Genomic DNA, 72,089 nt, shown 5'->3' with positions numbered 1-72,089 from the left:
ATGGAAATTCCCGACTCGCACAATGTGGAGTCTAGCCAAAGCTTGCCTCGAATTGATACACATCTTTGAAGCAAAGTCCCACCATGAATTGTTGCTCCGGATTCTCGTCTACTATCATCATACCACACCCTCTCCTTGGCCATCTTTCCTCTCGCTCTTTCTCCCTCCTCGCTAACACAAAAGGCAATGGCTCATACCCATCATCCTCTTCTTCTTTCGTAAATCCTTTGTCACCCTCATCATCGAAGGAGCCCAATCTGGAATAACATCTCGCCTCTACTTGAGAATGTGATCTCAATGTTGGACCAGGCCTCTTCACTTGCCTCTTCACCGCCGGAATTGTTGCATTGTCATAAATATCCTCCACATCACTCTCCCCATCACAATGAAGCATTGGATCAAGATTCCTCTTCCTCTTAGCAAGCAATTCTCCGGTGCATTTCCTCTTCCCCGAGCTCTTCTTGCCTTCTCTCGCAGCCTATCGGGTCAAATCCGCATGGATATAGCCAACTATCATCCTCATCTTCGTATTCCTCTTCTTCTTCTCGCCATACATGTCTCTATATCCAAGACATTTTTACCCTTCTCACGCTAACACTCTCCCGTGTGTGCATCCGAGGAAAGTTGTGATCATCAATTTGTGACTCGCCAAACATCACAGAAGGAACCTGTCTTGGCTCGTAAAAGGGTGTGTAGTTGGCTCTTCTTCCTCTCGGATCAAGATCAATTGTGCTTGCATGCTTTCTCTTCAATGGTGATAAAACAATTGCTCTTTTCCTATTGTCCTTCATCACAAGTAAGCACCAGCTTCTTTGTACTTGCATACTTCACTAGCATTTCATCAACCTTATAATTGCCGTCCACTAGCTCTAATCCACTCAATCCTACTCCTTCATTTTTAACATAATATAAGGAATCACACGTGACCATATCCCTCTTCCTCCATGATGGACAACAATTTCGTAAACCTTATATCTGTCCTATGTAAAGTTTTGTGAACAAATTTTGCTCCATCAAATTGAAAATAGAGCTCCCACATCTCTCGCCTCGCTCCCTATAATCCAAATTAACATTCTAGTCAATCTACATCGTCATTCTACCAACATTATTGCCGTAAAAAACACTAGGGCAAAATGGAACAGGGATTACTCTACGTAGGGCAAAATCCAACAAAGAGGTAGTCTACAGAGGGCAAAGAACTCTTACCCGCTACCATTGTAGAGGTAATGGCTCATGGGGTCATTCTCGAGACGTCATGCCCTCGCATGTCCACCACTTCTGACTCGGACGCGGTGGGCTTGGTGGCGTGCCACCGCAAGACGGCGACGCGTGCCGCAAAGACCGGCGAGGGCAGGACGAAGCCCTCCATGCCATCATACGCCGGAGATTCGCCGTGCACGCTCGGGTCGCCGAACCGCCGCCGCCGCCTCCTCCGTCTTCCATTTCTCGTTCGATTTGGGGGAAAGTCAACCAGGAGTTGCCCTAACGCGAGCCCTAACGGCCGTCCGTCGACCGGTAGCCACGCCGCCTCGACGGTGGGCCAGTGGCTGCCGTAAAGATGGTTAACACGCTTGATCCGTTCAATCAGTGCTCCGCGTCGCGACCGTGCCCCAAACATGGTAGTCATGTGACAATCGCGTCCCATTTGTAGCTCACGTCATCTACAAGACACCATTGCAGTAGCTATTGTCATTTACTCCCTAGGTTCTGTCTGCGAGCCAACCGCCTAATCCCCATCTCCAACTCTTCGACAGTCCCGCCGTCCGCTGCCACGGCCAATGCATCGCGAAGACGCGAACTGTACCTGGAGGAGCAGCGCCGGAGGCATCACCTCGCGTACGTGGGAGCCAGACCGAGGGTGCCGACGTCATTGGGAGGAGGCCGTCAAGCGCCTGGCTGTGCCGCTGGGAGGTGACTGTGGGAGGGCGGAGCCAACCTGCTGGTGGTCTCCGGCGGACCAGTCGACGAGATCTGGCATCTTGTTGCACGGCGCTACGGCGCCCTCCCCGAGCCCCTTTGCCTCTCCCGGGGACAACATCGGAGCCTTGCATCCGTGAACGGATGGGAAATCGCCCTGGCGACCCAGCTCCCGCGATGCGCCCGACGCGCAGGGGCCTGCGCGGCGATGTGTGCGCAGCGGGTGCGCAAGCACCATGGCCCTTCTGCGCCCTTCTCCCCACATCCCATCCGCTCTTCCGAGCAATCTGCAAGAATATGCAGCTTAGGGATCCTGTGGTGTCCATGGGCAGCACGTCTGCTAGGAGATTCAGCCCCGCCTCTCTGATCTCAATTAATTCCCTCATAGTTTTTGCAGATTCCAGCTCACCCCATATTAGCAGAGATGGCCTTCTCCATTGAATTGATTACATACTAGCTAGCCTGCTACATTGTGTATTGATGCATCAAAGAAGAGGGATTGTTACTGGCTTGATATCGAGTCAGCTTATACGGTTATACTCCATAATTAGTGACATAAATATCTTCTACATAACACATCAATTCTTGGTTAGTGCCTCAATTTCCTGCAATTTAAGCGCCCTGAATTTATGAAGTTTCATATGCTCCTTAATTTTCTAAATTTACTATATGTATGCATTATCAGCCTATTACAAATTATATTCTGCTTATGGCTTCTGTTCCCTGTAATTTTCCTTGTGTGCCCTTAATTTATGAAGTAATATTTGTGGTACGGTTTCTCAATCTTATTGAAAAATACAGCTAAACAGTATCCCACTATCTGTCTATGTTTTTCTATAGCATTGTGTTCATGTTCCATCTTTTCTTAATAATCCGAAAAGAAATATTATTCTAGGCAGGAAGAGTAGACTCATTCCCACCCTTGGGTATAATTAGACATGAAGGAATAATGTGTTTCCATGTGTGCTTGCAAGTGCACCTTCCATTTTGTCGTTCTTGTTCAGGCCTAAATAAATAAACCAGGTCAGTCAAATACTATAGATGAGCAGCTGAACCAAACTGTTCAAGCTAATTGAAGGAATTGATGTACATATTGTCATATTCATACAACATTTTCAGTGTCCATAGAGATATGCTCATCTTCGGACAAGATAATGTGCTAGCTTTTGTTGGGTTAAACATTCATGAGTACTAATCTAAGGTTATGTTGGTTTTTGCTGGAATCTTCACCAATTGTTAGAAACAACTTGTTATTGAACAGAAGTGGTTGACTGGTTTTTCTCGACAGCTTATGTACAAAAACGAGTGATGTTCTTTACATTACTCTATTTTCAAATTTCGGTGAAGCTGAACCCTTTTGAACTGTTTCGTGATAACATAAACTCTTGGTAGACACATTGATAGTTCACACCATACTTCCATTGTTTTCAGTTATTCAACTAAAAAATCCTTAGTTAAAGAATAGCTGAAGCGGCTCGATGGGTCTTAAATATCTGTAAAAGTTTTACCAGGACCTCTAGCATTCTCGTGATAATTACTATTTTTATTTTGATAGGGAACCTCGCTTTCTGCTTCAAATTTGGTAAACTGAAGTGATTTACCACTTTCCATGGTTCTGAATTAAGATATATGTCAGCAGTATACTTAGAAGATCATGATAGTGACCTGAATGCAAGTTTTTAAAACGTATGCAGCTTCTTGATGGAATAAGATGGTGTGGAAGCTTTGGCAGGAGTTACTTTGCTGCCACCAAGTAGGCCATTACCAAGGCTAACAGATACATTATTTGTTCTGACCAAGCTGGGTTCAAAAATAACCATTTGTAAGACTGAAACTAACAGAACCAATGGGCAGTATGCCACGGGTTCTATATGTTCATTGTATAATAAAATAGCTGCATTATTGTTCACTGTCGTTCTTGGTGAGTTGCTTAGGGATACATCCTCATAGATCCCCTTCAAATTTTATTGACATATTTTCTCCTTCCAGTATTATTCCCGCGTGCTCGTGGGTACTAAAATGGTGTATTAGGTAGCTCACTTATGTGAACACGTAACAATACTCATTTAAATTAGATGTATGGATTTTTTAATTAACAACAAATTCTTGAGGGGAATTTTAAAAAAACTTGCTATCACTTCTGTGAACACGTCTCAGAAGCCTAACTCCTACTGCACTGATGTCTTTATGCAAATCAAATATTGTTTCTGCAAGGAATTTCTAGAAGGGCTTTGTGTTTCCCTACGAATGTCAGAAACCAAAATCTATTTGTAAGCATTACAGGTTGACAGCAGTTCTGAAAATGTACCTGGTACTGACTTGCATTGTTGTGTCAGTACTTGCTTTGTTGTGTGATTGTATCCGGCCGATGTCATCTTAGATGAAGAAAGCAGTTTCAGTAAGGAATGTCAAACACAATTGATTATGTAGTCAGATTAAGTTCCATCATCGTACCCTCTTTCCATATATTTTTTTGTGTCTTCATGGTTTTGACAATTCATCTTTGTGTCTTCATGGTTTTGACAATTCATCTTCACCAGCATTGATGGCATTGCAGGTAATTGATTGCTTCCATCAGTTGAATACACCAAATTCTCATGGGTTTTCTCTCAAAATATATCTTTTACTAATAGTTCTCTAGATATCATATAGTTGAGTACACCAAATACTCGTGAGTTTTCTCAAATTAATCTAGCTGTTACTAATATTTTCCTAGATTCCATTTTCTATTGTGTATTGCCGAATCTATTCAAAATATGCCGTATTCAGTATAAATCATGCAACCCTGTAACTCCATATTCAATCCATGCTCCTTTTTTTCCCTAAAACTGTTTTGGTTTCCTATGTGCCACTTCCAGCGGGAAGATTCTTTGTGGAAAAAGGGAGTTAAGATGGTAAACCAACCTACATTATTTGAAGGGCAGTGTTTTTTAGTCTATATGGTCATGCGATTGTCTCTCAAATCTTTCATCAAGCCGCTTACTTTCATGTTGCTCCCGGGTTGTCTAATTTTGGCAACCTTTCGAAATTTGAAAGGAAGTTTCCATGCGTTCATCAAATTCAGTGAATAATACACCACTTTGTATATGAGTTTCTTTTTCCTAGAACTAGCTTTTATATGTGTTCATCCCACCTTTGTGCTGATGTTTAGAGATATATTCTTTTAAAACATAAGCTTACATGTGTTCTTCAAATTCAGCGAATGAAGCATCACTTTGTTTACAATATTCTTTTCCTAGCATCTTTATATGTGTTAATTTTGCTCCATCCCCCCTCCCAATTTTTATGCTTATGTTAGGATATATCTAACCTTTACTTATAATGCACGGGCTTGAGACTGCACTTTTTCCGGTTGGCCTGGAAGTGCATAATATTTTCTCTTTCTATTTTAAATCTCTGAAAAATAATTGTTCGAGAAAAAACTACGTAACCTATTTTTTACCGCTTAGTGTGTTACGTTCTTTTGCATAAATATTCATGTGTTTATACACGAAGATTGACTTTCTTTCTGGACGTCTTATATTTAATCTGTTAACATCATTTGTAATATTTTCTTTAGTCGCAATTTCTTTAGTATCCAGTTGCAGAATTTGGTGAAAAAACATGATCGTGTGATCTCTGCACATAAAAAGAGAAATGTGCACTTGTGAACAGCATACTGTTCACTATTCAGGTTTGTACCAACTTGTTATTGTTGTGTGTTTCGACCATACGACTACAGTGGTGTATCATTTTTTGCGAGTTGATGTATAGTAACAAGATAAATATTCATGATATTGTTTGCTAATATTTACAATTTTTTGACTGTGTACATGGGAAATGGAATATACAGTCTGTGTGAAACCATGCCTTATAAAATCAAGTTCATGTTTGGACAAATTAGTTGGCATTTATTGGTCTTGTTGAATTTATTCTAGGATGTAGATGATATGTTTTTGACATCCTTTTTAATGTACCATGATACAACAAGATTTAGTATACTTGCTGGTGGTTCCACCTGCGCTGACCTCTGTGGTAGTTTGCTCTGGTGGGCATTTTGATTGGGACAGGGTTGTAACGCCAAAATAAGGCAGCGGAGGAAGGAGCCAGGGAGCAGGGGACAGCTGCTCGATCGTTTTCGTCCAGCCAACATTGACATGCGTTGTGCTTGCCTCTGGTGCTCTGCTTGCCGGACCAATGTTACCTCTTATGTTGTCCTCATCGATTGATGGATGGGGTTTTCTGATCTTTTTCAACTAATGCGGCGTTCAGGTGGATGGATTTTGCAGTGCGGCGGTTTAATAGAAATCAGTTACTTCCTCTCATGGATGGATAGCTTTGGGTGAGCTATGTTGCATTATTTGTTTGTTAGTATATTCATGTTGGTGATCTGCTTGATTGCGCAAGGAAAATCAACTGCTTGACTAACTTTAAGATACATGATGGTTCAAATCAGAGGAGTGGTATCATGTTCTTTATATGCATATTTCAGCTAAGAAGAGCTTCAAATGGTTTCTGCACATTGTGAACGGATCATAGCCATTTTCAGTTCGGTCATGTGCACATTCAGCGACGTGTTCAAATTCTTTACTTTCATGTCCTGTTATAATTTGACTAAAAGTGAAGGCTGCATACAAATTCTTTACTTTCATGTCCTGTTATAATTTGATTAAAAGTGAAGGCTGCATACAAACCACACAAAAAATGAAACGATAACAACAGAGGACGGCGCAGCAAAGCGCGCTAGGTCCATCTAGTACATGTTTAACCACCACAGTGAAATCTCTGTGTTTAATTTTCAAGGATATAGTCAGAACCCTCTCCCTGTTAAATAAGGGAATCCTTGAGATCGTCTGTGTTCTTTAGCAACACCCTGCACCAGACCTCCATTAAAAAAGGCCACTGCAGCAGAAGATGGGAGATGAGATGGACTCATTATCTTAATCGCAAAGGGGTCACGCATCAATATATGCACCACCAGTACCAGTTGATAGATGCCAACCAAGAGAACTTTTTAATCTTCAACCATCACTAGTAGAAAAAGGGCCTTCCGTCCAACCCTTTAGTACCGGTTTTCTTACGAACCGGTACTAAAGGGTGCATTAGTACCGGTTGCACTTCCCAGACCTTTAGTACCGGTTCGTAAGGACCTTTAGTACCGGTTCATGTCACGAACCGGTACTAAAGGGTTAGCGTCAGCCGGAAAAACCTTTAGTACCGGTTCGTGACACGAACCGGTACTAAAGGTCACGAACTGGTACTAAAGGTTTTTCCTGCTCCCCACGCACCTCCACCCCCCCCCCCCCCCCCCGTGGATCGCCTTTTTTTGCTTTGTAAAATACAAATGAAAATGATAGAAAATTCAAAAAATAAAATGTTTTCAGATTCTTGTATGTTATGCAATCTACTATTCGGCAAAAATAAGAAATTCGAATTTTGACTTTTTCGTAAAAAAAGTTTGAAAAATGGTAAAACCGCATTAACTTTTGCATACGACGTCGGAAAAAAACGTATAATATATCAAATCATCCTTGGAAAAAGTTACATCCGAATTCACCCGGGTTTACCCGGTTAGCCAATTTTTAGATTCTCAAAATTCCAAGTGAAAATATGAAAGCAGGAAGATTTTAGGTTTTTTCCAAAAATTTAGAATTTACTTTTTTTTTTATTTTTTTTAAAATTAAAATTCATAATTATAAGATTTTTTGAATCCCAGAATATTACTATTACTTTTAGCAAATTATAAGATTTTCAAATTTTCAGGTTTAAGGTTTGGCAAAAAAAATATTAAAAATTTAAAAAATAAATAAAAATAATACAAATTAAAAAGTTAATTTTATTTATTTATTCAACATTATTATTACATCATTACTTTTGTTTATTAAAAAAATTATTTGCAATACAAATAATAAAGAAGTGTGACATTGACCAACATGTTAATAGGATTGATATGATAGTACTATCAACAACATGCGCGCGAAGCACTTGGAAGTGGGACGGAAAGGAACCTGGAAGTTAAGCATGCTAGTGTTGGAGTAGTGTGTGGATGGATGACCGACCGGGAAGTTTGACCAATGGTAAGTAATTGACTAGAGATTAAGTGTAGTTAGAGACTAACGGAAATATTAGAAATTGTGAAAAAAAAAGGGAGTGAAAAATAATTAGAAAAAAATGGATAAAAAAATTTAAACGAAATAGCCTTTTTGTGAAAAAAAAATAAAAATAAAAATCGTAAGGAACCGGTACTAAAGGTGGAAGGCCTTTAGTGCCGGATCTTTAGTACCGGTTCCAAAACCGGTACTAAAGGCCCTTTCGAACCGGTACGAAAGGGGGGTTTCTCTACTAGTGCATGGCCTGCTATATGAAATTTGAGATGCTCGAGCTGAACGATGGAGATAAGAACTTCATAACCTGAACCAAATCGTAGGTAGCAGCCACTTGTGTCCAGCGAGCGGTCAAGCCCGACGCACATGCCGGCTCCCCTCCAGCGCACGGCCGACGGAAACTGACCCAAATCACTGGTCTGCACTTGATAAAGATCTGGAACCAAATCCTAGCAGCAGCCTCTCGTGTCCAGTGCGTGGTCGAGCGGTGGCTGATAGACCGGCTCCCATCCAAATCGCACTTGATAAAGATCCTGAACCAAATCCTAGGCAGTAGCCGCTCGTGTGAAGCGCGCGGTCGACATCAGCTTCTCTCCCCCAGGCTCGATTGATCTTCCCTATTCTTCTCCGCGGCCGACAGCAGCTCGAGCCCTGAGCGAGGATCCATGGCTAGAGGGAGCCCCGGCATCGGAGTAGGAGCAGGAGACCTCGTCGGCAGCACAGAGCCCCACGGAAAAAATCCCCGTTCTCTCGGTACAGAACGGCCTCAATCCGGAAGAAAATCCTATGCGACCTGGGTCGTTCAGCCCCGATGGCTGGACCCAGTCGAACAATCGACACCTGGAAAAACGAATCTCAGCGCAGCTGGTCACGCATTCCCCGCCTCCCGTTTACCAAATCCCTAATCCCCCGTTTCATTCTCCAGCATCACCTCTGGACGCCGCCGCGACCGCTGTGTCGCGAATCCAGCACTCGCTGCTCTCTCGTCCTTCACAGGCGGTGTAAGTCCTTCACGCCGTCGTTGCTCGCGGCACCGGTGCTCCAGCTATCCACGATCAAGTGACCAAACCTGATTTGAGTACCGGTGCTGAATCCTGACTACCATTGTACTGTTAGTAGAACTCCAAGTCATCAAACCTGAGTTCTCTAAACATGCATGTGTGCAGACATCAGCGTCCGGCCATTAAAACAAAATCAGTTCTGACTTCTCAAACATTTGCTAAATCTTGGTGAAGTGGTTCACCTGTGCGCCGTGATGCGAGCATCAATGGTGCCGCGAGCTATGACGACCTGAATGAGTTAGGCTGCCGCTCGCGGACGAGCGATGCTGTGGACGCCGGAGGGAGAGCAGCGAGCGCCGGCGAATTCGCGGCACATCGAGCAGTAGAATCGCCGCTGCGTCTAGAGCTTGTGATGGATCGCGGGGATTTGGCGACAAGGAGGAAGGGAATACGTGACCTGCTGCTTTGAGATTCGTTTTTCCAGGTGTCGATCGCTCGACTGGGTCCAACCATCGGGGCTGTACGACCCAGGTCGTATAGGATTTTCTTCCCCTCAATCCTCTTCCCGATTCGCCGTCTAGCGATGAGGATTTTTCTAGATTTTTCATGGGAATCGCACCAGAGAAAAGGGGCTATATATGGGAGGATTTTCGTGGAGAGATAAAGAGAGATAGAAAGAACGAGAGATTAAACGGAAATCGAGCGGAATCGGTACGAATCGTGTTAGGTATGAACTCAAGACCGACGGAAAGGAGGAAGTTTGGACGATGGAGGCGGAATTGTTCTCGATTAGGGATTATTTCTGGCCGAACCCTGTTGAACCGGTACAATGGCATTGTGCAGTATTATGCGGTTTGGTGGGAGGGCAAAACGGTCCCAAAAAAAACGTTGACGGAATTTTTTGGCAGAAACCTTAGCTCCTTTATTATTAGGTATAGACTAGTACAAATGTCCGTGCGTTGCCACGGGTCCTCAAATTTTATTTCTCAATGCACATATATAATTTACAACTCACTGTGAAAATTTAAATCGAATGAAGATATCAGAATGTACTACAACATGATAATACCGAACGCAATAACAAGATAGCATTGTTGTGCATCTGCGTGGTTTTAAGTTATAGGTATTCTTGTTACTCTTCTGCGGTCGTCCCATACCTGTGTTCTGGGCCGTTATAACTGTAAACTCAACAACCTCTCTTTTTGGATATATTATTGTCTCACAAAACGTTGGTGCTGCAAATGTAAATATAACTGAAGGAATACTTCTTTTCTAATTAGTACAAACAATACTTATGGTCTTTAAAATATTAATCACTATGAGTGATTACATGGTAATGAATCAGCTTATGGTTGAAGGATAGTACCTATAGGATCTGAAGCAAACTATACATATCTAAGATCTTCAATCTTGCAGGCACGCATAAAAGGTTGCACATGTAGCTTTGTGAAAGATCGAGATGTCGCCTACAGGGGGGGGGGGTGAATAGGCAATTACAAACTCTTGCGGATTAGTCTTGTAAGAATGCGGAATTAAACTATCGTTTAGTTTACAAGCACAAACCCTAAATATGCTAAGCTCAACTAAGTGTAACAATGGCAACTAGAGCTAAGAAAGATAGGCACAAGATATATGTAGCACAAGTGATAGCAAGATATATGTACTTCAAGCACGGTGACTATCACAAGGTAAGAGAGCTCGGGTATAGAAATAACCGAGGCACGCGGAGACGAGGATGTATTCCCGTGTTCCCTTCCTTTGCAAGAAGGTACGTCACGTTTGGAGGAGTGGAGGTCCCACGAAGGATTCCCCGCGCCACGAAGGCTCACCCTATTCTCCGAACCACACCCACGAAGGATAATGACCCTTTCCTTATGGTTAGCTTTTCCTCCGCTCCGGAGATGGCAAGCTCCACAACCACTTCACAAGCTCCACGAAGGAGAAGCCCTGGCCTCTTCACGATCTTCTTGAAGAGATCACCGGAGCACCAACCGCCAAGCCAACTAGGAGATTTCCCTCCAAGAGTAACAAGCTCACGGTCTCTCACTCGAACTAATCGTGGTGGAGAGCTCAACACTATGCAATGATGCAAAGCAAGAACACTAGAGGTGTTCAAGTCCTTCCCTCTCAAATGCCACCCAAGCAACAAATGCTAAGATGAGATTGGAGAGGAAGAACAATGGGGAAAGTCAACAAAAGACTCCAAGATCTAGATCCCAAGAGTTCCCCTCACTTAGAGGAGAAATGGATTGGTGGAAGTGTAGATCTAGATCTCCTCGCTTAGATCCCTCAAAAATGAGCAAGAATCATGGGGGGAGACAAGAGAGAGAGCAAGTTCTTCAAAGGCAACAATGGAGGTGAGAGAATAGAAGAACTAACTCAACCCAAGGTGGAAGAAGGGCTATTTATAGCCCAAGAGCAAATATAACCGTTGGGGAAAGGTTGGGCTGAGTCAACCGTCGAGGAGGCCTGTCAACCGGGCCTGGGGCCGGGCCGTCCGGTCCGGGGCCCGGTCGGACCGGGCCACGAGCCGGACCAGCCGGTCCAAACCGGTCGGTAGACCGGACCCCGACCGGGGTCACTTTGTGTCGTCCAGGAGGTCATCCGGTTGTCCTCCGGTTGGCGCCCGGTTGGCGACCGGTCGACCGGACGGCACGCCGAGCCAGCCGGTCTGTAGGCTGGCTGAAAGGATCGTATGCCGCACCTAGAGGGGGGGTGAATAGGTGCTAACCAATTTTTAGTTCCTTTTCAATTTAGGCTTGACACAAAGGTAAATTCTCTAGATATGCAACTAAGTGAATTTACCTATATGACAAGATAAGCAACTAGGCAAGATATAGCTACGCAATATAAGAGATAGAATAGGATAGAGGTAACCGAGAGTGGAGCACGCGATGACACGGAGATGATTCCCGTAGTTTCCCTTCCTTTGCAAGAAGGTACGCCTACGTTTGGAGGAGTGTGGTTGCTACGAAAGTCAAACCAACAGCCACAAAGGCTTCACTCAGATGTCCGGTGAGCAACGCCACGAAGGCCTAGCCCACTTCCACTAAGGGATTTCCTCGAGGCGGAAACCGGGCCTTTACAAGGTTCTTGGGGCACACATCCACAACTGAATTGGAGGCTCCCAAATCTATAACAATACAACAATCAACAACAACACATCAACACAAATCAACTAGGGAACCAAATAGGAACACTAGCATGAGATCCCTCAAACAAATGAGGGAGAAATGAAGAACGCTTCGGTGAGGATGTAGATCGGTGGCTTCTCCTTCGAATCCCCAAAGATCAAGATATTTGGTTGGGGGAGGAAGGAGATCTTGCAAATCTTGTGTTTCTTGAGGTGGCTCTAATGGAGGTGAAGCTTGGCAGATTTCTTGTGCAATGATTGAGCAACTTGTCCCTTTGGAGAAGAGAGCTATTTATATGATTGGAGCTCTCAGATCTGACCATTTGGACGAAATCTAGTAACACCGGAAGTTCCGGCCAGGAAGGCCGGAAGTTCCGCCTATCACCGGAAGTACCGGCTAGGAGGGCCGGAACTTCCGCCTGGAGGAAACTGCAACAGACAAACACGTCAGAAGAAAAAGGGGCGGAACTTCCGGCGACCGGAAGTTCCGGCCAAGTTCCGGAAATACGCGAAAACCATACTGGACATATCTGAGCCACTTTCGCCGACTTTTGGAACTTGTCCGGAAGTTGGGCGGAAGTTCCGCTGGCCGGAACTTCCGGCCACCAGGAGCGGAACTTCCGGCCAGGGAACAGAAACAACAAACACAAACTGCGCTGAAGGGCTTCTGCTGATCAGACCAGGGCGGAAGTTCCGCCTGCAGGGGCCAGAACTTCCGCTAGAGATAAAAAACCTTCAGAACCTCAGAACAGGCAAACTATCTCGCCGATCAAATATATATTTCGAAAACTTGTACCTGTCTACATCAACACACATAAATATATACCTAGTGTTGACATCAAACACACAAAACCCAAAAGGGCGGGAAATGTTCTTTCAATCTCCCCCTTTTTGGTGTTTGATGACAACACAAGTATTTGCAAGGAATGAATAATGTAACCCAACAATGTGCAAGATGTAGTGAAGCTCCCCCTAGATATGAGCAAAGGTACATAAGGAGCTCCCCCTATATCTTGCACCCGTCTTCCATGGATTAGCAATAAGATCATGCACACATAGATAACCATGGAAGACTCACAAACGGAGTTACCATACACATAGATAAGGTTCCAAACACATAGATAGAGTTTACAAGCCAAATAAACTAAGACATAGTTCAACACCACAAGGATAAATAGAATCACAAGCGATAAAAATCAACACCAACACGAGCTTGTGACTCCCCCATGCAAATACCCACGGAGAGAAACCTAATAAGGTTCTCACTCTCCCCCTTTGGCACCAAGGCACCAAAAAGGGAAAGGAGAAACTACACGTCCCAAGGGTCGGCGTTAGCCCAGCCGGGAGGGAGGTTCGGTGCAGCGCCGGGGTAGGGAGGAGTGTGAGGAGGAGACTCGATCTCAAGACCATCTGGAGGAAGAGGCATGCCATGCTGAGAGACCCACTCAGCCTCCGGAGTGATGTCCTCCTCGGATCCGGGAGGAGACACTTCCACCTCAAGAGCTCTCATGATGCTCTTCTGACGAACCCGAGACTTCTTGGCTTCTGCATGCTGCTGATACTAACGGTGGTTGACTGCAGAGGTGAGGCAAAAAATCTGTCTCATGCGGCGAGCAAGCTTGGAAGCCCAGCTAGGTGGCTTCTCATCCATGGGTGGAACATCTTCTATAGGGGAGTTGTGGCGCTTGGTCCTCAAAACCTTCACTTCATGTAATGTGATATTGAGAGGAATAGAGTGAATGAGGGTAGTCTCATAAGTTTCAACCCAAGTGTCCTCAATGAGTTTCATAATGTAAGGAGCAAACGAGGGAAGCTTCTTCTCCAGCATACATGACCACATCTCATGGTAGATGTAGTCCATCACATCAAGCCTCTCACCGGTGCCCCTCTTAGCATAGGAGTTTGCCATGAGATCCACTTCATAAAGATGTAACTCATCAAGGTTGCCACCCTTTGGTCCAATGGTTTCCCGGTAGACTCTAAGCATAATGTCCCAAGTAGGGAGAAGATTCGCACTCTTGCCCGGAATACCCCAACCTCTGACGTAGAGGGGCTCCAAGACTTCCCTTGATTGAGCGAAGGAGCTATCATGGCACCTCCAACCATTTGCATCTATGCCCGGGTAGCGAGGGTATCCAAGGGCATTTCCAAACTTTGCCAAGTTAGACTCAAGAAGCCTTTCATGAGACATCCACCGGAAAGTTCTAGTTCATCCGATTCAAAGTGTACGGTGGCATAGAATTGTTGGATCAAACCAACATCATAATCCTTGTTGAGCTCCATAATGGGATAGAGCCCAAACTCACCACACATAGCATAGGCTTCTTGAAAGTATCTAGAAGCGGCCATCTTCCCGGTGTCAATTGCATGTTGAGGGGCTACCCCCTTCTTGAATGGCACATACACCTCATAAAAAATTTCCTCTTGAGCCTTGTTGTGGAACCGCTTATCCCCAACCCTATTGTTCCGAGGGGTGAGGTAAGGGTTTAAGTCACGGAGCTCCTTGTACTCAGTATACTGCATGTTCTTCACGGATACATGGATATTCTTGCCTCTCACTGCGGGTGTCTTTTGCCTTTGAGAGGATTGCTGACGAGCGGTGAGCTTGGATGGTCTAGTTTGTTCAAGTTCTTCCTCAATCTCATCAACATGACCCTTGCCTCTCTTCTTGGAACTACCTGAGATGGAATCAAATAGAATAGGAATGATGAATGAGTGCACACTAGCAAAGAAGCCAAAACCAGAGCCTGTGCAGAATATCGAGTAACAGCAGTGAAACTTGCCAGGCCGGAAGTTCCGGTGAGAACCGGCGGAAGTTCCGCCAGGGGCAGAAGTTCCGGCGTGTGGAGCCGGAACTTCCGGCTGTTCAAACACAGCGGCAGTTTCTCACCAGATCTGAGGGAATGGCTTGTTGGACCGCATTACAACAACATCCTATGCAAGATCTAGTAAAGGAAGGGCATCTAGAGATGTTCTACCATAGCATTGCCTAGAGTATGCCCTATAGTTCATCTAGTGAGGTCTACCCACACATAGAGAGGAAGAGGGCACAAACCGGGGGGAGCCATGGAGGAGGAGAGGGAGGGGATGCCGATCCACGGAGCCGATCCGGCGGAGGTCGCCAAAGGAGGGAGATCCGGCCGGAGGGAGGAGCAGCCGGCACAGGGAGAGAGATAGAGACAATAGATCTTGGAAGGGGGAAAGTGAGGAGGCAGGAACTGCCTCCCCGTTCCCGACCAGGTAAGTAGTGGATTCGTAGGGGCGGAAGTTCCGCTCGTTGGAGCCGGAACTTCCGGTCCCCCAGAAAACATACTACCTGATCAGCAACAGCGGGCAGGAGCTGGCAGAAAAAAAACCAGCCGGAAGTACCGGTCGGAACGACCGGAACTTCCGGTGATACCGAAAAAACAGTGCCAGGAACAAAGCTTTGACAGGAAAGAGGTGCACTCGGAGGGAAGAGGATATGGCTTAGATGAGATAGGCTTAGGACAGATGCGCCAAACTGTGAGATGGTACATGATCACTCATTTTTGCAAATAGTGCAAATGAAGGCCAAAAATGAGTGATTTCCCATAAACAAAGAGATGACAATAAAATCCAAAGAAGGTTCAAATAACTCCAACTCTTCACAAAGAAGAGTGTGGTGGCCTAGGCCACCATATATGAGTGATATGGTATGACACCGCGAAGATATATCTTGGGTCCAAACCAATACTCATCATTGAAGCTCATATATCAACATATGATATAACGAGAATGAAATCTTTAATGTTGGCATTATGGGGGGAGGGATAGCTCAATAATTTAAACCGCACTCCCCCTATTTCCATGCCCACATCTAAACCAAATAAAGTGTTGAGACAAAGGTGTGTTTGCAAGATGGTCAAGCTATACTCCTTGAATCAATGATGTTTAGCTCATTCCTCAAAAAAGAGAACCTTGCTTCATCAAGAGGCTTCGTGAATATATCGGCAAGTTGATCTTTGGTAGGAACATAGATAAGCTCAATATCACCACGGGCAACATGATCCGTTATGAAATGATTCCGGATCTCAATATGCTTCGTTCTTGAATGTTGCACCGGATTATAGGCAATCTTGATGGCACTTTCATTGTCACATAATAGAGGCACTTTGTCACAAATGACACCGTATTCCTTTAAAGTTTGCCTCATCCATAACAATTGAGTGCATCCACTTGCGGCGGCAACATATTCGGCTTCGGCGGTGGAGAGAGATATACAATTTTGCTTCTTAGAAGACCAACACACCAAGGACCTACCAAGGAATTGGCAAGCCCCGGAAGTTAATTTCCTATCATCCTTGTCACCCGCCCAATCCGCATCGGTGTAGCCATTGAGAATAAAACTTGATCCTTTGGGGTACCAAATACCATATCTTGAGGTATCAACCAAATACCGAAAGATTCTTTTGAGAGCCAACATGTGGCTCTCCTTAGGAGAAGCTTGATACCTTGCACACACACCAACACTCAACACTATGTCCGGTCTAGATGCACAAAGGTAAAGCAAGGATCCAATCATGGAGCGATATACCTTTTGATCCACCTCTTTACCATTGGGATCTAGAGCAAGATGACATTTGGTAACCATAGGAGTGGCCACACCCTTCATCTCGGTCATCTTGAACCTCTTGAGCATGTCTTGGAGATATTTTGCTTGATTGATGAAGGTTCCTTCCCTTAATTGCTTGATCTCAAAACCAAGGAACAACTTCATCTCTCCCATCATAGACATCTCAAACCTATCGGTCATAAGCTTTGAGAATTCATCATTGAAAGCTTTGTTAGTAGAGCCAAAGATAATATCATCAACATATAATTGGCAAACGAAAAGCTCCCCATTGACCCTCTTAGTAAAAAGAGTGGGGTCGATTAGCCCAACATCAAACCCACGGTCTACCAACAATTCCTTAAGGTGCTCGTACCAAGCTCTAGGAGCTTGTTTGAGACCATAAAGTGCTTTATCAAGCTTGTAGACATGGTTAGGAAAGTTGAGCTCGAACCCCGGGGGTTGCTTAACATAAACCTCTTCATGCAAAGGACCATTAAGAAATGCACTTTTCACATCCATTTGTTGTAACTTAAAGTTATGATGCGATGCATAAGCAAGAATGATACGTATGGACTCAAGGCGGGCCACGGGAGCATAGGTTTCTCCAAAGTCAATTCCCTCAACTTGAGAGAACCCTTGAGCCACCAATCTTGCCTTGTTCCTCACAACATTTCCAAACTCATCTTTCTTGTTCTTGAATATCCATTTAGTGCCTATAACATTGTGATGTCTACGGGTGCTTCTATTCTTGTAGACAGTGTTGGGCCTCCAAGAGCAGAGGTTTGTAGAACAGCAGCAAGTTTCCCTTAAGTGGATCACCCAAGGTTTATCGAACTCAGGGAGGAAGAGGTCAAAGATATCCCTCTCAAGCAACCCTGCAACCACAAAGCAAGAAGTCTCTTGTGTCCCCAACACACCTAATAGGTGCACTAGTTCGGCGAAGAGATAGTGAAATACAGGTGGTATGAATAAGTATGAGCAGTAGCAACGGCACCGGAAAAGTGCTTTGCTGTCCGGGAGCTGGCGTGTGGTTGATGGTGGTAATATTGCGGACGAGTACAAATGCGGTAAAACGAGTAAACAAGCAGCGATAGCGATATTTAGGAACAAGGCCTAGGGATCATACTTTCACTAGTGGACACTCTCAACATTGATCACATAACAGAATAAATAAATAGATGTTAGACTCTACACTCTCTTGTTGGATGATGAACACCACTAACCGTGTAGGATTACACGAACCCTCAATGCCGGAGTTAACAAGCTCCACAATATTCAATGTTCATATTTAAATAACCTTAGAGTGCATGACAGATCAACATAACTAAACCAAGTACTAACATAGCATGCACACTGTCACCTTCACGCTAGGAAAGGAGGCATAGATCACATCAATACTATCATAGCAATAGTTAACTTCATAATCTACAAGAGATCACAATCATAGCCTACGCCAAGTACTACACGATGCACACACTTGTCACCATTACACCGTGCGGGAGGAATAAACTACTTTAATAACATCACTAGAGTAGCACACAGATAAATTGTGATACAAAACACATTGCAATCATAAAGATATATAAATAAGCACTTCACTATGCCATTCATAACAGTGAATAAGTATTCTGTGAAATATAGCCTAAGAGACCCACACGGTGCACATTGAAATAATGATGCTTAATCTCAAAAAAAATGATGGTAACGATAATGATAATAAAAAATAAGTGTCACATTATTTTACAATTTATACATTCCAGGTATTAGATACTCACTGACGTGAGCCCATTAACTAATACTCTACCCTGCACATATGTCGTATGTAGGTATTAGATACTTGTCAACGTATACCCACCGACGTGCACACATGTAAGTCAATACTCGCCAACGTGAACACACTAACTAATACCTGCAAATATGTCATTTGCAGATATTAATTAGATACCCGTCGACGTGTATTCTGTGAAATATAGCCTAAGAGACCCACACGGTGCACACACTGTCACCTTTACACACGTGGGACAAGGAGTCTCCGGAGATCACATAAGTAAAATCCACTTGACTAGCATAATGACATCTAGATTACAAGCATCATCATATGAATCTCAATCATGTAAGGCAGCTCATGAGATTATTGTATTGAAGTACATAGGAGAGAGATGAACCACATAGCTACCGGTACAGCCCTTAGCCTCGATGGAGAACTACTCCCTCCTCATGGGAGACGAGCAGCGGTGATGAAGATGGCGGTGGTGTCGATGGAGGAGCCTTCCGGGGGCACTTCCCCGTCCCGGCGGCGTGCCGGAACAGAGACTCCTGTCCCCCAGATCTTGGCTCCGCGATGGCGGCGGCTCTGGAAGGTTTCTCTTATCGTGGCTTTTCCGTCTCGAAGATTTAGGCCAGGGACCTTTATATAGGCGAAGAGGCGGAGTCGGAAGGGCGATGAGGCGGTGACACAATAGGGCGGCGCGGCCAGGGCCTTGGCCGCGCCGGCCTACTGTCTAGTGGGCCTGTGTGACAAGGGAGTAGGAACTTGTTGGTCGAGGATATTGGCCTGGGCCGCTCCTGGTCGAGGAACTTGCTGTGGATGATCAGCTATGGTGAAGCCAATATCTTGCCCCGATGCTAGCGCAAAGTTGACGTGGGAGTTAGAGATCTCTGTGGTGTAACTTTTCTTTAGGTCCCCGGCAACGGCGCCAGCAATTTGCTTGATGCGTGTAGTTGACACGTCCGTTGGGAACCCCAAGAGGAAGGTGTGATGCGCACAACGGCAAGTTTCCCTCAGTAAGAAACCAAGGTTTAATCGAACCAGTAGGAGTCAAGAAGCACGTTGAAGGTTGATGGCGGCGGGATGTAGTGCGGCGCAACACCGGAGATTCCGGCGCCAACGTGGAACCTGCACAACACAACCAAAGTACTTTGCCCCAACGAAACGAGTGAGGTTGTCAATCTCACCGGCTTGCTGTAACAAAGGATTAACCGTATTGTGTGGAAGATGATTGTTTGCGAGAGAAAACGATAAAACAAGTATTGCAGCAGATTTGTATTTCGGTATTAAAAGAATGGACCGGGGTCCACGGTTCACTAGAGGTGTCTCTCCCATAAGATAAAAGCATGTTGGGTGAACAAATTACGGTCGGGCAATTGACAAATAGAGAGGGCATAACAATGCACATACATGACATGATAAGTATAGTGAGATTTAATTGGGCATTACAACAAAGTACATAGACCGCCATCCAATCGCATCTATGCCTAAAAAGTCCACCTTCAGAGTTATCATCCGAACCCCCTCCGGTATTAAGTTGCTAACAACGGACAATTGCATTAAGTATGGTGCGTAATGTAATCAACAACTACATCCTCGGACATAGCGCCAATGTTTTATCCCTAGTGGCAACAACACAACACAACCTTAGAACTTTACGTCACTTGTCCCGAGTGTCAATGCGGGCATGAACCCACTATCGAGCATAAATACTCCCTCTTGGAGTTAAAAGCAAAAACTTGGCCGAGCCTCTACTAATAACGGAGAGCATGCAAGATCATAAACAACACATATGTAATAACTTGATAATTAACATGACATGGTATTCTCTATCCATCGGATCCCGACAAACACAACATAGAGTATTACGGATAGATGATCTTGATCATGTTAGGCAGCTCACAAGATCCAACAATGAAGCACAATGAGGAGAAGACAACCATCTAGCTACTTCTATGGACCCATAGTCCGGGGGTGAACTACTCACTCATCACTCCGGGAGCGACCATGGCGGTGTAGAGTCCTCCGGGAGATGAATCCCCTCTCCGGCAGGGTGCCGGAGGAGATCTCCAGAATCCCCCGAGATGGGATCGGCGGCGGCGGCGTCTCAGTAAGGTTTTCCGTATCGTGGTTTTTCGCCTCAGGGGTTTCGCGACGGAGGCTTTAAGTAGGCGGAAGGGCAGAGTCGGGGGCCCGACGAGGGGCCCACACCATAGGGCGGCGCGGGCCCCCCTTGGCCGCGCCGCCATGTGGTGTCGCCACCTCGTGGCCCCACTTCGTATGTTCTTCGGTCTTCTGGAAGCTCCGTGGAAAAATAGGCCCCTGGGTCTTCGTTTCATCCAATTCGAGAATATTTCGTTACTAGGATTTACGAAACCAAAAACAGCGAGAAAACGGGAACTGGCACTTCGGCATCTTGTTAATAGGTTAGTTCCAGAAAATGCACGAATATGACATAAAGTGTGCATAAAACATGTAGGTATCATCAATAATATGGCATAGAACATAAGAAATTATAGATACGTCGGAGACGTATCAAGCATCCCCAAGCTTAGTTCTGCTCGTCCCGAGCAGGTAAAACGATAACAAAGATAATTTACGAAGTGATATGCCATCATAACCTTGATCATACTATTTGTAAACATATGTAGTGGATGCAGCGATCAAAACAATGGTAATGACATGAGTAAACAAGTGAATCATAAAGCAAAGACTTTTCATGAATAGTACTTCAAGACAAGTATTAATAAGTCTTGCATAAGAGTTAACACATAAAGCAATAAATCAAAGTAAAGGCATTGAAGCAACACAAAGGAAGATTAAGTTTCAGCGGTTGCTTTCAACTTGTAACATGTATATCTCATGGATAATTGTCAACATAGAGTAATATAACAAGTACAATATGCAAGTATGTAGGAATCAATGCACGAGTTCACACAAGTGTTTGCTTCTTGAGGTGGAGAGAAATAGGTGAACCGACTCAACATAAAAGTAAAGAGAATGGTCCTTCAAAGAGGAAAGCATCGATTGCTATATTTGTGCTAGAGCTTTTATTTTGAAAACATGAAACAATTTTGTCAACGGTAGTAATAAAGCATATGAGTTATGTACATTATATCTTACAAGTTGCAAGTCTCATGCATAGTATACTAATAGTACCCGCACCTTGTCCTAATTAACTTGGACTACCGGATCTTTGCAATGCACATGTTTTGACCAAGTGTCACAATGGGGTACCTCCATGCCGCTCTGTACAAAGGTCTAAGGAGAAAGCTCGCATTTTGGATTTCTCGCTTTTGATTATTCTCAACTTAGACATCCATACCGGGACAACATGGACAACAGATAATGGACTCCTCTTTAATGCATAAGCATGTGGCAACAATTATTATTCTCATATGAGATTGAGGATATATGTCCAAACTGAAACTTCCACCATGAATCATGGCTTTAGTTAGCGGCCCAAAGTTCTTCTCTAACAATATGCATGCTCCAACCATGAAGGTGGTAGATCTCTCTTGCTTCAGACAAGACGGACATGCATAGCAACTCACATGATATCCAACAAAGAATAGTTGATGGCGTCCCCGAAACATGGTTATCGCACAACAAGCAACTTAATAAGAGATAAAGTGCATAATTACATATTCAATACCACAATAGTTTTTAAGCTATTTGTCCCATGAGCTATATATTGCAAAGGTGAATGATGGAATTTTTAAAGGTAGCACTCAAGCAATTTACTTTGGAATGGCGGATAGATACCATGTAGTAGGTAGGTATGGTGGACACAAATGGCATAGTGGTTGGCTCAAGTATTTTGGATGCATGAGAAGTATTCCCTCTCGATACAAGGTTTAGGTTAGCAAGGTTATTTGAAACAAACACAAGGATGAACGGTACAACAAAACTCACATAAAAGACATATTACAAACATTATAAGACTCCATACCGTCTTCCTTGTCGTTCAAAACTCAATACTAGATGTTATCTAGACTCTAGAGAAACCAAATATGCAAACCAAATTAGCAAGCTCTAAGTATTTCTTCATTAATGGGTTTAAAGTATATGATGCAAGAGCTTAAACATGAGCACAACAATTGCCAAGTATCAAATTATCCAAGACATTTTAGAATTACTACATGTAGCATTTTCCAATTCCAACCATATAACAATTTAACGAAGAAGAAACTTCGCCATGAATACTATGAGTAGAGCCTAAGGACATATTTGTCCATATGCTACAGCGGAGCGTGTCTCTCTCCCATAAAGTGAATGCTAGGATCCATTTTATTCAAACAAAACAAAAACAAAAACAAACGGACGCTCCAAGCAAAGTACATAAGATGTGACGGAATAAAAATATAGTTTCGGGGGAGGAACCTCGATAATGTTGTCGATGAAGAAGGGGATGCCTTGGGCATCCCCAAGCTTAGACGCTTGAGTCTTCTTAAAATATGCAGGGGTGAACCACCGGGGCATCCCCAAGCTTAGAGCTTTCACTCTCCTTGATCATATTGTATCATACTCCTCTCTTGATCCTTGAAAACTTCCTCCACACCAAACTCGAAACAACTCATTAGAGGGTTAGTGCACAATAAAAATTCACATGTTCAGAGGTGACACAATCATTCTTAACACTTCTGGACATTGCATAAAGCTACTGGACATTAATGGATCAAAGAAATTCATCCAACATAGCAAAAGAGGCAATGCGAAATAAAAGACAGAATCTGTCAAAACAGAACAGTCCGTAAAGATGGATTTTATTAGGCCACCAGACTTGCTCAAACGAAAATGCTCAAATTGAATGAAAGTTGCGTACATATCTGAGGATCATGCTCGTAAATTGGCTTAATTTTCTGAGCTACCTACAGGGAGATAGACCCAGATTCGTGACAGCAAAGAAATCTGTAACTGCGCAGTAATCCAAATCTAGTACTTACTTTTCTATCAAAGACTTTACTTGGCACAACAAAACATAAAACCAAGATAAGGAGAGGTTGCTACAGTAGTAAACAACTTCCAAGGCACAAATATAAAATAAAAATACTGGAGTAAAAACATGGGTTGTCTCCCATAAGCGCTTTTCTTTAACGCCTTTCAGCTAGGCGCAGAAAGTGTGTATCAAGTATTATCAAGAGATGGTGTGTCAACCTTACCTTGGGCTTTACCCTTACCTTTCTTATTGTTTTTCTTTCCCTTTGGTTTAGGAAATATATGATTTCCCCCTGGTATAGAGGTGAATTTCAGAGTGCCTTCTCCCACATCAATGACTTGCTCCCAATAGTTTCAACGGGGATCTCCCGAGTATGATTTTTCCTGTTTCAATAACAAGATAATCAATGGATATTGTTCTTCCAAGAATGGTTGTATGCACACCTGCGGCTATTCCCTTAGGAATTATAATAAAGTTATCAATGAGAGTTATTTCTTCTCCTCCTTCATCGACTCCCCAAAGTTTCAAAGATTTATAAATGCTTTCGGGCATAAGGCAAAATTCATACATAATATCACGAGTAGGCATGAAGAGTTCGATCACCGATAACAATTTTAACGATGAGGATCCCACAATGAAAGTTTAGAGTTCACTAAAACTTGTTCAAGACGATTACGAACGTGGCAATAGTTATCATCCGGGCGAGATGTACTTATCTCGAGATTGTTTAATCTACTATATATGCTAGTGAGGGCTGAATCAAAGTTATTAGCTGAATCATGTGATGCAACCAACTTCTTTATGGCTTTAAAAGCTTGATCCCCATTGCAATGGAGGAAATCTCCTCCCACTAAAGTATCCAAAGCATATCTATAGCGAACCATAAGACCAAAATAAAAATTACTAAGGAGCAAACTTAGAGTCATTTGAGGTTCAGTTTTACGATAAGAAGTAAAAACTCTAGACCAAGCATCCTTAAAACTCTCCTCATCCCCTTGTTTAAAAGTGAAGACTAATTCTTCAGGCGAAGAAGTAACAGGTTCAGAACTAGACATGGTAACAAAAGTAACTAAATATTTTTTTGTATTTTTAATATAGAGTGCAAGACAATAAATAAAGCAAACTAAATAAAGTAAATGCAAGTAACTAATTTTTTTTTGTGTTTTCGATATAGCAAACAAGACAGTAAATAAAGTAAAACTAGCAACTAATTTTTTTGTGTTTTGATATAAGTGCAGCAAACAAAGTAGTAGATAAAATAAAGCAAGACAAAAACAAAGTAAAGAGATTGGGAAGTGGAGACTCCCCTTGCAGCGTGTCTTGATCTCCCCGGCAACGGCGCCGAGAATTTATCGCTGGCGCAAAGTTGACGTGGGAGTTAGAGATCTCTGTGGTGTAACTTTTCTTTAGGTCCCCGGCAACGGCGCCAGAAATTTGCTTGATGCGTGTAGTTGACACGTCCGTTGGGAACCCCAAGAGGAAGGTGTGATGCGCACAGCGGCAAGTTTCCCTCAGTAAGAAACCAAGGTTTAATCGAACCGGTAGGAGTCAAGAAGCACGTTGAAGGTTGATGGCGGCGGGATGTAGTGCGGCGCAACACCGGAGATTCCGGCGCCAACGTGGAACCCGCACAACACAACCAAAGTACTTTGCCCCAACGAAACAGTGAGGTTGTCAATCTCACCGGCTTGCTGTAACAAAGGATTAACCGTATTGTGTGGAAGATGATTGTTTGCGAGAGAAAACGAGTAAAACAAGTATTGCAGACAGATTTGTATTTCGAGTATTAAAAGAATGGACCGGGGTCCACAGTTCACTAGAGGTGTCTCTCCCATAAGATAAAAGCATGTTGGGTGAACAAATTACGGTCGAGGCAATTGACAAATAGAGAGGGCATAACAATGCACATACATGACATGATAAGTATAGTGAGATTTAATTGGGAATTACGACAAAGTACATAGACCGCCATCCAAGCTGCATCTATGCCTAAAAAGTCCACCTTCAGGTTATCATCCGAACCCCCTCCGGTATTAAGTTGCTAACAACGAGACAATTGCATTAAGTATGGTGCGTAATGTAATCAACAACTACATCCTCGGACATAGCGCCAATGTTTTATCCCTAGTGGCAACGACACAACACAACCTTAGAACTTTCACATCCTTCGTCCCGAGTGTCAATGCGGGCATGAACCCACTATCGAGCATAAATACTCCCTCTTGGAGTTAAAAGCAAAAACTTGGCCGAGCCTCTACTAATAACGGAGAGCATGCAAGATCATAAACAACACATATGTAATAACTTGATAATTAACATGACATGGTATTCTCTATCCATCGGATCCCGACAAACACAACATAGAGTATTACGGATAGATGATCTTGATCATGTTAGGCAGCTCACAAGATCCAACAATGAAGCACAATGAGGAGAAGACAACCATCTAGCTACTGCTATGGACCCATAGTCCGGGGGTGAACTACTCACTCATCACTCCGGGAGGCGACCATGGCGGTGTAGAGTCCTCCGGGAGATGAATCCCCTCTCCGGCAGGGTGCCGGAGGAGATCTCCGGAATCCCCCGAGATGGGATCGGCGGCGGCGGCGTCTCGATGGGTTTTCCGTATCGTGGTTTTTCGCCTCGGGGGTTTCGCGACGGAGGCTTTAAGTAGGCGGAAGGGCGAGTCGGGGGCCCGACGAGGGGCCCACACCATAGGGCGGCGCGGGCCCCCTTGGCCGCGCCTCCATGTGGTGTCGCCACCTCGTGGCCCCACTTCGTATGTTCTTCGGTCTTCCGGAAGCTCCGTGGAAAAATAGGCCCACGGGTCTTCGTTTCATCCAATTCCGAGAATATTTCGTTACTAGGATTTACTGAAACCAAAAACAGCGAGAAAACGGAAGCGGCACTTCGGCATCTTGTTAATAGGTTAGTTCCAGAAAATGCACGAATATGACATAAAGTGTGCATAAAACATGTAGGTATCATCAATAATATGGCATAGAACATAAGAAATTATCGATACGTCGGAGACGTATCACCCGACCAATTAAGATACTCGACTGTTGGTGGAGGCATCTTCTCTGCCATGAACACCTGTCGCGAGATTACTTTCTGAGCTCTATTGGATGGCCTGCCTTTCTGAATCATCGAGACTGCTCCATTAGAATTGGGATCAACATAAGGCGGTGGAGCAGGTGCTGCCGCTATTCTAAGCTGATGTCGATTTTCGTCCGTAATCGCGGGAGGAGGTGGCAAGTGAATCTCACTCCTAGGTCCTTGAGGATTTCTGTGTGCTGCCTGGACATTAGTATGCCCTGCCCACCTTAACATTGCCTGGAAATTTCGGCAATCCTTTTGCAAGTGCCCTGACTGTCTTTTTCCATTATTGTCGAGGTAAAAATGCATCTGACACGGCCCGTTCATCATCTGTTCAGGGGACACAAAAGGTCTCTGAAACCTGGACCCGGTGTTTTGCCTATTATTGCGGGAATCGTCTCTATTGTCGCTTTGCTGCTCGTTGCTCCTTTGATAATCATCTCTGTTGTTTCCTCCCATATTTCCTCGAAAGCCAGCCGAGATTTGGCCAGGCGTATCGTAATTCGAGTACTGCCGAGAAAATCGGCGCCTATTTTGAAAATTCCGGTTGCGGTCTTCCTCTGGTGACCTATGCCGTTTGTTGTGAACAGCATCTTCTCCATCTGCCCATCTGTTTGCTATCTCCATTAACGCGGATACTGTCTTTGGGTTAGTTCTCCCCAAATCCTCGACAAAATCTCCTCGCCGGATTCCTGCGACAAACGCATCTATCGCTCTCTCGTCAGATATGTTTTCTGCCGAGTTTTTAATGATATTCCATCTTTGGATGTATTTTCTCATTGAATCATCATGTTTTTTTCGACACGATCTCAACTCCTCTAGCGATGCAGGTTTTTTGCAGGTGGACCGGAAATTCTTGACGAATATGTCCTCGAAGCTATCCCAGCTGTCGATAGATCCTGGAGGAAGTTTCTTTATCCAAGATCGCGCGGCTCCACTCAAATGCACCTGGATGCTCCGCATAGCCGTTGCTCTGGTCCCTCCCGTGAGCTTCACCGTCTCGAGGTAATCAACTAGCCAATCCTCCGGATCTTGCGAGCCGTCGAATTTCTTGAAGTTATCAGGCAACTTAAATCCCGACGGGACTCGAGTTTTTCGGACTCTCCTTGTGAAACAAGGCAAACCGCACATATCCTCGTCGTTTAGTTCTGGGGAATGCCGTTGTTCCCTTCTACTTTGTCGTGCTCTATCTACCCTTGCTTGTGCTGCTGTATCTCTTGCTCCACTCGTTCCTTCGGGAGCTGGTGCTGCTGCTGCCGCAGGTCGTGGACTATTTTGCCTTGCTGCTGCTGCCGCAGGTCGTGGACTATTTTGCCTTGCTGTTCCTTCAGGAGGTGGAGTTGTGAACGCTGTTACCATAACTCCAACCCCTGCTATAGCCATGTTGTATAGTGCTTCTCTTGGATCTCCGGGAGGTGGTCTATTTGCGAGGATAAAAGCTTGTGTCGCCATATACCCAGCTTCCGATGTTTTGGGTATAATATTCCCTCTCGTGTCTATCGACATAAAAGACATGTCGAGGTTTTGAACCAAGTGCTCTCTTTCTCCTTCAGGTATATGTTGCAACCTTGATCTTGCTCTGTTCCGAGCTTCCCTGTGGCTATCTCCCGAAGTTCCAGATTGTCGACTTAACTCTGCTCTTCGCCTACTTGATGCGGAGGCTGCCTCCCTTCTTACGTTCGAGACGGTACTGCTGTTTTCTAATTCCCTTGCAGCTCGAGCGAGTCTATATTGATATGCTTGCAACTCTTCTGGCGTGGCTGTTGTGGCCATTGGTTCTGAGCCATCCATAGCTCTTGCGGCTCTATCCCATGCTGCTTGCGGGAGTTGGACCCTGTCACGAGGCTCAGGCCCGACGTATTTATTGCCTAGACCTTGCCGCAGATTAGAGGGATCAACGTATGGATTTCCCAAATCGTCGAAAGCCTCAGATGTTTCCTCCTGGTCGCGGCTTGGCTCTCCGATGGCGTAGATCTGGTGGTATTTTGTATTCCGATATGTGCTATATTTGGTGACACCATCATAGAGATTGGTGAAGACCTTGCCCACTGTAGTGGATTTGTCGATGAAGTTAAAGCTGTCGACACTGCTCGAGTCATCGCTTATATAGGAGTCCGCGGATGACTCGAAGGACATGTCGCTGAAGATCTTGGCGAGATTTTCGCTTGCCCTGGTGCTGATGAAGCGTGGCGATGAAGTCTCCTCTTCGCCTGACTCGACTGACGATGTCGAGTTCGAAAAATCGGAATCGACCGCCGATAATCCCGACGAGATCGGAATTTCTATACGATACGCTCCCTCTTTCTCGACACGAAAGTGGAATCTTCCGAACGTCATCTCCATAGGCTCCTCCAAATACGCATATGCATCCAAACAAGAGGGCGGGTGAGGAACAAAATCAATAGGACCAGTTGCGATCTGTTTACCTCGATCCATTGCGTTGCTTGCAGTTGATGAAGTCGACGATCTTGAACGTGCCATCGAGATCAGATCCTTGACGCCTCTAATTCCCACAGACGGCGCCAATTGACAAGGGATTAACTTATCAATGCCTACGTATTGTAGACTAGGGTTTAGTCGGAAGTAGAGGGCAAGTAGATCTCGAAGGTTTCAGTCGAAAAAGTACTCGACGATGTAAAAACTAGGGTTGCGTGAGACAATGAATCGATCCTTTCTTTGTCCCTCGACTCCCCCTTATATAGGAGGTGGAGTCGAGGGATCCGTATTGTACAAGTTACAGAGTCCGGGAAGGTTTCTAACTCCTCCCGCAAGATTACAAATAATGCTTCCTATTACAACTCTAGCTTTCCTTAACAACATCTTGGGCTTCCGAGTCTTCTTATTCTTCGGGTAGTGGGCCTTCAGTAAACCCTGGGTACTATCTTCGGCAGGCCCATTGGGGATGCCTATGTCACTGTGGCCCCCTCTGGCGGCTCTCGGGTGTTCTGGAAGCTTCGTGGAATTTTAAGATCTTGGGCATTGATTTCGTCCAATTCCGAGAATATTTCCTTACTAGGATTTCTGAAACCAAAAACAGCAGAAAACAGGAACTGGCACTTCGGCATCTCGTCAATAGGTTAGTTCCAGAAAACGCATAAAAACGATATAAAGTGTGAACAAAACATGTAGGTATTGTCAATAATGTGGCATGGAACATAAGAAATTATCGATACGTCGGAGACGTATCAGCATCCCCAAGCTTAGTTTCTGCTCGTCCCGAGCAGGTAAACGATAACAAAGATAATTTCGGAGTGACATGCCATCATAACCTTGATCATACTATTGTAAACATATGTAATGAATGCAGCGATCAAAACAATGGTAAATGACATGAGTAAACAACTGAATCATAAAGCAAAGACTTTTCATGAATAGTACTTTCAAGACAAGCATCAATAAGTCTTGCTTAAGAGTTAACTCATAAAGCAATAAATCAAAGTAAAGGTATTGAAGCAACACAAAGGAAGATTAAGTTTCAGCGGTTGCTTTCAACTTATAACATGTATATCTCATGGATATTGTCAATGTAAAGTAATATAACAAGTGCAATATGCAAGTATGTAGGAATCAATGCACACAGTTGATACAAGTGTTCTCTTCTGGGATAGAAAGAATAGGTAAACTGACTCAACAATAAAGTAGAAGAAAGGCCCTTCGCAGAGGGAAGCAGGGATTAAATCAGGTGCTAGAGCTTTTTAAGTTTTGAAATCATATAGAGAGCTTCAAAGTAAAGTTTTGAGAGGTGTTTGTTGTTGTCAACGAATGGTAGTGGGAACTCTAACCCCCTTGCCAAACAGACTTTCAAAGAGCGGCTCCCATGAAGGACGTTATTTCTACCAGCAAGGTAGATCATCCCTCTTCTCTTTTGTTTACACATGTACTTTAGTTTTTATTTATGGATGACACTCCTCCCAACCTTTTGCTTACACAAGCCATGGCTAACCGAATCCTCGGGTGCCTTCCAACATTCACATACCATGGAGGAGTGTCTATTTGCAAAATTAAGTTGCTTACTTGATGAATCGAGCAAAACATGTGAAGAGAATTATTAATGAAGGTTGATTAATTGGGGGCTGGGAACCCCGCGCCAGCTCTTTTTGCAAAATTATTGGATAAGCGGATGAAGCCACTAGTCCATTGGTGAAAGCTGCCCAACAAGATTTAAAGATAAAACACCACATACTTCCTCATGAGCTATAAAACATTGACACAAATAAGGAGTAATAAAGTTTTGAATTGTTTAAAGGTAGCACATGAAGTAATTTACTTTGGAATGGCAGAGAAATACCATGTGGTAGGTAGGTATGGTGGATACAAATGGCATAGTGTTTGGCTCAAAGATTTGGATGCACGAGAAGAATTCCTCTCAATACAAGGCTAGGCTAGCAAGGTTGTTTGAAGCAAACACAAGGATGAACCGGTGCAGCAAAACTCACATAAAAGACATATTGTAAACATTATAAGACTCTACACCGTCTTCCTTGTTGTTCAAACTCAATACTAGAAATTATCTAGACTTTAGAGAGACCAATTATGCAAACCAAATTTTAGCAAGCTCTATGTATTTCTTCATTAATAGGTGCAAAGTATATGATGCAAGAGCTTAAACATGAGCACAACAATTGCCAAGTATCAAGTTATTCAAGACATCATACCAATTACTACATGTAGCATTTCCCGTTTCCAACCATATAACAATTAACGAAGCAGTTTCAACCTTTGCCATGAACATTAAAAGCTAAGAACACATGTGTTCATATGAACCAGCGGAGCGTGTATCTCTCCCACACAAGCATGTATTTATTCAGAGAATGAAAATAACAAAACAAAAATAAAAGCACACAGACGCTCCAAGTAAAGTACATATGATGTGACCGAATACAAATATAGTTTCAAGAGAAGAAACCTGATAAGTTGTCGATGAAGAAGGGGATGCCTCTGGCATCCCCAAGCTTAGACGCTTGAGTCTTCTTGAAATATGCAGGGGTGAACCACCGGGGCATCCCCAAGCTTAGAGCTTTCACTCTTCTTGATCATAGTATATCATCCTCCTCTCTTGACCCTTAAAAACCTCCTCCACACCAAACTCAAAACAACTCATTAGAGGGTTAGTGCATAATCAAAAATTCACATGTTCAGAGGTGACACAATCATTCTTAACACTTCTGGACATTGCCCAAAGCTACTCGAAGGTAATGGAACAAAGAAATCCACCCAACACAGCGAAAGAAGCAATGCGAAATAAAAGGCAGAATCTGTCAAAACAGAACAGTCCGTAAAGACGAATTTTATTGAGGCACCAGACTTGCTCAGATGAAAATGCTCAAATTGAATGAAAGTTGCATACATATCTGAGGATCACTCACGTAAATTGGCATAATTTTATGAGTTACCTACAGAGAATTAGGCCCAGATTCGTGACAGCAAGAAATCTGTTTCTGCGCAGTAATCCAAATCTAGTATGAACCTTACTATCAAAGACTTTACTTGGCACAACTAAGCACAAAACTAAGATAAGGAGAGGTCGCTACAGTAGTAACAGCTTCCAAGACACAAATATAAAATAGAGGTACTGTAGCAAAATAAACACATGGGTTATCTCCCAAGAAGTTCTTTCTTTATAGCCATTAAGATGGGCTCAGCAGTTTTAATGATGCACTCGCAAGAAATAGTATTTGAAGCAAAAGAGAGCATCAAGAAGCAAATCCAAAACATATTTAAGTCTAACATGCTTCCTATGCATAGGAATCTTGTAAATAAACAAGTTCATGAAGAGCAAAGTGACAAGCATAGGAAGATAGAACAAGTGTAGCTTCAAAAATTTCAGCACATAGAGAGGCATTTTAGTAACATGAAAATTTCTACAACCATATTTTCCTCTCTCATAATAATATCCAGTAGCATCATGAGCAAACTCAACAATATAACTATCAAATGAAACATTATTATCATGAGTCTCATGCATAAAATTATTACTACTCCCATAAGCATAGTCATTCTTATTAATTGTAGTGGGAGCAAATTCAACAAAGTAGCTATCATTAAATATAGGAGGCATATTGTAATCATAATTAGATTTATCCTCCATAGTAGGCGGCACCAAAAGACTACTATCATTATAATCATCATAAATAGGAGGTAAAGTATCATCAAAGTAAATTTTCTCCTCAATGCTTGGGGGACTAAAAAGATCATGCTCATCAAAACCAGCTTCCCCAAGCTTAGAACTTTCTATATCATTAGCAACAATGGTATTCAAAGTGTTCATACTAATATTTTCCATGGGTTTTTTAATTTTCGCATCAAACACATCATGTCCTAATTCAAGATAAAGTTCATAAAGATCTCTCATATTTTTGTTGTTTTCCATTATGCCTAACTAGTGTAAACAAGAAACAAAAAGATGCAATTGCAGGATCTAAAGGAAATAGCTTCGAGCACTCACACAATGGCGCCAGAAAAGTACTTTACCTGGGACCGGAGTATGAGAGCCTTTTACCTTTCCTCCCCGGCAACGGCGCCAAAAAATAGCTTGATGTCTACGGGTGCTTCTATTCTTGTAGATAGTGTTGGGCCTCCAAGAGCAGAGGTTTGTAGAACAGCAGCAAGTTTCCCTTAAGTGGATCACCCAAGGTTTATCGAACTCAGGGAGGAAGAGGTCAAAGATATCCCTCTCAAGCAACCCTGCAACCACAAAGCAAGAAGTCTCTTGTGTCCCCAACACACCTAATAGGTGCACTAGTTCGGCGAAGAGATAGTGAAATACAGGTGGTATGAATAAGTATGAGGAGTAGCAACGGCACCAGAAAAGTGCTTTGCTGTCCAGGACTGGCGTGTGGTTGATGGTGGTAATATTGCGGACGAGTACAAATGCGGTAAAACAAGTAAACAAGCAGCGATAGCAGTATTTAGGAACAAGGCCTAGGGATCATACTTTCACTAGTGGACACTCTCAACATTGATCACATAACAGAATAAATAAATAGATGTTAGACTCTACACTCTCTTGTTGGATGATGAACACCACTAACTGTGTAGGATTACACGAACCCTCAATGCCGGAGTTAACAAGCTCCACAATATTCAATGTTCATATTTAAATAACCTTAGAGTGCATGACAGATCAACATAACTAAACCAAGTACTAACATAGCATGCACACTGTCACCTTCACGCTAGGAAAGGAGGCATAGATCACATCAATACTATCATAGCAATAGTTAACTTCATAATCTACAAGAGATCACAATCATAGCCTACGCCAAGTACTACACGATGCACACACTCGTCACCATTACACCGTGCAGGAGGAATAAACTACTTTAATAACATCACTAGAGTAGCACACGGATAAATTGTGATACAAAACACATTGCAATCATAAAGATATATAAATAAGCACTTCACTATGCCATTCATAACGAGTGAATAAGTATTCTGTGAAATATAGCCTAAGAGACCCACACGGTGCACACACTCGTCACCTTTACACACGTGGGACAAGGAGTCTCCGGAGATCACATAAGTAAAATCCACTTGACTAGCATAATGACATCTAGATTACAAGCATCATCATATGAATCTCAATCATGTAAGGCAGCTCATGAGATTATTGTATTGAAGTACATAGGAGAGAGATGAACCACATAGCTACCGGTACAGCCCTTAGCCTCGATGGAGAACTACTCCCTCCTCATGGGAGACGAGCAGCGGTGATGAAGATGGCGGTGGTGTCGATGGAGGAGCCTTCCGGGGGCACTTCCCCGTCCCGGCGGCGTGCCGGAACAGAGACTCCTGTCCCCCAGATCTTGGCTTCGCGATGGCGGCGGCTCTGGAAGGTTTCTCGTACCGTGGCTTTTCCGTCTCGAAGATTTAGGTCAGGGACCTTTATATAGGCGAAGAGGCGGAGTCGGAAGGGCGACGAGGCGGTGACATAATAGGGCGGCGCGGCCAGGGCCTGGGCCGCGCCGGCCTACTGTCTAGTGGGCCTGTGGCCCCCCTCTGGCGGCTCTCGGGTGTTCTGGAAGCTTCGTGGAATTTTAAGATCTTGGGCGTTGATTTCTTCCAATTCCGAGAATATTTCCTTACTAGGATTTCTGAAACCAAAAACAGCAGAAAACAGGAACTGGCACTTCGGCATCTCGTCAATAGTTTAGTTCCAGAAAACGCATAAAAACGATATAAAGTGTGAACAAAACATGTAGGTATTGTCAATAATGTGGCATGGAACATAAGAAATTATCGATACGTCGGAGACGTATCACATTGCGGCACCCCTTTGGCTTCTCTACTAAGGTCCATACTTTGTTGTGCTTGAAGTTGTTGAGTTCTTCATGCATAGCTTCCAACCAATCCGAATCTTCAAGGGCTTCAAATACTTTCTTGGGTTCCACTAAGGAGATATAAGCATGATGATTGCTAAAGTTAGCCAATTGCCTTCTTGTGGAAACCTTTGCCCTTACATCACCGAGAACCTTGTCATGAGTGTGTCCACGAAGCTCAAGGTTCCTATCTCTTCTTGCTAGACGACGGGCCTCGATCTCCTCCTTGGTCCTTCTTGGCCTTGGAGGTGTCACTTGATCAACTTGATCATTTGGGTCCCCGTCTTGACCTTCAACTAGAGCTTCCTCAATTACTTGAGGTTGCTCATCCTCATGTGCTTGATCTTGAACAACATTCGGAGAAGGGCAAGAGTTGATTGGATCCTCATTGGAGCCGTCATGAATGCTTGGTTGATCTTGTCCTTGATCCTGTCCTTGATCTTGCACACAAGAGGGAGGGTCTTGTTCTTGTTCTTGGGTTGGTGCATCATTTGCTTCACTAGGTAGGGTTTGTTGATGTTGAGAAGATGAGGGCTCCACCGTGGTAGAGCATAGTTCTTCTCGAGACGCCACACCGTGTCCCTCAATGGGGCGGAAATATCCCACACCATTCTTACTATGGCATCTTGAGGTATTTCATCACCTGCACAAACATCAACTTGCCCCACTTGGGAGCCATCATTTTCTTCGAACTTCACACTACAAGATTCGATCATAATCCCGGAGGATACATCAAAGATTCTATAAGTGTGAGATTCGGCACCGTAACCAACAAATATACCCTCCAAATCTTTAGGAGCAAATTTAGATAAACGAACTCCTTTGATTTTGTAGAAACACTTACACCCGAACACCTTGAAGTAGGAGATATTAGGCTTGTTCCCGGTGAGTATTTCATATGGAGTCTTGTTCAAGCCCTTGCGGAGATAGAGCCGGTTAGAGGAGTGGCAAGCGGTGGAGATGGCTTCCGCCCAAAAGTTATAGCGGGATTTATATTCCGCCATCATAGATCTTGCCATATCCATAAGAGTCCGGTTCTTCCTCTCCGCAACACCATTTTGTTGAGGGGTGTAAGCAGCGGAATATTGATGTCGAATCCCCTCATCACTAAGAAAGTCATTGAGTGTATAGTTCTTGAACTCGGAGCCGTTGTCACTTCTTATTGCCATAATGAGGAGGTTGTGTTGACGTTGCACCTCGGTAGCAAAGTCAATGAATATTTGTTGAGTCTCATCTTTCGTCTTGAGAAAGTAGACCCATGTGTATCTAGAGTAGTCATCAACAATCACCAAGAATGTTTCTTCGCACCCAGACTTGCATGAGAAACAGGACCAAAAAGATCCACATGAAGGAGCTCCAAGATCCTCTTGGAAGAAATGATAGTCTTGCTTGGATGTGGAGAGTCATGCATTTTGCCTTCAACACAAGCCCTACAAACACGATCTTTGGCAAAAGACACATTTTCCATTAGTCCCACAATATGGTTCCCCTTGTGAAGACTTTGCAAAGTTCTCATGTTGACATGGGCTAGGCGGCGATGCCACAACCAACCCACGTCCGCCTTTCCGAATAGGCACATCGCACTTGACGTGGTTTTCCCCGAAAAGTCCACCACATACAAGTTGTGTTCGCGATACCCAACGAAAGCGACTTTTAGAGTCTTGCTCCACAAGAGGACCACAATATCATTATCAATAAAGACGGCGAAACCCATCTTGCCAAGGGCGGAAACGGAAAGTAAATTGTAACCAAGGGTTTTGACAAGCATGACATCCACAAGAGTAATGTTGTGTGCAACCACAACCTTTCCAAACCCCAATACCTCGGATGTAGAATTATCGCCAAAGGAGACGGTGATATTATTAAAGTTGGGCCTCAACTCCTTGACGAGGTTCTTGCCGCCGGTCATATGACTTGTACATCCACTATCAAGTACCCATTTTGACCCTCCGGCGGCATAGTCCTACATGAGATCAATTCTTGGATTTAGGTACCCATTTTTCAATGGGTCCTCTTTTGTTAGCAACAAGGGTCTTTGGGACCCAAATAGACCAAGCAACATAACCATCATATGGGCCAACATATTTAGCATAAACATCACCATAATAATCTTTAAATAAAACATAGTGAGGGTTAGCAATTCCCGCATCATCATCATTTATGGTTTTGCCCTTGGGGGCTTCACCATTAGTGATGGCTTTCTTCTTCTCTTGTGCGGGCTTGGCCTTTTGCTTGTTTGTCTTCTTTGCCTTGGCATTATAGCCAAGGCCCACCTTTCCATTGTTTGATCTTTGCTTACTCAAAAGATCATCTAAGGAAAGATTACTTTGGGGAGAGGAGGCCTTAGCAAGTTCATCCTTCAACCTAGCATTTTCCTCAATAATATTTCATGATCACATGAAGGAGTAGAGGTGCTAGGTATGTCATATGAAGCGAGCCTAATTTGAAGTTGCTCATAAGACTTGGAGAGGAGAGAGTATTCACTCTTCAAGGCCTTGTGTGCCTTGTCTAGATCATCTAGATCTCTCACAAGTTTCTCATGATCAACACCAAATTTGGCCTTTTCCTTTGAAAGCACTTTATACTTAGCTCTAACAAGATCCCTAGCTTTAGTTAGCTTGTTAATTTTATCTTGAGGATCTCCAAGATTTTCTAACTTCTCTTCAAGAGAAGCTATGGTTTCTTGACTTTCCTCAAGGGCATTTCTAAGAGCATGTAGTTCAAGAGCATCTTCTCTCTCTATTTGACATTTTTTCTCAAGAGTACCATTTAGTTGAGCCATACGAACCATGAGATTTGAAACATGCTTTTTAGTATTACCTTGTAGGTTAAGCATGAAATCATCAAACTCTAGTATTTCTTGTTTCACTTTTAGACTAGCAAGATCAACCCCTAGATCACTTGAAATGATAGGCATAGAGGGGTTACGTGTAGGATAACGTTGCATAGAAAACAAAAATTTTCCTACCGCGAACACGCAATCCAAGCCAAGATGCAATCTAGAAAACGGTAGCAACGAGGGGGTATCGAGTCTCACCCTTGAAGAGATTCCAAAGCCTACAAGATGAGGCTCTTGTTGCTGCGGTAGACGTTCACTTGCCGCTTGCAAAAGCGCGTAGAAGATCTTGATCACGATCGGTTCCGGCGCCACGAACGGGCAGCACCTCCGTACTCGGTCACACGTTCGGTTGTTGATGAAGACGACGTCCTTCTCCCCGTTCCAGCGGGCAGCGGAAGTAGTAGCTCCTCCTTGAATCCGGCAGCACGACGGCGTGGTGGCGGTAGCGGTGGAGATCTCCGGCGGAGCTTCGCTAAGCGTGCGGGAGAAGAGGAGGAGAGAGGGGCGGCTAGGGTTTGGGAGAGGGGGTGGCCGGCCACCTAGGGGTGCGGCCAAGCTATGGGCTTGTGGTGGTCAGCCCCCTCTCCTATGCCCCTCATTATATAGGTGGAATCCCCAAGAGTTGTAGTCCAAGTCTTCGAATAAGACCCCAACACCAAAACTTCCCAAAGGTGGGAAACCTACTCAAGGAGGGAGTCCTACCCAAGGTGGGACTCCCACCTTTTCCTTAGGTGGGGTGGCCGACCACCTCTAGGTGGAGCCCACCTGGGACTCCTCCTTTAGGGTTTGGCTGGCCAAGCTTGTGGAGTCCTTCCGGGACTCCACCTTCCATAGTGCGTTTCTTCCGGACTTTTCTAGAACCTTCTAGAACCTGCCATAAATGCACCGGATCATTTCCAAACTTGGAATATGACTTCCTATATATGAATCTTATTCTCCGGACCATTCCGGAACTCCTCGTGATGTCCGGGATCTCATCCGGGACTCCGAACAAATATTCGAACTCCATTCCATATTCAAGTTCTACCATTTCAACATCCAACTTTAAGTGTGTCACCCTACGGTTCGTGAACTATGTGGACATGGTTGAGTACTCACTCCGACCAATAACCAATAGCGGGATCTGGAGATCCATAATGGCTCCCACATATTCAACGATGAATTTAGTGATCGAATGAACCATTCACATACGATACCAATTCCCTTTGTCACGCGATATTTTACTTGTCCGAGGTTTGATCTTCGGTATCACTCTATACCTTGTTCAACCTCGTCTCCCGACAAGTACTCTTTACTCGTACCGTGGTATGTGGTCTCTTATGAACTTATTCATATGCTTGCAAGACATTAGACGACATTCCACCGAGAGGGCCCAGAAGTATATCTATCCGTCATCGGGATGGACAAATCCCACTATTGATCCATATGCCTCAACTCATACTTTCCGGATACTTAATCCCACCTTTATAACCACCCATTTACGCAGGTGGCGTTTGATGTAATCAAAGTACCTTTCCGGTATAAGTGATTTACATGATCTCATGGTCATAAGGACTAGGTAACTATGTATCGAAAGCTTATAGCAAATAACTTAATGACGAGATCTTATGCTACGCTTAATTGGGTGTGTCCATTACATCATTCATACAATGATATAACCTTGTTATTAATAACATCCAATTTTCATGATTATGAAACTAATCATCCATTAATCAACAAGCTAGTTAAGAGGCATACTAGGGACTCTTTGTTTGTCTACATATCACACATGTACTAATGTTTCGGTTAATACAATTATAGCATGATATATAAACATTTATCATAAACATAAAGATATAAATAATAACCACTTTATTATTGCCTCTAGGGCATATCTCTTTCAGTCTCCCACTTGCACTAGAGTCAATAATCTAGTTTACATTTGTAAAGATATAACACCTTGGCCTTATGGTGCTTTATCATGTATTGCTCACGGGAGAGGTTTTAAGTCAACGGATCTGACACGCTCAGAAACGTTTGTATTTTGTAATTCATTTGCGTCTCAACGCATCACTCATTTCCAAATGAGTCGGCATTAAATATGTTTGATCTTCTGGTGGAACCTTAATTCCGCTGTCTCGAAATATGTCACTAATATTGTCACACACAATATAGCTTCAAAGTTCGACTCGTCGGAATTGCACCAAGTTCTCAAAGAACCTCTTGACTTAACATCCTTTGTCATTGTCAAAATAATGACATACTCGCCTTCTTTTGTAGAATCCGTCACAATATTTAGAACTCTTCTAAATCTAGCATAGACAACTTCTAGCTCATTGTGCTATCATTTAAACAACACTTAGTCTAATTTGAGATTGAAATTATATTTTATATGTGATAAAACCAATATCGGTGTAACACCTTACAGCGATTTGTTTGTCATTTCTTCATACAAAAATATATATATATCCTTAGTTCTTCTAAAGTACTCAAGGATATTCTTACTCGTCGTCCAATGATCATCATATGAATCATTCCGGTATATGCTCATAACACTTTATAGCACATGATATCTGATTGTGTACATATTATTCGTGATCTATAATCACTCATGTGTTTTTACTCATTGAGTGTCGGATACACTCAAGTCTTGTTAAACCTTCACATGACAAGAACATTTTCTTAATATTTCTATATTGAACTACTTCAATATCCATCATATGTACTTTGACTTAAACTTATTTATGTGTTTCAATCTATCTTCATAGATCTTGACACTAAATTTGTTTCAGTCCATATCCTTTCATTGAAGTTAATTCTCAATGAAACCTTTTAATCAAGTATATAATTACATCATTTATAACCAACTATATGTCACCTACATAAAGTATTATAAATGTGTCTTAGAGCTCCCACTTAATTTCTTGCAAATGCAAGCCTCTTCATCGTCTCTGATGAAATCAAAAAACTCTTTGACTATTTCATCTGGTGAAAATTCCAACTCCGTGATACTTACTTCATCCAATTTAAGCTTGTATACCTATCTAGTATTCCACGGACCAGCAAAACTCTTGGTTGTATCTTGTATACATACTTCTGTTAAGTAGTGTATTTTGCCATCCTACTAGCATATCTCATAAAATAAATATGTAGTGATTACTAGAATAATCCACATAGACTATCAGCATTGCTACGTGAAGATCTAATCTTATCGTATTCAACTCTTTGAACTTTGTCGTAAACAATTTTTCGATAAGTCAAGCTTTCTTCAAGGATATTTCATCCAAGTCTATCAATTTCATAGATCCATTTACTTTCATAAAGTATTCATCTATCTTGGATTTCATGGCGCATGGCCATTTTAACGGAGTCGGGGCCCATCATAACTTCTTTGTTTTGTAGTTGGTTTATCATTGTTCAAAATCAATCCTTTGTCCACAAATCATTTATTTGATCACAAAGTAAACCATACCTACAAGGTTCAATATGTACTTCGATCTCCATGGCTAAAACACTTTGTAGTCATGAGAGCCATGATCGTCGTGGCCGCTTCCGAAACCAATTCCGATGCTGCGCTACTCTGATCATTATGCTTAGGTTCATAAACCTTATCAAATTATATTGTCCTCCCACTCAAATACTTCACTCGAAACAATTTCTTGGAAATAAGAAACATTGACAAACACTTTTGTCTTTGTCTCGTGGGAAGAATTCCCAATTAAATCTCTGGGATAACCAACAAAGACATTCATCCGATTTTGGTTGACTATTAGGGTTTATACCCATGCCATAACTTGTATGGTGTCATTTCAACGGATCATGATGATGCTCTATTCGGTGTAAAAGCGGTAGTCACTAAAGCATAATCCACAAAAATATAATGGCATCAATATTTTATCTCATCATTGATCAAACAAAGTTTGGATATATCTCTTGGATACTTCATCATCACTATGATACTCCAAGAAACGTAAGTTGTAGAACAATTTCATAACTCTCTTAGATGTTCGCTAAAACTCGTAATTCAAATATTTCCACCATGATCTAATCATAGATATTTGATTTCTATTACGATGATTTCCACTTCATACTGAAATTTATTTGAATCCATTCAAATGTTTCAAACTTCTTCCTTATTGAATATATCCATATATATATACTCAATTCATTGTTGGAAGTTTTTATGAAGTAGAAGAATCTCCCGCACACAACTATGCCCGAGTGAACCACATACATCAGCATGTATGTTTCCACTAAGTTAGTTGCCCGTTCAACTCTTGGCCTATGAACGGTATTTTAGTCATTCTTTTTAAAAAAGATTTGCAAGCGCCAAATGATTCAAAAATCAAATGACTCTAAAAATCCATTTGCATGGAGTTCCTTCATGCATTCCTTTCTAACATGACCTAAATGGCGGTTCCACAAATAAGTGGAATTCAAATCATTTGCCTTATGGCATTTTAGCGTCAGTGTTATGTATGTGTGTTTCACCATTAAGATTTATAATAACTTATCCATCGTACATGGAGTAATGTCATAATTTGAACAACTCATTGTTTTCATTTGACCAGAGCAAAATAACAATTATTAAGTTCTTTATTATAAATTCTAAGGGCTAGATAGAATGCCAACGACGAACATAATAACACTTTATTTTGTTCCGGACGTGCATTCCTATCATATTCCTTGTCGATCACTTAGGCCATTGTATTCTTGTATTGCGTTGTTTTGTATGACAGTTCATACCAACCAATATAGTACTAATACCCAAGAATTTCATAGTGTGACTTAACTAGGAATATAACCATAACATGTATATCATTTATATACACCTGAGCTAGACTTTCTAGTCTTTTCTTTTCTTTTTGCCAAAATATCTTTTGCAGTTTCTCTTTTAGCTTTCCTCATTATTCAGAAAACACTTCAACATCATTAACTTCTAGGTTTGTTGGTCGGATACCAATAACCTTGAGGTTCTTACTTTGAAGTTGATCATCATATGATAAGTGTTCCGGATTTCACTATTAGTAACCTTGTAATATGATGAACAATTTCACTCATAATTTTATCCATTGTATCATGATGACTTTCCGAGACCATGTCCGTACATGCTAGGCTCATAAAGTTTTAACCTTGGTATTCGCATGTGCAAATCTGGCTTGCACCCGTTGTATGCACACGTAGAATCTATCACACCCGATCATCACGTGATGCTTCGATACGACGAGTCTTAGCAACGGTGCATACTAAGGATGATAACTTCATGGATATGCGAATATCGTTAGTGCCCCAATAGTTGGAGGATTGTGACGCCCGGCGTCTTCAACCTTCATACATTCCCATAAAACTTATGAGTTTATGTAGTCTCACCATATAATATTCTATCATCTTGCAATAAGGTCTTAGATATCTCATATATCTCATACCTTGATTATTTCTGAAAACTAAATTTTCAGCTCCTTACTTTTCAAACAAATTTGAACTTCAAGTTTGACGGAGACAAGATAACTTTAGGTACTAATTGAAACCATAGCTCTTTGAATCAAAAATGTGAGGTTTACTAAAAGTTTGCAATAGGACTTAATCATTTATTGATTCTTTAACAATACGGTACCAATCCGTAAAGTTACTTGTCAGATTTTAACAGTATTTCTATCTCAATAACAAGACTAGCGCATGGTAGAAAACGGATGCCAATGCTACAAAATTAATTCAAAATACTACTCAGACTATGTTCATGATAATTAGTTCATGTTTTAATCTTATTACTAATGAACTCCCACTTAATACAACATCCCTCATAGTTGTTAAGTGGTACACGATCCAAATCCACTACACCAAAACCGATCATCACGTGAGATGATGTAGCTTCAATGGTGAACATCAACATGTTGATCATATCATCCATATGACTCGTGTTCAACCTTTCGGTTTCCGTTGTCCCGAGGCCATGTCTGTACATGCTAGGCACGTCAAGCAAACCCAAGTATTCCGCGTGTGCAACATGGCTTACACCCGTTGTATATGAACGTTGAATCTATCACATCCGATCATCACGAGATGCTTCGAAACGACGAACTTTGGCAACGGTGCATACGAGGGGAGAACACTTTATTATCTTGATATTAATGTGAGGGATCATCTTATAATGCTACCGTCGCGATCTAAGCAAAATAAGATGCATAAAGGATTAACATCACATGCAATTCATATGTGATATGATATGGCCCTTTAGTCTTTGCGCCTTCGATCTTCATCTCCAAAGCACGGACATGATCTCCATCATCAACGGGCATGATCTCCATCATCGTCGGCGTAGCGTCAAGGTTCATGGCGCCGTCTTCATGGTTGTTCACCTCATGTAGCAACTATTACAACTACTTTGAAATACTACTCAACATGAAATTTAAAGACAACCATAAGGCTCCGCTCGGTTGCCACAATACAATAATGATCATCTCATACATATTCATCATCACATTATGGCCATATCACATCACCAAACCCTGCAAAAACAAGTTAGACGCTCTCTAATTTGGTTTGCATATTTTACGTGGTTTAGGGTTTTCGATATAGATCTAATCTACCTACGATCATGAACCACAACGTTGATACTAATGTTGTCAATAGAAGAGTAAATTGAATCTTTACTATAGTAGGAGAGACAGACACCCGCAAAGCCTCTTATGCAATACAAGTTGCATGTCGAACGAGGAACAAGTCTCATGAACGCGGTCATGTAAAGTTAGTCCGAGCCGCTTCATCCCACTATGCCATAAAGATGCAAAGTACTCAACTAAAGATAACAAGAGCATCAACGCCCAAAAAACCATTGTGTTCTACTCGTGCAACCATCTATGCATAAACCTGGCTCTGATACCACTGTAGGATAACGTTGCATAGAAAACAAAAATTTTCCTACCGCGAACACGCAATCCAAGCCAAGATGCAATCTAGAAAACGGTAGCAACGAGGGGGTATCGAGTCTCACCCTTGAAGAGATTCCAAAGCCTACAAGATGAGGCTCTTGTTGCTGCGGTAGACGTTCACTTGCCGCTTGCAAAAGCGCGTAGAAGATCTTGATCGGGATCGGTTCCGGCGCCACGAACGGGCAGCACCTCCGTACTCGGTCACACGTTCGGTTGTTGATGAAGACGACGTCCTTCTCCCCGTTCCAGCGGGCAGCGGAAGTAGTAGCTCCTCCTTGAATCCGGCAGCACGACGGCGTGGTGGCGGTAGCGGTGGAGATCTCCGGCGGAGCTTCGCTAAGCGTGCGGGAGAAGAGGAGGAGAGAGGGGCGGCTAGGGTTTGGGAGAGGGGGTGGCCGGCCACCTAGGGGTGCGGCCAAGCTATGGGCTTGTGGTGGTCAGCCCCCTCTCCTATGCCCCTCATTATATAGGTGGAATCCCCAAGAGTTGTAGTCCAAGTCTTCGAATAAGACCCCAACACCAAAACTTCCCAAAGGTGGGAAACCTACTCAAGGAGGGAGTCCTACCCAAGGTGGGACTCCCACCTTTTCCTTAGGTGGGGTGGCCGGCCACCTCTAGGTGGAGCCCACCCGGGACTCCTCCTTTAGGGTTTGGCTGGCCAAGCTTGTGGAGTCCTTCCGGGACTCCACCTTCCATAGTGCGTTTCTTCCGGACTTTTCTAGAACCTTCTAGAACCTGCCATAAATGCACCGGATCATTTCCAAACTTGGAATATGACTTCCTATATATGAATCTTATTCTCCGGACCATTCCGGAACTCCTCGTGATGTCCGGGATCTCATCCGGGACTCCGAACAAATATTCGAACTCCATTCCATATTCAAGTTCTACCATTTCAACATCCAACTTTAAGTGTGTCACCCTACGGTCCGTGAACTATGTGGACATGGTTGAGTACTCACTCCGACCAATAACCAATAGCGGGATCTGGAGATCCATAATGGCTCCCACATATTCAACGATGAGTTTAGTGATCGAATGAACCATTCACATACGATACCAATTCCACGCGATATTTTACTTGTCCGAGGTTTGATCTTCGGTATCACTCTATACCTTGTTCAACCTCGTCTCCTGACAAGTACTCTTTACTCGTACCGTGGTATGTGGTCTCTTATGAACTTATTCATATGCTTGCAAGACATTAGACGACATTCCACCGAGAGGGCCCAGAGTATATCTATCCGTCATCGGGATGGACAAATCCCACTATTGATCCATATGCCTCAACTCATACTTTCCGGATAATTAATCCCACCTTTATAACCACCCATTTACGCAAGTGGCGTTTGATGTAATCAAAGTACCTTTCCGGTATAAGTGATTTACATGATCTCATGGTCATAAGGACTAGGTAACTATGTATCGAAAGCTTATAGCAAATAACTTAATGACGAGATCTTATGCTACGCTTAATTGGGTGTGTCCATTACATCATTCATACAATGATATAACCTTGTTATTAATAACATCCAATGTTCATGATTATGAAACTAATCATCCATTAATCAACAAGCTAGTTAAGAGGCATACTAAGGACTCTTTGTTTGTCTACATATCACACATGTACTAATGTTTCGGTTAATACAATTATAGCATGATATATAAACATTTATCATAAACATAAAGATATAAATAATAACCACTTTATTATTGCCTCTAGGGCATATCTCTTTCATTAGGAGATGATACCTCGGAGGATTTAGCCATGAGGCAACTTTCTTCCTCCACATGAATGACCTCATTGGGGGATTCACTTGGTGATGAAGAGTTAGTGGAGAGGGAGGCAAGAGCGACCAATCCATTAGAGGTTGCATCTTCTTCATCATCAACATCATCATCTCCGGAGGTATACTCTTCTTGAGTGGATAGCACAATAGATGTGTCCAAGGAGGACCTTGCCATGAAGCAATGTGCATTCTTGATATGAGGACTTTCATTGGGAGATTCGAAGAGGGATGAAGAGGGAATGTTGGTGGTGACAATGGCGGCCACCTCCTTTGAGCTTTCTTCATCTTCATCATCACTAGAGCTTTCAACCTCATCGGAAGAATATTCTTCCCTAGTCACTAGCACAATCTTTGAGGGCCTCTTGCCCTTCTTGGTCTTGTTGTTGTAGAATTTCTTCTTGGGGGCCTTTGAATATTTGCCCTTTGAGTCTTTGATTTTGTCCTTGGGAATGAGCCTTCCACCATGAGTCTCCCTATTCTCATAGGGGCACTCGGCAATGAAGTGGCGCTTGTCATCACAATTGTAGCAAGATCTTGTTCTTGGGCCCGAACTTGCGAACCCTCTTGAGTTGTTTCTCTTGATGTTGTCTTCCTTGGCCTTGGATGGGTCGACCCAAAAAGAGTTAGCATGGAATGCCATGTGGTCATGGTAGTGGTGTTCCAAGTCTTCTGGATAGGACAAACTCCAAGATGCCCTATAAGATTCTTGAGGAATCACTTCTTCAACGGAGTTGACCGCCAAGGCAAGGTTGGAACCTTTTGTCATCCCAAGAGCTCGATTGCGAGAATCATGAGAGTTTTGCTCAAGCACCTTGAGAGCTTGCATCTCGTGCACGACTTGTTGAGAGGTGAGATAGGAATAGCATTCTCTCCCGACAAGAGTCTTTACATCAATGGGAACAAACGACATCATGCATTCAATGTACTTCTCCTTGATCCAAGAGTCATTGATGTGGGAGGCACCAATAAGCCGGAAGGCATCGGCAACGGTGAGAAGTCTTCCATACATGACTTCATGATCTTCATCAGGTAGCCTCATGAAACCTTCGGCTTTATTCTTAAGAGCATTATACTTGTTCCTCCTCGTGCTCTCACTTCCAATGCAACTAGCGGCCAAACCATCCCAAGCTTCCTTGGCGGTGGTGTAGCTCCGAACACGATGCAACTCCTTTGTCCCCACACTAGTTTGAATCATGTGCAAGGCGGTGTTGTTGAGTTGACTATCAACTGCTTATCTTCTAGTCAACTTGTCGGGGTTGTATGGCTTGAAGCCTTCCATGATGATTCTCCAAAGTTCATTGGAGGCACTGCAAACATGAGAGCGAAACTCAAATTGCCAAGTATCGAAATTCTCAAAGGAAAACTTAGGTGGGTCACCCCGAATGTTCACATGGGGATGGGGAACCGGTATATCGGGAGATAGAAAAGGTGGAGCTACTCGATTGTAGCTCTCACCTCCACTAGTTTCCCTAGGAGATGCAATGGGGAGTTTGATAGTATTTAAGTTGTCACCTTCCACAGGTTTGGTAGAGGAGGGTAATCCCGAAGTATCTCCCTCTTCTAATGCACCCGTGTCCTTAACCTCTACGATGGGAGCCTTGGGAAGGACCGGAGTCAAAAGCTCGGAAATCATCTTTCTCATGCTTTCCATTTGAGCTTCCATGGAGGACCTCAACGAGTTGAATTCTTCCATGGAGACCATCTGAGCGGCCCCTCCCGCAGTCTCATCGTCCGGCATACTCTTAGGCGGTTAAGCCCGAAATAAGAGCCGCGGCTCTGATACCAATTGAAAGGATCGTATGCCGCACCTAGAGGGGGGTGAATAGGTGCTAACCAATTTTTAGTTCTTTTTCAATTTAGGCTTGACACAAAGGTAAATTCTCTAGATATGGAACTAAGTGAATTTACCTATATGACAAGATAAGCAACTAGGCAAGATATAGCTACGCAATATAAGAGATAGAATAGGATAGAGGTAACCGAGAGTGGAGCACGCGATGACACGGAGATGATTCCCGTAGTTCCCTTCCTTTGCAAGAAGGTACGTCTACGTTTGGAGGAGTGTGGTTGCTACGAAAGCCAAACCAACAGCCACAAAGGCTTCACTCAGATCTCCGGTGAGCAACGCCACGAAGGCCTAGCCCACTTCCACTAAGTGATTTCCTCGAGGCGGAAACCGGGCCTTTACAAGGTTCTTGGGGCACACATCCACAAGCCGAATTGGAGGCTCCCAAATGCAGTAACAATACAACAATCAACAACAACACATCAACACAAATCAACTAGGGAACCAAATAGGAACACTAGCATGAGATCCCTCAAACAAATGAGGGGGAAATGAAGAACGCTTCGGTGAGGATGTAGATCGGTGGCTTCTCCTTCGAATCCCCAAAGATCAAGAGATTTGGTTGGGGGAGGAAGGAGATCTTGCAAATCTTGTGTTTCTTGAGGTGGCTCTAATGGAGGTGAAGCTTGGCAGATTTCTTGTGCAATGATTGAGCAACTTGTCCCTTTGGAGAAGAGAGCTATTTATATGATTGGAGCTCTCAGATCTGACCGTTTGGACGAAATCTAGTAACACCGGAAGTTCCGGCCAGGAAGGCCGGAAGTTCCGGCTATCACCGGAAGTACCGGCCAGGAGGGCCGGAACTTCCGCCTGGAGGAAGCTGCAACAGACAAACACGTCAGAAGAAAAAGGGGCGGAACTAGGGCGGAACTTCCGGCGACCGGAAGTTCCGGCCAAGTTCCGGAAATACGCGAAAACCATACTGGACATATCTGAGCCACTTTCGCCGACTTTCGGAACTTGTCCGGAAGTTGGGCGGAAGTTCCGCTGGCCGGAACTTCCGGCCACCAGGAGCGGAACTTCCGGCCAGGGAACAGAAACAGCAAACACAAACTGCGCTGAAGGGCTTCTGTTGATCAGACCAGGGTGGAAGTTCCGCCTGCAGGGGCCGGAACTTCCGCTAGAGATAAAAAACCTTCAGAACTTCAGAACAGGCAAACCATCTCGCCGATCAAATATATATTTCGAAAACTTGTACCTGTCTACATCAACACACATAAATATATACCTAGTGTTGACATCAAACACACAAAACCCAAAAGGGCGGGAAATGTTCTTTCACCGGCTGACCGGGCGGCAGACCGGAACCGGCCGGCGCATGGGCCGGTCCGACCGGGTCCCTGACCGGGTGAGCAGGAAAACATTTTATACAAAAACTGTGATAACTTTTGTGTCCGGACCCCGATTGACACGAAACCAATTTTGTTGGAAAGATAACGACGAAATATGGAGACTCCTCACAGAACATTTTATAAGATCACCGTCAAGAAACGGTGAAGACATCCAAACTCGAAAATGCAATAGAAGATGCATGCGTATTCCGTTTTCTATGAACTTGGGCTTGTTGTAAAGCTAGCAACAAGCTCAAGAACCTCACACAGAGAAACACCAAGAAGAAATAAGGATATGCAAAGTATGCAAAGGATTGAGCTCCCTAAGACGATGCGATCAAGTTACCCAACCGAAAGCCCCTCTTGATAGTGCGGCTATCTATCCTGTAATCCGGTATCCCAACAACCACCTCGAGACCGGTAAAAGGAAGACCTAGCAAGGCCATACCTTTGCCTTGCGCATCCCGCTTGATCTTGATGATAGCTCTTCAAGCTCCACTCAAGCCGGAATGCCTCACTTGATCATCGTCGCTTCGTGAAGACTCACAAATGCTCCCCCATACACCAGGATGGGAAAGCTCTATTGATGCACATCTTCACATGTACATTATCACCAAATGGACGGCAAGCTTCAAGCATGTGATCCACTTGAGATGCTCATCTTGAACTTGCCCGACTTAACCATGTACCTTCTCATACTCTCATAAGATAGAGCATGGCTAATATTGAGTTCCACATAAGAACTCCATCTTCATTTCTTCTTCTTGATCATATCACATATATGTCTTCAAATCGATGATCTTGATGCCAACACACAAGATGTATCTTTATTTACATGGCATCCATACTTGAATCCAACACATGGAATACGAGTAGAACCTATGGAATATTCCTACATATAAACTCAATGAAAACATTAGTCCATAGGGGTTGTCATTAATTACCAAAACCACACATAGGGGCAATGTACCCTTACACTTTGTTTCCAAGGAGCTGTCGAAGTTATAGTCCTGATTACGAACATTTTGGTTCATACCAATCTTCACCTCACTCAATTATCTTTGGTACGGAGTAGATAATTTGTAAATATACCTATATCAAACTGGGCTGAGATAAAGAAAGACTAAATATTGTTGTTCCGATGATATTTTCGTGTTTGAAATAGTAAACCTAAAAATAACATGTGGTAGCAAAGTACAAGTCACAAAAATATTGAGGCTGGTTGTTCTAAAAAAGTACACCTTGCTGAATCAAAGAGCCCCAAGTAATTACCAAGTAATATGAGAATTGGAACATTGAGCAAAGTGAAATCGACATGTGTCATGAGGAGTTTAGCTAGGTAAAATCCTCCATCCCTAGCGAGCCATACAGAAGAAACACCCTCCACTGCGTCCATAGATCGGCAGAGGTCAAGCCTTCGCGGGAGCTCCGGCGGCCAAGGGAGAAGATCGATAGAGGTCAAGCCTTCGTGGGAGCTTCGGCGTCCAGTGGGGAAGATCGGCAGAGGTCAATCCTTATTGGGAGCTCTGGCGAACGCAGGGTGGCCCGAGGTGAGATTCATGGCGGTGGGAGATGGCAATCTCCGATCCGTCGTGGTGGTTGTGAGACTCCGCCGGCCCACCCAGATGTACCTTCCGAGCGCAGATCCTACCCTGTTGCCTCCTTAGCAATCTCCACCCCTTGTTCGCCGGATGAGATTGACAGCGGTGAGGAGCGACACCACTGGGCGGCGCCATGTTAAGAAGATAAAAATAATTTCTGCAGCGCCAATGAGCTCCTCGAGCCTGTTTCGAGGTTGCGCCTGCTCCACGATTAGAGCGCTGACAAGGATGGCTTTCGCGGAGGACACTGGCGGAGGGGAGTAGGGTTTGCGAATCGAACTCCCCTCCGTGAACCCTTTTAATATAGGGCGTGCGGGGAGTTTCTCGGGCTCAACTTCTTTTACGGGCCGGCCCATGTTTTCGGGCTCCGTTCTACGACACATTTCACCCGAACCCGTAAATCCACCGAAAAAGTTCAGTTCCGGCGAGATTTACGGGCTCTGTTAGAGATGCTCTTAGAGACTTAGAGCCTCAGAACTCAAGCCACGATCTGCATCAGCAGAAATCATCGCTTTGCACATGACCATGTCTCTACAACTCGTGACATCAGGCACCCGGCGCATGTTTAGTCCTTTCAGCACGCATATACAACAGTGTGAGACCACATGCAGCTGCTATATCTGATTCAAGATTGTTTCCAACTGCATAACCATGAGCAGCTCTACCCCTCTTCAAACTGCGGGTTTCACACAAAGCCATGGCACGAAAATCCAATGTCACAAAATGAAACTTCAGGTCAGACAACAGCATTCTTTTGTATGAGTCACCCCAGGAAGTGATTCAGCCACATCAAGTTCCGACGCGTTACCAGACCAACATTTTCTTCCGTAGAATTATTACCCTTGTGGTTTATCTGAAATTTAAGAAGTGTTGGGCGGTTGAGCTTAAATCGCTTTTGGTGCTCGTGCTGTCTTTGCCGATGTTGCTCTGTCTAAGATAGTTGGTACAATTTCCATTACAAGCAGGCAAATACTACAAGATTATGTGTCTTTTTTCACATCTAAATCTGAATATGTACGTCAGACAACTGATCCATCTTCATCGTAAGCTGTACTATCTCGCATGGCATCAGAGAATCCGTGGAGCATCAGGTAGCTGGGCGCCGAGTGGAGACACGTCCCTCGAAACGAAGGCATGCATGCACCTTAATCCTGACTTGCAACCAGTTCCATCTTCACTTAAACCGCAGTAGGACATGTAGAAAGAAATTCAATTAGGGGTATTGATTCAATTACATTTGATGGAACTTGGCATATGACCTGCCAGTTGATCACACAATCTGGCATAAGCTCTGCTGTGCAGCAATAGATTCTTTCCCATACTTTGTCGCAAACATTATTTGGACTTGGACCAGTTCAAGCAAATATGAACACCTTGGGGCAGCAAAAGATCATTTGGAATGCCTCTTTGAGATCTACTATAGGGCCTTCCCTGAATCGCAAATAAATTTAAGAGGTCAGCACCAATAATTTAGCGGCAAGCCACTGGAAACTTACAACCACCACGTTAGAGGATACACTTCAACAAAGAATTGATTAAGGATGCCCGAAAGATAATTTAGCACAACTCTTTGGGAAATGTCAAAATGAGGCAACAATCTGATTCTTAGCAGCATAGATCCTACCAGATATGTATCATTCCAAATCATAAGTAGAAGAGTTGTTCTATACTACATAATAAACAACACATGATCTATAAGAGAGGTGAACTAACATGTTTGTAAAAAATATGAACACCTATAGAACATGCACCAATGTGTAGAAATATAACTGTCAAAATAAAATCCACTTGAACCTATTGAATGCAAATAAGAAATGAAAATCTCAATGATGTTGTACTGAATTATCCTCCAGAGCTTTATTAATCCATTAGAGAGTAGAAGTCTATCTAATTTACACATTCAGCAAAACAGAAGCAACTATTTTGTTTTTTCTTAACCAAAGGTTCAAGATAAATTGCAATCCATATTAAACTTGCATAGTGAAAACGAATTGACTAAAAGAAGTAGATCTAGAAGAAGACTGGAGATATTAAACCTTGTGTTATCCTTTGTAGTAGGAGATGATCAGTTTGATGATAGTGATCTAGAGAGAGTAAAGCAAGATTCCTCATTATTCACAGGGTAAAATAATAGATCCGGATTTCCCTTTTCCCATGAGCATGTCCTTCTCCTGGTTTATATTGGAGGTGATACAATGGCTCAAGTGCAGCACGCTCTCTGAAATAAAAACGGGGATCTCTAGTTAACAATGACAGTAGTACATCATTTCTGCATACATGATTTCAGTGATTCAGTGAACCATCCGTTTCTTTCCTCAGTTCTTTAACTGCATCTACATTCGTCTCTTGGCTCTTCTCCTTCATCCATCTAACCCCGTGGCAAAACAATCCACATCAGAAAACTTAATTTGCATATATCCGAAAACCAGAGTGCAACACTCAGTAGTCAACAAACTGGACTGCCACAATAATAGCCCGTTACTGACTTACTTTGTAGGCATTCAAGAGTGCTGGCTACAGGATTAATTTAAGACATGGTCAATCAAATCTATCTTTTAAAGACTAATTCATTTGTGTTTACTCAGCTCTACTGATCCAGAAGCATTTCTTCTCAACTCACCCGAGTGATGATTAACTGGTATCTCGTATGTATAGGCATGCACTCTTTATAATCCTAAAAAGTAAAGAGACACAGATGCACGACCAGATGATTAAGGATTGAAGGATAGTGCGGCCGGTTTGTATCATACCTTGGGAGCATCAGCGTAGAAGAATGGAGGGAGGAGCATGGGGCGCATGGTGTAGGTACTCGTCTTCGTTAAAGCTACATGCAATCGCAAGTGGATCTAGGCCGGCCAACGTGGGTACTCGGCGCAGCGGCCGCCGGGAGCTCGACCAGCTCGGGATCTGGCGTGGCGGCGCGTGACGGCGACCTGCCGATTCAAGGAGCGGGGGTGGTGCTCTGGGAAGGGCTGCCGCAGCGGAAAGCGAGGCCGAACCGCATGGAGATTTATATGATTGTTTCTGAGTAGCGATTTCTGTACAGATCTGGAGCGTGATACTTTCTGCCACGATTACATACCTTTGATGATGCTATGATTTTTGCTCATCTTAATAACCGGCGCGTGATTGGCGCGCGATTCTGGCCCATGTTGACGCCCGATTGGAAAGGAGTGTGACGACTAAAAGGACGACGAAAATCTCTCCTACTTAAAAAAGAAGAACGCGTTCCGTCATCAGACGGTCCGTCGTTCGTTCCGTCAATTGTCCCGCTCCTCACATCTTGTTTCGGCGCCGACGTGTGGACCTTCTAATCCTACCGTTTCGATCCAACCCTCTCCACCTCTCCCATTTCAGGTTACCCCTTCCCATAGCCGCCGTCCCAAATTACCCCGTGCCACCGCCCCGGAGTCCCCTTCTCGCACCTTCCGCTGCTTCGTGCACGTTGAGTCTCTCCGTCCCGTGCACCTCCACTCGCTGCCGCCCCATCAAACTCCTAGCGCACTCTGCCTCTCATCTAGATCCGCCGCGCCGTCAGCCCGTCATGGTGCTCCGCTGCGCGATCGCTAGGGCCCACTGAGCCATCCCTGACCGCCATCCGACGTTCTTCTCAGAGCGGCACTGCCCGACCATCGAAATCGTGGCTCTGCCCTCATACTCAGGCCGGCATCCGCGAACCTCCACCCCTCTGCTCCGGTCACTGTCGACATAACACTCTCCGTTCTCCTCATGTCCAAGCCGTGCGTGGGTAAATGATTGTGATTTGACCTCCACGATATTTTTTCACTCAGCCTGAGCTTCATCTTGGACATCCACCGCCGCCACGAGCCCACGACGCTGGCCCAAAACCCCCCTTGAGCTCCCTTCGATCTTGTCGTCCCGAACACATCTAGGTATTTGTCTCTTACATCGCCTCATCTACGGATCTACCCCTCTCATGGATTGTTCTACGAATTATGTTGCTTGCATATTGTTTAACCATGTAGTACTGAGCTGTCCTCGAAATAAATTACTGCTTGTATAAGCTAAGGAACATACTTGTTCCTATCTTGAAACTGGACTGCTGATGTGCCGTTCTTAGTTTGGTCTGTATTGCAGACTGAGGATATGAACATGTTCCTCAGATTGGAGCTGAGGTATACAGTTCTACACCACAAGTGCAGATTAGAAAAGGTAGGTAATACAAATCAGTCATACACTGCAAGCGGAGTAATAATAATTTACAAAAGGTACACATTTTCAGTTTCTTAGGTTGGTGGTCCGTGAGATGTTTTTATCACATCAAGTTAAATAAGAAGATCAATTTTTTAATCTTTTACTTAATTATCTTGGAAGCCATACAGGTCCTTGATTTTTATATGGAATTTCCTTTTCCTAGACTACAGGTGCAGCTTTATACACTCATCTTCCCAGGTTACAGTAGCAGCTAAGTATGTTCTAACTGAAAATTATGAAAATGGAAGTTATGCACATCAATAGGAAGAGGTAGAGAAGCATCTATGACCACAACATGACATTGTAAGTGTCAGTTATCTCTCACACACAGTTCTTATCTCTGCTGCATTTATGCAGATAAAAATGGTTGCCACAAGCTCTCAGCAACGCATGTGATTCTGAAAAAGTTTGTTAATATTGGCATCATGATCATAAAAAAATCATGGTTGACATGATACCTTCCCTTTGTTATCAGGCTACAGCTTGAAAGTTTATAAAAGCTTTGGTGTATTGCATCATTCAAATATAGTTGACGACGACCTGAAACCATAACATATCCTTATGTAGAGTTACAATAGATGTGAAATCAAGGTTATCGATCCTAAAAGCAGTTGCTTCTTAACAGACAACTTAATCCTAAGATAATTTTGATCTGATGTGCTTTCCTTGTTTCTTCAAGCAGAAAAATCAAGATTCAAGTTGAATTCAGAGCCTCAGAGGTGCATTCCGAGTTCATTATTATGCCTTTATCTCCCTGACATTTCGTGACCTCCTTGCTCTATTTACCGGCTTACTGTATTCATCACATGAGACTCTGAATCGGCTCTGATATCTATGCGGTTGAGGTGCTCGCGAGGAGGGTACGATCCGCAGCTAGAGCCACCGGTCTACAATTTCGCTTGGTTTTCATCTACACAAAGATGTATGTACTTTTCCATGTTCATGTTTGTGGCTCGAATTGATAACAATTTATTAGGAGATTTGGACACATGAGGATGTTTGTGATACCATTGCTCCAGGGAAGTCTTCCACATGGATTTTATGCTTTGTTTTGTCTTTCCTCATATTCTAGCCTAGGCTCTAAGGTTTCATATAATGTATCTAGGAGTACTATCTTATCTTTAAAATAAAAATTATGCATGTACATGAAAGTTGTGTTATGGAATTAGAATAATGTAATTGTCCATCCCTAATTCAACTATGATGTATACATTAACCAAACTACTACATTTTTTATTGTTTTATTTTGTGCTTATTTTTTCATATCTCCTTGGTTTTATGTTTCTTATATGAGGTATTGGATGTGTGCATAAGGTCACTGCACCACCATGGTTCTTCTATGACTACGAGGCACGGATATTTTGTAGTATGACAACTTTTACAAAAATGCTCAGACATAACTTATTAGCGGGTAATACTTTCTTATGCTATTTTCACGTTTCGGGTAGAGACATTTCCATGGGCGATGTTTTTATTTGTTAAGCATATACTCCCCCTTTGTGGGTATATCTTATCTAGCTTACTTTTTATGTTAATGATTTTATAAGCATTTATCTAGAAGTGTGTGGCCAGCCTTTTCCATTGAGGTGCATATGCTTTCAGTTTTGTGTTGCAAAAATTGTTTGATCCAAGATATCTTATGAAGCATCTCCCTACTCTACAAAACAGTTACCTTACAAATAGCCACTTACGCGAGGAAAGAAACAAGGAACAATGATTTTTTTCAATAAAATTGTTTATATACATGAAATTTTCAATGTAGCTTCATATATGCTACTGACATATTATTACTTAATAAATTGTTTTGCCAGTGTATAAAGGAGGGTAACTCTAAACTATTACTTTCTTGTTGCTTTGCATTTCGTGTTTTTTTTAGATTGTTGCATTTCTTGCAATCAGTTTAGGATCAACATAGCCGTTCTTATTATTGATGCGCTTACACAATGAAAGTTTGTTGATTGTCTTATGCAAAGATGGCTAACATGGCTTGAAGTCGATAGATTGGATGCTAGAGAAGGAGACACATGACGTCCTGCAAAGGTAAAAAGGGACAAAACCATGTTCCTCCTTGCAGTGTTAGGAAGAGGGGGAAATACCAATGTATAATGTGGAGCATTCAAAAATTATAGATTGTAGTGTATAGCGTGGGGCTATTTGAATACTACAAATGAAAAACTATAAGTGATCCTGCTTGGCTATTTGAACACTACAAATGAAAAACTGTTATCAAGCTTGGTGGTAAAAGAAAAAAAAAAATCAAATCGCCTTTCTTCATGTCACGTTTTTCCGTAGCAACGCACGGGCACTTAACTAGTATATGGAGAAGGGGGAACACGTTCCTTCTTTTTAAGTAGTAGAGATAGAGATAGAGATTACTAGCGGTCTGGTACGTCGTACGTCCCAGAGAAAAGATACCAGCGACAAAAAAATCCACGAGAAAAAAGCGCACAACACGATAATCCCGATCCGAGAAGAACACAGGCTGAACAGAAAACCAATCGACGGTGGGCCTGTGGGCCTTCTCCAGTCCGGGACAAGGAAAAACATTAATACCGACAACCTCATAATCGATCGGTCCAGCCAACTTAGAGAAAACCAGCAAACACCAATCGTCCAAAGCTTCTGCCTGTGAGCTCAAGAAAAAAAAAATCTGCTTGTGGACGTGCATATGGCTACCTATTACGGGCTCAGCTTCCTTGATCAGATGTTGCTCGTTTTTTATACGTGAATTACCTTCTATGAGATTTGAAAATAGCTATTTGAAGTCTACATATCCTCTTCGTGCAGTACATTTGATTTGTTCCATGTCGGTAGTACAAACTTTTCCATTAGACTGAGTTGCCTATAATTATTTTTTCTCCTTGCAAACTGAAAATGGGTGGAGTACTGGCAATGATATTTGAGCTACGGAGTTGTATTCTGTTTACAAAGAATCGATTCCTATTCTGCTTAACCCAGTGCTCCATACATCTGCTCGATCCTTGATCATCCACGCTGAAAAGTCTCAACGGCACGACAGATCCATCTATACCGGGAGAATGGGCTTTGGATGCTTGCAATTACCGAGAGAACTGGCTAGGAGCAGGGGATACCTGCAACAAAGTGCATGGCTTGCCACTCTACTACCACAACGATGATCAAACTGGGGATGCATTTAATTGGGACGTTGGAGTAAAAAAAGTTCGTCGAGATGGAAGTGTCTACGTAGGAGAAGGACCGAAGTGACACATTTCGACACTTCATAGGGAGCTCGATCGGCCAAATATTTGTATGAATGTGTACCAATTTCTAATGACTCGTGGCAACGCACGAGCATTCAACTAGTTAATATATTCCCTTTATTGAAAAAAGACCGAGCATATACTCTCATGTTTCAAAACACCACTCCCTGCAACAGAATGGATTTTAAAACTTAGATTTTAATAAACTAATAAAGCGGAATACATTGATTGATGAAGAGGCTGGGCTACTCTTCAATTTTGAAAAATAAATTACATAAGAGGAAGCCGTAGAGTATAATCGAGTATGATTCGGCTGAACTAATAAGTGGAAAGTTTGGAGGAGGAGTCGAACAGAACTCTGTAAAGGTTTACTTGTACCGTAAGTAAGACTCCGAATTGGAGTACGTTTTGACTTGTGATTCTGCCGTTCCCTGCCGTGTGCTGTCTGCTAACCCTACATAATATAAGCACAACATTGGGATGTTCCGCTTATCGACCTCCCACGGAAACAGCGGATCGAGGCGTGTTCACGTTCCATTGCTCGATCGCGTTAGATCTCTTGATCGTGCGTAGCACATGGCGAACCCATGGCCTCTCCTACCCGACCATCTCATAGAGGACATCTTTGCGCGATTACCAGCAAAGTCGGTGCTTAGGTTCCGCTGCCTCTCTCGCATATGGTCCGCCATGCTCTCGTCGGCCGACTTCGCTGACCGCCACCTCCAGCTGGCCAACCACCCCAGCTGCCCCAAGATCCTCTTGCTACAAGACTCGGTCTGCCATGGACCAAAGATTCACATGTGGTCGCCAGAGCACCCTAGCGGTGCCAAACTCATGGACATTCCTTGTGATCTAGCATGTGACAACTTTCCTTACAATCCCGCAATGTTTATGGGTAGGAGGTTCATCAAGCTTGACTACAACGTCCCGCGCGTCATTACACACCAATGCCGTGGCCTTATTATCCTCGAAGCCACCGCCTTAGAGATTCACTACGTGTGCAATCCATCCACCAGCCAAATTGTAGCCCTCCCAGAAGGTCGAGCAACAGGCTGCCGAGGGCGCATTGAGTCAACTCATAAGTATGCCAGCCTAGGCCTCGGATATGACTTGTGTATCAGGAAGCACAAAATTGTGCGCATCTACTATGGTGGTTGTAATGCCGAAAAGTTTCCTATATCTGCCGGATGTGAGGTCTATGTGGTGAATTCCACGGGGCTTTGGAGACCGCCAAAGAGCGGCATCCAAGAGAAACCGGCGGGTTGGGTTAACAAATATGAAAGAAGTGTCTTTGCGCATGGCCATATCTATTGGCTAGCCCAGCGGAAGCTTGAGTCCCAATCTGGAATGTTCATCGTAACCTTCTCTCTCCGTTATGAGAAATTCGGGATCCTGACACCACCGCCGAGGACGGAGAACAATACTCTAGTTACATACCATTTAACGGAGCTTGACGGACGATTGTGCCTCTTCCACACAGGCATGCACAACAGGTGGCCACGGCACTATCACATATGGCTGCTACAAGGGGATGAAGCTAACGACTGGGACCTGCACTATCAAATTGACTTGGACACGGTGTCACCGCAGGCCTATAAGTTCTTTTACAGCGGGGCTGGAATAATACCAGTTGCCATAGTTGATAACGGTCGTCGAATCCTCTTCATACAACCACGCTATCCAAATTCTCGTGCAGATAGCTTCAAACTTTGCGCATATGACCCCGTTACTCGCGATGTTGACAGCCTTGTGGGCGGTTTCGTTACCGATCAAAGCATGGTCCTAAAACATGTTGCATTGTACGAGGAAAGCCTGGCCTCCTCTGGACATCAGCACGAAGACATCACTTTGGCCATGTCATTGGTGTTGCGGCGGCTGCCAGCATATGCCCTAATGAGACTTAAGTGTGTATGCCGAAGCTGGCGCACCATGATAGAGAGCAACCGTTTTGATGTAGCAAGACGTACATGTAGCAAGTTTACGAATTACTAATGATTTCCAATTTCACACATGTACAAAGTTTGCAAATTACATGAGTAATCTTCTTTATATACTACTAGGAAATTTGCCCGTGTGATTGATACTATTTTATCCCAAAATCCCTAACTTGACCGGGTTCTCTGCCCACTATCACATCTCTTGTCCCTAACAACACCGTCAATATCATATTTGGTGCTCGGTGAAATTTTTGTACTTAAAAATCACAAGCTACAACACATTTAACACTGATTTTGCAATGTAAAAAGTTATAAACCCGACAACGGTCCAACAAATAAGTGTTCTATAAATTCCTATGTGATTCTAACCCATCGTTGTTATTTATAATATGTTCTCAATCTTTACTGGTCATTTTAGTTCTAGCCCTTTTGCATGGCATGGTTGGGAACTAAAATCAGGACAGGTCTACTTCTACTTCCTAAGCTATTTAACAGAATTGAGTGTACAATTACTATCAGGTCAATGTACATTAGAATTGCAGATCCAAATCTTCCAAACTCGAGACATTTCTTTAGGACTACCTGACTTCTTTTGCAGTTTGCATCTTTGTAGATGCATAATGATTGTATTAGAAACAAAACTGGAATAAGACGATACCGAATAATCAAAAATCAAATAATGCTCAAAATTCCCAGTTGTAGCGCACGTCAAATACATCACACTTCTGCAACTTGATGAGAATAGGGAGCAGCAGAAGCCACAAGAAAGGACTGTGGTGTTGGAAGTGCTCGAAGGATATATACACACTTATCTAAGGATTGTAAGGTCAAACACTACTGTTACATTTGTGATAAGCACGCCCATCCTACGCAGCGATGTCCAGTTCTTCGAGCCCCCAGGCCCTCTGCCTTCGTTTTGGGGACGGGATTGCTAGAGACTTATTTTACTTCCTTGCCCGATTATGTGGTCAATGATGACTTGGTGCCTAGTCAGTCTCCGATTGCAAGGGTGGTGATCTCTGGAGATTTAGTGCATGTGGATGTTGTTGCTAAGCAGGTGGCGAGGCGGTGCCCTGAACGCCCTAGCTGGAAATGGGAAGCTTTGTCAAATGGAGAGAAGGAGTTTCTGATTAGTCTCCCTTCGTTTGAGGATTTAGACATAGTGGATGGGATTCAGGTTGGGGTCCCCTCTTTTGATTCTAACATTGGTATAGCCAAGTGGTTGTCTGCTGAGGTGCCTCACAAATTCAAACTTCAGAAGGTGTGGCTCCATGTTGAGGGTGTGCCTCATAGTGTGCGACATTTCTTAGGGTTGTGGGCTGTCGGGTCATTGTTGGGCAAAACAGTTGATGTTGACCTTCTCAGCCTCAGGTATAGGGGAATTGTTCGCATTCAGGTGGCCATGATGGATTCCAAGGTGTTTGAGAAGCTGGTTGAGGATTCTAATGTGTTTGTTAAGTCTGATGTGCTAGCAGGGCCGGCCCTAGTGGGTGGGCAGGGTGTGCGGCCGCCCAGGGCCCAAAAAATCTGAGGACCCGATCCTAAATACATGTACGTATATATACGTTCCCTATCTAACTATGCTCAGCTGCGTGACCGTGCCTGACTGAAGACTAAATATTAACGCCATGACTTGATCGATCTAGGGAGACGCAAGGGATTAATTAGCTACTTCCGTAATTTGCTTCGTATTCCACGCAGGACGCAACCTTGATTGAGAGTTCACGGCCTTTTCTTTTTCTTCACGACTTAACCTCATCGTTTCATCGGCATCTCCTGCTGCTTGTTCTCTTCCCTGCCTACGACGATCTGAAATTGATCCATCGATCTAGGGAGATCAATCGCCAGCTGCTTGCTTGTTCAGTTCCCTGCCTACGACGCCATCTTCCTGCGACGGTGCGACCGATCAACGATCTCCCGTTCACAGCACAGTTCGGCTGCCGCACCGATCAAAGATCCAAATCCAATCGCCCTCCGCCCGTCCGCCGTCCGCGGGTAACAGCGACTACTCATGTAACACACTCTTTTATTTCAAAGTTATTTCTTCATGTAACACACTCTTTTATTTCAAAGTTATTTCCTCTAATTCAGAATTTTTGATGATCAGTTCATCAACTCGTCGTCTTGTTGATGTCGTCTTCCTTGAGAAAGGGTCCATTTGGTCACGCTGAAAGGAAAAGAGCAAAAGAGGTGGCTACCTCACATAGAGGAGATATTCACAATTTTTTCAGGGCTAATGCCGGTGCTTCGGTAAATCCAAATAATGAGTGACTTCGCATCAAGAAATGTTACAAGAAAATTTTAATGTAATATGTATAAATTATTACATATGCTACTGTGTTTGGATGCATTTAAATGTTATTGAGGACATATTTTTTACGTATATATTCATTATTACTGTCGTGGTGTCTATATTAAGACTCAAAATTTTAATCTCGCCCAGGGCCCCAAAAAACATAGGACCGGCGCTGCACGGCTTGCACCCTCATCGCATGGAGCTTGGCATCTCGCCTTACATGATTGAGTGGAGGTTCACCTGCTGACGACTACTCCATACAAAACTGAAAACGAAAATCAAGATTAGAAGCTAACAGCGCGTGCACACTCTTGGGCGTTTAACTCATTCTGCATCGTGTCGTCCTTCGGCTTCACCAGCGAGCCGTGCTTCCGCGTCATCGTCGCAGGCGGCCGGCGTGTCCGCGGTTGCTGATAAACTGTTGCTGTAGTGCTGTACACGCATCAAAGTACGGCTGATCGTGTTTTGCCTCACATGGGTGCTAGCTACGACTACGTTCCTGGAAATCCTGCTGCATGTGATGAAGCTGGGGCCCTCGATGCACGCGTGGGTGAGCAAACAGTGCAGCTCATGCATGCGAGCGTGGACGTGCGTCCGGAGGAAGCGCGCGCTGACGCTGGCCGAGCTGCTGCGGACGGCGTGCGGGCGGACCACACGCGTGCGGTGCATGGGCCTGCACCACCATCTCCCTCCCTTGCGACGGCTGTTCCATCCGCTGCGGCGGGTCGTTCCATCCGCTGCGGCGGGTCGTGGAGGGGGTCCTTCTTCATCACTACCCCCTCACGTGGCTACAGTGGTGGCTGCCGCCGCTGGGCCGGTCACGCTAGGGGCACCGCGACGGGGTCGCTGTTATAAACGCGACAAGCAAATAACGAAAAACGAAACAAGAATATACGCAGGGAACACGAGATTTAACGTAGAAAATCCCTTCCAACACAGAAGGGGGAAAATCCACGGACGCCAGCCAGCAAATACTTCACTATATCGGGGAGTGTTTACAAACGCCGTGGATCTTATAATCTGATAAACCATAACCAGCGGCTTACAAGATGTATATATATAGGCGGTGGCAACGATCCGTACCCCCCTTCGCAGGCGTCCCTGCAGGACACGACGTATGGGCTAACTTCAGACCCCGCTACGCTTTGGCCCAAGCCTACCGGCGATGGGCCTCGCTTCACTCGTCATAAGTTAGCCTCCCTTTAGTATATAAATTTGGATCACAATATAACAGTCGTTCTATGCGTCGGGCATGGTGCAGTCTACCACTCGCACCGCGGAGGACGCTGTTGCGGCTTTGACGACATCAGGATGTAGGGGAGTTTCTTCTATGACACCGGCCTCCCCTAATACCGTTGACGTCAACGCTGGCCGCCAGAGGGGTCCGGGGGCGCCACCTGCTGTTGCGGCTAGCACGCCTTCTCGGCGTAGTACGCGCCATGGCATTGGTCTCGACGGGGCTGCAGCCTCTGACGAGGATTCATTGGCTAAGGCTATGAGACGCAAGGCAGAGATGAACCTCAACTTCACAAGTACTAATAAAAGCTCAAAGTATTTTTTAACCTTCCCAACGGCACTTATTGCCGCCAACCTTAATAATGTTGGTCTTTCGTTGGGCAAGTCTGTTCCTGCTATTTCTGTTTCGGCTAATGCTCTTAGACGTATGGAGTTTGATAGAATCAAATTTACTCCTACGATTTTGAGCAAATCTGATATCTCACTTTTTGACGAGGATGATGAGAAAGTGTACGCCGTCTCAGACGGCCAACTTCTCACACATCTAGTTGGAGAGGTATCGGAGGTTGGTCTGGATGACGGGCGCTGGGTTCATGCATTGAACTTCAAGCAACGGAACGTAAATCCATGGCTTCCTCTATTAAACGAAATGCTTGGCCTAATAAAAAGGCTAAGGTGACTAAATCTCCTATTGTTTTCAAATGAATGGCATGTTTAATAATAGCAGAGGTATAAAAGAATTGGCTAAGAACTTACACATTGCTGATTGTATTGGGAACATGTTTTAGATTTTGTTGCCATTTCTGATACGGGCAAACGGGATTACTCAACAAGTTTTCTAAATCGCCTTTCAGGCGGGGAAGACTTTGCTTGGGTATCCTGCCCACCTCGGGGGCCTTCGGGTGGCCTATTAGTTGGGGTCCGAACTTCGACTATGGAGATTATAGATAATTCCGGAGGTGATTTTCATATAAAATTTTACATCCGAAATAAATCTGATAATTTCATATGGAGTTTGGTTTTCGTCTATGGGGCTGCTCAGTATGCTGGTAAGCCTACTTTTCTTCATGAGATGGTTAATCTAGCAAAAGACTACCCGCATCCTATCATTATTGAAGGGGATTTTAATTTGTTTAGATACTCTCAGGAGAAAAGCAGAGGCAGGTTTGACACCCATTGGCCCTTCTTATTTAATGTTGTCATAGACAGTTTGGATTTAAGGGAGGTTTCAATGGTTGGGAGACAATTTACCTGGGCAAACAGTCTCCCAGAGCCTAATTACGAGAAATTGGATTGTGTGTTGATGGACTCAGATTGGGAACTCAAATTTTCTCTAGTCTCGGTACGAGCTCTACCTCGTATAGAAGCTTTGTCGGACCATGCTCCTATTTTACTGACCATCGGGACACCATGTCCACAGCGTAGACGTCCTTTCAAATTTGAACTTGGATGGCTACAATGGGAGGGCTTCCCAGATATGATTAAATTTGTATGGGACAAACCAGTTGCTGAGAATACTCCAATCGAAAGGTGGAATAACAAACTACGCTCTACGTGTAGATACCTTGGGGGATGGTGTAGGCACATGACTGGGCAACTCAAACTGGAGAAAGTCAGCCTATCATAAAAAGTTGATGATCTAGATGCACTCGCTGAGGTACGACCTCTGACAACGCATGAAATTGAACTTAAAAGTCAATATAATGCGACGTTTGCTGGTCAACTATGGGAAGAGGAACTCAAGTGGTACCAAAGATCTAAAGCTCAATTCTTGTTGGAAGGGGATTCGAATACGAGATACTTTCATAGTGTGGCCAATGGTCGGCACAGAAAGAAGCTCATCACCGAACCCATCTCAGGGGGTTCTGAAGCTCTTCCCAGCACCCTGCCGGAGGGGGAAATCATCGCCGGAGGCATCTACATCGCCATGCCCGCCTCCGAAGTGATGCATGAGTAGTTCATCCCTTGACTATGAGTCCATAGCAGTAGCTAGATGGTTGTCTTCTCTACCATGTGATTCATGTATCAATCTTGTGAGCTGCCCTACATGATCAAGATCATCTTTATGTAATCCTCTATGATTGGGTTGCTGGAATCTGATGAATATTTTGTACTATGTTAAGATTGATTATATATTCATGTCATATGTTATTTGTGATATTGCATGCTCTCCGTTGCTAGTAGAAACTCTGGCCAAGTGGACACTTGTGACTTCAAGAGGGGTTATTTATGCTCGATAGTAGGTTCATGCCTCTAGTAATCTGGGAGAGTGACTTATAACTTCTAAGGTTGTAGATGTGTTGTTGCTACTAGGGATAACCCAACAATGTTTGATCCAAGGGTAATTCTAATGTTTAGTTTACACACATTGCTTAATGTGATAGTCTATTCCTTGCAACTTTATAATGGAAGGGGTTCGGATGATAACCTGAAGTTGGATTATTAGTCATAGACGCAGTTGGATTACGGTCTATTTATTATGTTCTAATGCTCAATACCAAATTATCATAGTAATCATCTTTTCATGTATCGATCGATATTCTGTCAATTGCCCAGCTGTAAATTGTTTACCCAACATGCTATTTCTTAATGGAGAGACACCTCTAGTGACATGTGGACCCTGGTCCTATTTCCTTTACTGATAAATTCAACTGCAATCATGTCCTGTTTACTTTCTACAAACATCTTCTTCCATTCGATACGTCTAATCCTTTGTGTTCAGCAAACCGGTGAGATTGACAAACTCACTGTAAGTTGGGGCAAAGTATTTGGGTTGTGTTGTGTGCAGGTTCCACGTTGTTGCTGACGCCGGTAGTGCGCCCTGCCACTAGTCAGCCAACAACACCTTCAGAAGTCACGTCTTTCTCCTACTGGTCGATTAAACCTTGGTTTTTTACTGAGGGAAAACTTGCTGCTGTGCTCATCACACCTTCCTCTTGGGGTTCCCCAACAGCCTGTCCGCATACGCCGAGTACATGCCATCAGGAGCTTTTACTCTTGGGTTCTTGGAACCCTAGACGGATTCTAGACCTTTGTGGTGAATTGTTGGGAGCCTCCAATTAAGTTGTGGATATGTACCCCAACCTTTGCGTAAGGCTCGGTTTCCGCCTCGAAGGAAATCCCTTAGTGGAACCATGACCTATGCCTTTGTGGCGAGGGTCACCGGAGAATAAGGTGAGGATCCTTCGTGGCGCTCGGTGTGTGGTGTGACTACTGCATCTTGGGGTGATGCCTTTATGGCGTTGGTGTGCATCGAGTAACCACACCTCAAGGTGAGGCCATTTGTGGCGTTCGGGAGCACTAAGCCACCGCACCTCTCCAATGGAGATTAGCACTCGCAAGAGTGTGAACTTCGGGATAAATCATCGTCTCCCGCGTGCCTCGGTTATCTCTATACCCGAGCTCTTTACTTATGCACTTTACTTTGTGATATCCATCGTGCTTGAAGTTATATATCTTGCTATCACATAGTTGATTACATTGCTTAGCATAAGTTGTTGGTGCTCATAGGTGAACCTTAGTATATAGGCTTTGGGCTAGACAAAGTAAACACTAGTTTTTTTCCGCATGTTTAAGCCCATCTCCTAAAAAAAATTAAACCGCATATTCACCCCCCTCTAGGCGACATCCATGTCCTTTCAATTGGTATCAGAGCCTGGTCTCTCATTTTAGGCTTCACCACCTTGAGAGTAAAGATGTCGGCTAGATGATTAGTGCACGATGACACTCTTATATTATATGGCACAAATTATGATGTTTGGAATATTTTCATGCTTAGTCATTTTCGGGACAATGACCCTCATATGGAGAAAATTATAGATATAGGTTTTTCTCCTCCTATGGATTCACAAAATCTATCTTTAGAGGATAAGAAAATTTTATATCTCAATTCTTAAGCATCTAATGTTCTAATGAATGCTTCGAGAGAAGTAGGTCTTTTTCCATACTTGCCTTTTTGGAGCGCTCATGAGTTATGGACAAAGATTCAAGATAAATATGATGTGTCCAATATTATTAAGGATGATTGCATTGTTTCCACTTCCCGCCGTGAGGATTTCTCATCTTCATCCACTTCACCCAGGTGTGGCAAGACACAAGGTAATGATATGGTGAGTGGTGATGAAAATTGCAATGTTGATATTGAGCTTACTATTGATGATTCTTGATCTCTATCCCATTGCAATGCTTCATCTATGGACATGGACGCATATAGCACTATAAATCATGTACATGCTTGTGTTGATAGTCCTTGCATATCATGTGTAAGTTGGTTGAATAAATCTCATGATGACATGCTTTCTTTGTCTTGTGGCCATAATAAAAATGCTTCTGTTTCCTCTAGTTGTTGTGTGACTAACAATGTATATATAACCAAAGATTCTATTGGTCAAGACAAGACCTTGAAGGAGCCTCAAGTAACTCCTCATCTTTATCTCATGGTTCTCATATACTCCCTCCGTTCTGATTTAGTCTACATTCTAGAAAAAATGAGACAAACTAGTATTGCATTTATTAGGACTACTTAGATATGTGAACAACCAATCCAATCTACATTGAAAATAACAACATCCAATAAAGAGAGCAAAATCACTTCATTTTCAGTGTTGTTGTTGACTAAAAGCTAGAATGTAGAGTATTTCAGAACAAATTTTGGAGCTAGAATGTAGACTATTTCAGAACGGAGGGAGTATGCCTTATGGCCAAGGGTTCCACGGTATCTCCTACCATGGAACCTAATATTTCTCGTGGTGGATTGGGTTGTCTCTCTACGCGATAAAGGTAAGAGTGTATTCAAGGTTCTTTGCAAAGATAAATTGCTAGCTCTCACTTCTTTGAAATCTTGACTACCGCTATTGAGAGCCAAAAACTTATTTGGATGCGTGAGAACACCATTGATAAAATGGGTGCTCTTGAACGAGAATATGCCAATGATGTAGCATCCCTAAAGAATGATCTTGAAGAAGAACAAGAGACTGTAGCCTCTCTTGAGGAGCAACTTGAAACCCTTGAGGTGTCTCAAAATGAAATATTTGCTAAACCCAATAAAGAAAGAGACCATGCTAAAGCTCAATTAAAAATGCTTAAAAATGAAAAGTCCAAAGTTGGTGTTGGTCATGATAAACTTGTTAAGGATCTAGATGATCTAAACAAGGCCCACAAGGCCTTGGAGAGTGAACACTCTATCCTCACCAAGTCACATGAGTAACTACAAGCTTCATATTTAAAAGAACATGCTATGTTACCCTCTCTTCTTGATATGTCTTGTACGTGATGATGCTTGTGCTACTAACTCTACTTCTTGTGAAGCATCTACCTTGAAGGAGAATGTTGAGCTAAGGGCTCAACTTGAATTGCTAACTAGCAATTATGGGAAATTGGAAGAAAATCATGGAAAGCTTTCTAGCTCCCATGAGGATCTTCTTGCCTCCCGTGATAGGCTAAAGTTATCTCATGAGGCTATCATATCAAAGGCAACACCTTGTGATCCTCATGTGGATACTAGCACTACTACTCAAAATGATATATTGCCATGTGCTAGTCCTAGTAATTCATCCACTCATAATATTGCTAAATCTTGTGATGAATTATCTTCCTTGCCTTGTTGCTCTAACAATGAAGGTTCTACTTCCTCTAGTACTTGTGTTGTTACTAACCATTTAGAGGAAATCAAAGAGCTCAAGGACCAAGTCACTTCTTTGAAGAACGACTTGGTAAAGAGTCATGAAGGGAAATGCAAACTTGACACGATGTTGAGTGTGCAAAAATCCCCCAATGACAAGAGTGGACTTGGATTAAATCCAACAACAAGGACAAGTCCAAGAAAAACAACAACAAGAAGAAGGGCCAAGTACAAGTCAAAGACCCGGCCAAGATTGTTTGCTTCAAGTGCAATATTGAAGGGCACCATGTTATATCTTGCCCTTTGAAGAAGAAGCCAAAAGGGAAGCGACCTCAAGCTCAAACTCATATTCAACCTCAAGTTGAAGAAATGCCACTTCCCAAGAAGAAACAAGCCAATGATCTCATTATGGAGAAATCTAGTGATAATAAGGAGAAGAAAAGAACTTGCTACATATGCCGTGAGAAGGGCCACATCTCCCCCTTTTGCACTATTGGTACCTCATCCAACTCTATCACCATTGATGATGTTTATTCTCTTCGTAAGTATGAGGGTGGCAATGTGTTTGCCAAATATGTTGGTGCTCAAAGTGGTCTCAAGAAAAGAACCATTTGGATTGCCAAGCCTATTGTGAGACTAACCTCTTAGGACCCAACTTAGTTGGGGACCAACAATCCAAAACTTGATCAATAGGTGTCATGAAGAATTAAGGGATCTTCATCATTTATATTATATCAAGCCAAGTCTTTTGGTTATCGTGCTTCTATCATATATCAAATGTTCCTCCTTGCAGTAACATGTGCTCAACTCATTTATATTGAAAGTTACTCGCCCCTTTGCATGTGTTAGTTTTGTTCCTAACATGTGTTTGTATATGTTGTGCTTCCTACTTGTTTTTCTTGAGAAATCAAGTCTATGTATGTTGGGTTGCACACCATGTATTTGTGTTTGTGTTGGAGCCTCTTTGCATCTTGGTGTATCTTATATGGCTCTTATGAGCGATTAATGGACTATCCCATTTTGGGGGAGTGATATTCCTTTGGGACTTTCACAATCCTAACAATGTGTGTACATGAGAAATATCACATAGAATTGATATTGCAAGATTATCTAGTCTCTCTGTGGTATGTCATCTTCATGATAAATTCAAATTCGAATGTCCATTAATATCTCTAGTTGGATATTATTTGCCTCTTGTGAAAATAAATTCCGTATCACATTATGGGGGAGTAATAAGTTTTGTGCATATTACAAGCCTAGAAAATGTGAAAATTTGAGGTTGTGTCACATAGAATTGATATTGTAAATTATCTCTCTCCTATGTGGAATGTTTGCTCAAACAAGTTCCAATTTGTTTAAATGGCTTCATTTCTAATATCTTTGTGGATCTTATTTGTGAAAGTTTTTCTTGGCATGGTTTTTCACAACGTGTCCCTCAATACCCTTTTGGGAAACCATGTGCTTCAAGTCATTCTATTAATTGCTTTTCATGTTGGTATGAATGCTATTAATTGCTTTGCATGTTGGTATGACTAACTGAAGCTATCAAGAAACTCTCTTTGCATGATGGTTAACTCTTATCTTTTATCAAATGCTTTATTTGTTGTACATATGATCTTACGTATACTTACAAACTACCACCGGGAAATATTTCATAATACCTCTTGTTCTAGGACAATTGGCAATCTATTATGAGGTAGATATTTATTGATCATATTTACATTGGCTCTTGTGTTTAATTGCCTAATTTATTGCCATGAATTTGTTGTGCTTTGACACCCATGTGTCTTCCTTGCATCTTATGGATCTAATTTGTCTATTTAAAGTTTCTTAGCATTTTTAGTAGATATAGGTAGCGTGATGATCCTAGTTTGTGCATCTGGTATTCATATGAAAAATCTAGATAATGCACTAATCTTGGGGGAGCTCTCCTATATTTGTTAGAATGCTTAACATCTCTTGATCATTATCAATAATTTTGTTTTCGGAGACAAACCTTTTCTTGTTGGTACTTTGTGCCATCATAAAAAGTGTTGAGGGTTTCATTTATTTATGGGAACCTTGCTCTCTTGGGAGTTGGTTATCACATTCCTTTGTTTTTGGGTTTAATTAGCTTCTTACAATGAGATAAGTCTTTGGAGTCAATCTTGTGTTGATTTGATTCTTTGGTATAATTTGGACAACCATTGTTTCTTTATTTGGTGTTTTGTCCAAATTGTATATTCCTTTGGTTCTTGAAAGTACCATGCATGCATATTTATTATATGTATATCTTATGGCATGTGTTACTGTCTTGGACCCAAGATATATGGTAAACTCCATCAAATCCTAATTTGGCTAAGATGTGCGTGAAAGTCAATTTCATATCTATATGTACATAGTTATGTGGAGTTTGTTCTATATGTTGTAGTGTGT

This window comes from Lolium rigidum, chromosome 5 (genome assembly GCF_022539505.1).
Source record: "Lolium rigidum isolate FL_2022 chromosome 5, APGP_CSIRO_Lrig_0.1, whole genome shotgun sequence".
Classification (NCBI taxonomy): Eukaryota; Viridiplantae; Streptophyta; class Magnoliopsida; order Poales; family Poaceae; genus Lolium; species Lolium rigidum.
This window is presented reverse-complemented; position numbering follows the sequence as displayed.